The 72,089-nt window shown below is 33.9% G+C and overlaps 2 protein-coding genes and 1 long non-coding RNA gene across 3 annotated transcripts; 1 reads left to right on the top strand and 2 right to left on the bottom strand.

Moving 5' to 3' along the window:
- Positions 1-28,407: 28,407 nt before the first annotated feature.
- LOC146916672 (uncharacterized) lies at positions 28,408-28,839 on the bottom strand. Its single transcript, XM_085721694.1, has one exon. It carries the CDS (start codon positions 28,837-28,839, stop codon positions 28,408-28,410), a length of 432 nt encoding a protein of 143 aa, XP_085577820.1.
- A 1,150-nt stretch (positions 28,840-29,989) lies between these two features.
- LOC146916673 (uncharacterized) lies at positions 29,990-31,038 on the top strand. Its single transcript, XR_015014000.1, has 2 exons — positions 29,990-30,277; positions 30,366-31,038. It is a non-coding gene; the product is annotated as an uncharacterized LOC146916673 (long non-coding RNA).
- A 714-nt stretch (positions 31,039-31,752) lies between these two features.
- On the bottom strand, positions 31,753-53,308 carry CPSF160 (cleavage and polyadenylation specificity factor 160). The gene is made up of 26 exons (XM_085718659.1): positions 52,858-53,308; positions 49,312-49,458; positions 48,832-48,985; positions 47,568-47,703; positions 46,444-46,589; positions 45,893-45,988; positions 45,681-45,733; positions 45,228-45,359; positions 44,583-44,634; positions 44,352-44,471; positions 44,049-44,183; positions 43,784-43,912; positions 42,983-43,060; positions 42,562-42,696; positions 40,420-40,514; positions 39,512-39,708; positions 38,471-39,252; positions 35,666-35,746; positions 35,509-35,574; positions 35,301-35,378; positions 34,447-34,674; positions 34,184-34,324; positions 33,915-34,091; positions 33,447-33,632; positions 32,951-33,333; positions 31,753-32,428 (listed from the first exon to the last, which is right to left on the bottom strand). Exons 1-26 carry the CDS (start codon positions 53,169-53,171, stop codon positions 32,314-32,316), a joined length of 4,356 nt encoding a protein of 1,451 aa, XP_085574785.1. The 5' UTR covers positions 53,172-53,308; the 3' UTR covers positions 31,753-32,313.
- Between the last annotated feature and the right edge of the window lie 18,781 nt (positions 53,309-72,089).

A 72,089-nucleotide genomic window follows, 5' to 3' on the forward strand; every position in this document is an offset into this window, starting at 1 on the left:
CTTGGTTAGACTATTCTTTCATGGATTACCATGGGCCCTAATTCCTCTTGGAACTGGACACACTAAATAATCAGGGAGAGATACACGGAATGGCTAAACCGCTAGCCTACTGAGTTCGATTCTTAGATGGAACAATTCTTGGTTAGACTATTCTTTCATGGATTACCATGGGCCCTAATTCCTCTTGGAACTGGACACACTAAATAATCAGGGAGAGATACACGGAATGGCTAAACCGCTAGCCTACATATACATGGGTACGATTGTATAGCTTATAAGTCCACCTATAAACAAAAATAAGAAGAAAAAAAATTCCCACTCTCCATGCTTCTTGCACGCCCTTTGAATTCAAAAAATGCCCTCATATTTTTGGAATATAAAATTTGAAATGAGTTTATTTTTTGGTCCACTTTCAAAGTGTAAGAAATTATCCACGGTCGTTTTAACAATAGTTCAACAGTGGGTAACTTCTTTTTTCCTAAATTTATATCATAAAATAAAAATAAAAATTAAGTACTTCTTTTGAAATAAACTAGCCCACTTCGGATTTTAAATTCAAAACCCATATATATCTTTCAAATCCCTCTTGTGTCAAAATGAAATTTAACATTTACTCTCGTGCTTTTTTTGCACAAGAAGGGTTCAAGTGCTTTTTTTGCACAAGAAGGGTTCAAAGGATGTATAGGGCAGGGTTCGGATTCTCAAATCCGAAGTACCTTTTTTGGATTTTATTTTTTGAATTGTTGCGAACACTTAGTCACGGTTGAATTCTGGCTAAAACGACCATGAGAAGCATGAAAGTAGAGAAAAACCTCATTTCGAATTATAGATTTCAAAAATTAATATTATTTTTGAATTTTTAGAGGAAGCATGGGAAGCATGAAGGGAGGGAAAAGAAATTTCCAAAAAAGATATACAGCTTAATAAGCCCAACTACCTTGCTTCTAGTCACTAGTATATATATTATTATTATTATCCAATTAATTTCAAACACAATCCATCTCTGATCAAATGAAAAGAAAGTATTGGTTGACAAAAATGAAAAGAAGGTAGCCACAAACCGCGGTATGAAAAATAAATTCCAACGTTGTCTCGATCGTGATTTTATATCGAGATGTTGATATTATATATTTCATTTCTTCCATGAAAAATAAATTGCAACGTTGTCTTAATTTGTTCTCAAAAGTCTATCATCTTTTCACTATTTTGGTTAGATTTTGTCAAAGTCATGGTTAAAAATACAGTATTTTCTAAAAAAAATAAAAACAAATTCCATTAACAATGATAAATTGTGTTTATTAGGGAAATATATATGATTTATATGTAAACCTACAATCCATAGAGAGTCATTTTTCATACCTACATAGTATAGTTTTAATATTTTTTTCCTTCTATTTTTTCTATAACACCCCAAACTACTTATAGTTTTGTCGACTGACCTCACAAACCAACATAAATCTTTTTATTGTGAAATGTCCTAACAAGTACACTTATTTCTAGAAAACTTATATGAAGGTCACTCATATACTACTTCTATTCAAGCGTGATTAACTATGTGGTTCTTATTTGTTGGGCTACCAAAAAGAAGAGATATTTTGTTAGTATAGGTAGTAACAATTAATCCTTATAAGTCTTCCTTAACCTGTATAGTCCCATACCTACATGGACTTATGATCCCTTTCATTTTGATGTGATTTGGTTCATTCATGTATTCCTAGCCTAGAAGCATGCTAGGAGTACTCATTGCATGTGTCATTCATTGGCGATCACTCCCCTCCCTCGTTAGCCTTAGACGTCACAAACCCACCAACTTCAATTAGGCTCGTCTCCAAACCACATTACATTAAGAAAAGTCTGCTCTAAAACCATTTGTAACGTCCTACTGCTTTTTGGATTATCAACCGACCATAGAAACCAACACGAGTCTTTTCAGTGTGCTTTGTCCTCACCTGCATGCCTTTTACCATATTTCCTATGAAGTCGTGACAGGGGAAAAACACATTGGAAAGACTCATGTTGGTTTTCGGTGTAAGTCGCAATCCTAAAAGTAGTTTAGGCTGCTATAAATGGTATTAGAGCATACCTTTCTTAGTACCATGTGCTTTGAGGATGAACCAAACATAATTTGATGGGCATGTGAACTCTAAGGCTAACGAAGGAGGGGAGAGGTTGTCAATGAATACTTAATTTGCTTTGTGTTTGCTTTCTCCATCTCTGTCCCTTTATCTTTGTGTTTTATACTTAATCCGCTACATTCAGACTCTGTATCAGATTCTGCATACCTCAGATTCTGACCAGGTTTTAACACTTAGAAAGAGAAACCGAAAAAAATCCAACACAATTCAACCCCGCCCTCTTGTATTTTTCTCACCTTCAGTTCGTTGACAATATCAGCAAGCTCTTCATGAATCAATTAAGGGAATACCTCATCATCAGAATCTGCTTCAGATTCTGCATCAAAAGTTGTTGCGGCCATCAGAGACGGATTAAATTCTTATTTATCTTTGTCAGTTTCTGAATATTCATCAAGCTTGTCCCATGATTCCATAAGACTTTTCTTGAACTAGCTCCTAAAGCTTTCCTTCTTAGAGCCTTCTTTCTTTGACTTGTCTTTCTACAACTACGGACAGACAGCTATAAAGTGACCAAGTTTCTTGCAGTTGAAGCATCCCTTATGATCACCTTTCTTGTTCTTCGAACCTGATCCTTTTGATCCATTGCTTCTACTTGGAAAAAATTTCTTCTTAATCATCTAATGAAATATTTTGGTCAAATATGTCATCTCTTCAACATCTGAATCATTATCAGATCCTCCATCAGGAGTCTCTTCTTCTTATTCAGTAGCTTGAAGAGCTTTAGACTCCCTTAGATTTCAAAGCAATATATTTGAACTTCTTAGCTGGTTCATCTCCAATAAGCTCAATCTCATGAATTTTGAGAGAACTTATCATATTCTCTATGTTCAGCTTGTTCAAATCCCTTGCTTCCTCGATGGCACTAACCTTAGACCTGAACCTGGCAAGAAGACTTCTGATAATCTTCTTGACATGGTCAGGAATAGTATAGCTTCTATTCAGAACATGAAGGCCTTATAAAAAAGTTTGAAACCATGAATACACGGTTTCAATATCTTCATTTTCCTTCATTCTAAAAATCTCATACTGATGCACCAATTGGTTAGCCTTATCTTCCTTTACTTAATGGTTTCCTTCATAGGTAGAGTGTAACGCCCCATTTCTATTAAAGCGCGTGAATAAAGCATTTATTCAAGAAATAGACGTCACGTCTCCAAAAGTTCACCAGAATATAACATGCATAAAAATTCAAACAACTACGCAGCGGATATATATCATACATCTCCAAGTATACATTTTATAACTCCAAATATGGCAATACATAAAAATCTCCAAATCCCGACATATGGGTCAAATCTTAACAACATAAACCAACGTCAAAATAAAAGATAAGACGACATCCTCATCAGAGCCCTAAGCTAAGACTCCAAAAACAGATAGACGAGGTAGCTCCGCTATCCTCAAGCACTCACCAAGCAAGCAACAAAATTAATCCTACACGCCGTCTACCCATTCATACAAATAGGTAGGCGGTCCACCACAAACCACTAGGGGTTAGCTTCACATCAATCATAATCAACATAAACAACATAAGCATTCAAGGATTCCATGCACGACACATACACATATCCATCCCTCCTAGAATACTAACATCACATGAATATTGTCCTCCATTCCATATACATCATGCTATCACAATTCTCACATAGCATAGCAAACATATTCAATCTCTAATCAAGTCATCGACATAAGCTCAACATTTCTCAATATCAATCAATGAAAGGATTACTCACCTTATTCTTCATTTAGCCTAATCAACTCAAAATATACAATTCATCATTTCAAAGCATAAGCAAGAAAGTCATCATCACCAAAAGATCATAAAATCACATTCATATCAATTACACTTCATTATTTTCACCGAAACAAACATCATCAATTCAAATAATCAAATGTACAAGTATCACTATTAACAACAAACATCAACAAGTACACGTCTTCACATATTCACCAAATATCACCAAGTGTACAATTCACCAAACTCACCAATGCACACAAATCACCAAAATTCATCAAACACATAATCAAATATGACGCATTTAACAAACTCATCACATGTATGTAATTTTCCTAGACACGACTCCTACATGGACACGGTACCATCAACTACGACAAAGCCGTCAACTCATGATGCAACAAAATCATCATCAACACGGATATAAAATCCATCAACTACGACAATGTCGTCAACTCATGATGCAACAAAAACATCATCAACCATGTATGCATGAATATATGACTCAACACCAATACATATATTCAACAGCACACTCACCAACATTGGATATAATATCCTATATCACCTTCATTTTGCATACATGCATTCACCAATAATATCACCATAAAAATTAGCATGTACGAATTCACCACCAACAATCAACATTTAACATGTTCAACAAACAACATAACATAAACATGTTTATCGCCAATCATTCATCAAATGATCATCACCAAAAACAAACACCTTTCATATATGCAAGCACCACAATTATCATCATCAAATTGCATATAAGAATTCAACAACATAATTCAATACATGCAATCACCAATCCAATATATCAACACTAAGCATGCATATATTCATACTAACAATCAACAACATGATTATTACAACTCAACAATTCCACATAATTTCTCACAATCTAAGTAAAGGAGAAAATACAACACATTATGATAATAATCATATTCAACACCTAGCAATCATTCACAACAGATTTGCTAAGTATTTGTTCTTAAAGATTATTTTCGACAAGGATCGTCTCTCATTTTACAACTTTAAAACAATTGAGAAAATTGAGTCAAAACCAAGCAAACAAGTTCTAGTGCCTAAACTATGTATACACTTAGATCATATATGAGTGCAGTTGCATATACATGTGTGTTTCACCGGCCAATTGCAATTAAAACGCTAATCCGACAATTTTTGGCCCAAAGACAAAGTTAACCAAGCATAAATGAAAACCAATTGTAAGCCAAGGTAGAATCAAGCAATGCTACTCTTAGAAGCCTAATTATACATTGATTGAATAAGGTTAGGTGTTTGGAATCCATTGGCACACTTAAAAGTACACAAAAACACGAAGAAAAAAACGAGGTTTCGGGGTTCTGCAGAACTGACACGGTCGCATCCTTAGGACACGCGGTCGTGTCATCCCTTACAGGAGACTCTGACACGGTCGTGTCACCTAGACACAAGGTCGTGTCACCTCACCAGTATAGCAAAATGCATTTTCACGTTTTCACTCATAAAATATTGTTTTCAAATCCGTTTTCGATTCCGTTTTCGCCAATGCATCCCCTAACACTTAGACCATACAAATTACACTTGAAAACTTAGAATTTCAACTCAAAACAACTTAATCAAACTCATCCCGAAATTACTTGTTTTGCAAAAGCGCTTAAAAACGACTTTTACTCAAAAACCCGATTTCTTCCCAAAATGATCTCTCTCCAAAACCAAGTGATTAAAACAGAAAATCATATCATTCTAATTCATTCTAACAACTTCCTTAACTCATTCGACATCATCAAAATCAAACTTCTTCATTATCAACCCATTTTCACAAAAACCCTCAACAACAATTTAAATCACATCACAAATCCATGATTAAGAACACCCAAGTTATGAATCATCAACAACATCAATTAACATGAATTCCACCATAAATCAACAACAACATAGTACAATTCAACAATTAGAGCACAAATCACAATATACCCATATATACATTCATGAACATGCAATTTCATCATCAACAATTCAAGTATGAACAATTTCATATCTTCAAACATATCACTAAAACTAGAGCACGAATTTCAACAAATAAGCTCACAATAATCACTTATCCAAAATAAGTACTTATGCAAATAATTAGAGAATAAGCTACAACTAAGAGATTATGATTGAAATCTAACCCACTTACCTTAATTCTTCCCAAATCAAAGCTAGTGCTTCACTTTAGCTCCAAACCCTTGAGATTCTACTCTCCTCTTGCTTCCCAAAGTCTTCTCTCTTCAAAACCCTCTCTCAAGCTCCTTCTCTCTCTACCTCTCACAATGTTTTTATGAAATGAACAAAATGACACTATGTGACCTAATTTCCTCAAAGACTAAGGTTTAAATAGTTTCACTACTAATTGGGCTTAACACATGATGCCTTAATGGGCTTAACCCATTTACTAAACCATTCGCAAAATGTTTCTACTCACTTCACGGTAAAATAATAATAACGGTCACTTACCGGCTCACAACTGATTACCACACTAGTAACTTAGTAAAATAATGGTTCTCACTTGAAACACTAAAAATAATCCTCATCATGAAATTACTAAATTACCCTTATTTGCAAAATGACTAAAATATCCTTCTCACACTAAACCCGTCAAAATACACACAAAGGCAATTAATCACATACGAGCACATAAAAATACATATTAAAACAATTAAATAAATCTAGCGAAAATCGGGCTGTTACATAGAGCACGGTTATTCAAATATGGTCCTAGTAGTGGACTTGTCAACATTCTTGGTGTGCTCTGAGTAAGGCAAAGCTTCCACTAGAATACCATGTACTATGTGATGCTTTCTGTAAATCTTTCTTTGGTCCTCAGTCAGACTCTTCCTATCCACCACCATACCTTCTACATCAACAATAATTCCGACACCATCTTCAATAATGTACCACAACTCACTATCAATATATATATGACGTGACTCTACATTTTTCTCTTCCATCATGAGAACTAAGTAGCATCTCCATTGAAAGATGGAGGTCTTACAAAATAGTTGTTCTTCTTAGAAGTATAAGGTTTGTTGTAATCATACTAAACTTGAGAGTTATCTGAACCACCACGTCCATTATTGACACTAGGCTGCGATCTTGTTCAAAAGTAGGCATGGTTTTTCTCTTAGGATCCTTTTTGTGACAGGGTTAAGCGATTGAGTATAGACCGTGCTCCAATACCAAGTGAAGATGAGAAAAATATACGAAGGGGGTTGAATTGTGTTAACTTTTTTAAAACTTTTTCTTAGTGTTCAACCTTATCAAAGTTTGAATGAGTCAAAGTTTAATTGCAGGTTTTAAGTGCAGCGGATAAATCAAACACAAAAGGAGAGAGAAAAAGAGAAACAAAGTAATTATACTGGTTCAGCCCACAAACCATGAGTAGTTTAGTCCCCTTTTGCACTTCCAAGGGATTTTAACTATAATCACTAAATATTATTAATGCTCAAGCACACAAGCAAGAGAATTTAAAATGCCCAAGCATACAAGAAGAGAATTTTAATTCTCAATATAATCTAACTTAATCAAATAAAAGATTGTTTGGTTTTACACTTGATATACAATCAGAGGTGCAAACAAATACAAAACTGGGTAAGACTTTTAAGACTTAGAATTTCTAAGATATGAACTTAGTAAGAAATTCTTAAGAGTTTATGCACTATGAATTTTGACATAGTAAATGAATTAGTTAAAATAGTAGAGTCTTATTATGTTCTTCAAGTCTTCACCTCCTTATATAGGCAAGAATTTGAGAGACGTTGGAGAAGTGTCAACACATTAAGAGTCTTTGAGAAGCTTTCAAATCAAGACGTTGGAATGTTTCCTGATATGAATAATGTCATTTGAAAAGACATTTCAAATCCATTAGTGCAAATAGAATTATTTGTTTCATTCCTTTTGTCCTTGAGTTTTGACTTAGCACATGATTCAGATGAAGACAAATTGTACTTGGTCAGAGTTTAAAAATGACCTTTTTAGAAGAAGACAAAGTTGACATGACTTCTGGGTCCCTCAGGGTCTAGGTGACTCAGAGTCTGATGATCCAGAGTCTGGTCTTCAGTAGCTTTTGTGTGACTTTTTCACTTTTGATCACTTGTTGACTTCTGATTGACCTTTCTTTGGATCTTGTATAAATTATTTAGCTTCTCTTGTACTTTTGATGCTCTTATATATGTTCAGACCTTGATAAATTTTAATATATGGTCCTGCACACGTAAATATATATTAGTATATCAAAATGTTCTTCATTACTTTGTTATCATCAAAACTTTAGAGGCATTATACAAAACCAATTTTGTTCCAACACCGAATTTGTCAAGTTCATTGGCCCGTCTATTGGATTTTTTTCTCTATACCCTTATCTTTTGACGGCCTTCCATAAGGTCTTTTTATGATGCTAGGAAGCAGGCATGGCCTTCATGAAGACTTCTTCGAATCTTTAGTACCCGTCGGTGATTGAATGGGAATCTAGAGTTTCTTTTTGTCTGAAAATGTTTTTCGCTAGAAAGTTTGACGCTCCTCAGAGGCTGGAGTTCCATCCTTCCTTCTAGAGAGAATAAACGATTGGTGGTCCTTCTATCAAAGGGGTGGGTTATGACCGAATGAGAAACAAGGTTCTCTTACGAGGGAAAGGGAATCGGTGTACGACTGTTAAACGGAGGTGTGTGCTAACCATTAGAGTATTTATATTTGTATACCGTTAATTTTTCTACACCCATTCAACATCATATTTTCTCCTTAACTCTTTCTTTCTATAGATCATAAACTTATCAATCTATCACTTCACTCTCTTCATTTCGTTTTCTCTTCCTTTAGTGGTTGATTGAGGTTTGCATGTCCAACAATCATTTTTAGTTTAATATAATGTGTACGTTTAAATCAAAAAGGAAAAATAATCAAGAGATAAAGAAGCTAAAAAAATAAAGAAAATTTTACCTTTTAATCCATAAATTCCACTTCGATTGAAAATTGAACCCTCGAACTTAGTCAAATTTACAACACATATTTATGTAAGAAATAAAAAAATAGTGGCTCGTCAATAGGGTGCTCGTTGTGTGTGTTGTATCAAGTTTTCAGGCAACAATCAACCGATTTTAAATTAAAATTACACGTATTGGATGATTGATAAAATACGACCTAATCCAATTTAATGCGGTGTAATTTGGATCGCTTTTTAGATTTTGTGTGTCTGGATTTTGTATGGATCAAAAAAAATCTTTGCAGTATCCAACTTCAATTATTGTAGTCGCGTGCTTCTATCTTTATTAATATATATATATATAATGAGTTTATTTTATATTTGATTAGCTTTTTTTTTCATAACATTAAGATTTTTTTTTACATAACATTAAACCAATTTTCTATATCATATCATTTTTTAAAGTGAAACTTGAATTTATTTTTTTGGCTTAATAGTAGTTTTGGCCCCCTATGTTTCAAGAAGTTGCGATTTTGGCCCCCTAACAAAATAAAATACAAAACCGCCCCTTAAGTATTGCCCCTTTTGCAATTTTGGCCCCCCAGACCAATTTTGACCAAGTCAAAACTGACGTGGACGACACGTGTGAAATTTTTATTTTTTATTTTATTTTTAAATAAAAAAAATTAATTAAAAAAATTTACACACGTGGCGTCTTTCACACGTGCCGTCCACGTGTGCATTGACTTGGTAAAATTGGTCTGGGGTCAAAACTGCAAAAGGGGCAATACTTAAGGGGTGACTTTATATTTTATTTTGTTAGGGGGCTAAAATCGGAACTTCTTGAAACATAGGGTGACACCCACTAGTTTTTATGTGGGAGTGTTTTAGCAAGTTATAACTAAAAAGTTAATAAATACACCTTAAGGTGTATGTTGCTATAACACACCTTCTAACAAAAACAAGTGAGTGTGTTCTAGCAAATGCTATAGGGGTTTGCTAGGATACACCCACTTACTTTTTAGAAGGAGTATTTTAGCAAGTGAATAACTAAAAAGTGGTTAAATACACCCTAAGGTGTAACTTTGCTAAAACACTCCCACATAAAAACTAGTGGGTGTGTTCTAGCAAATCCCTATAAATATTATTTCAATTCAAAATAAAAATTTGTGCATGCTTAATATTAGATTACATGGGCATTGCCTTGCCAAATAGATTATACTTGTAAACATTTTTATGAGGTGGAATAGACTTTAATCTATTATTATTATTTTTATTATTATCATCATCATCATCATCATCATCATCGAATTTTAAAATTGACTCATTCCTTCCAAAAAAAAATATTTGACTTATTCTAATGCTAAGATTGTGCTGATGTGTAGCACCTCTAACAATGCTTCAATATTGTAAACTAAACATAAATCATATTATGAACTTTGTTTTTCACATTATTTTATAATAACTTCTCACATTTTCTTATTCAATCTTAAATAAAACGATAAACATATGAATTCAAAGCATTTCGGTTTAAAAAAACTGATATCAATATATAAAAAAGATAACATGTTCTAAGCTAACGGATGACATATATCATACATAAATGCCTCTCAATCCACATACTAATATGTTCTAATATAATTACTCAAAAGAAAATATATGTTCTAATATAAATTTAACTCCCAAATGACTTTCTAATTTTTTGCAACTCCACTCTCAATAAAAACTATTTTTGTAACTCTTTTGACCATTCACATTTTAAACCATCTTAATTGAATTTATCCGTTTAACATTCCTCCAAAGTAACCTACAAAATGAAAAAGTTTAGTGCATAATTTTTTATATTCACTCTCACTTTTATAACTATCACTTATCCCAAATTCATTTTCTACTCATTCTACACATTTGATAGTTCTACTTAATCTTTGAAACTTTTATAACTATCATATTCATTTGTGCTAAAGTTTTTTTATTCTTCATTTCTACGAAAGTTATATATAGTATATTTCTTTTTTTTTTTTTTCAGGTTGAAAGTAATAATTTTTCACCACATATATGGTGCTAATATATAAAAAGGTATTCCTAATTCTTCTTATCATACCATTATTCATTCAAAACTAATCTTTAACTTAGATTTACAAAAATTTCTCGCAATACAAATTCTTCATTTTTTTTTAAACATTAGAACATCAACAAAATATTAAAACACACTCCTACCAACATTTTTGTAATATCCCGCTAAATTCAAAATAGACTGATACATCAGAATGTTTTTATGAACTTTGGTGCACATGGAAGCTTATGGAGAACTTGGATTGTCTACCATTTCCCTCTCTTGAGAAGGATAGATGTTAAGGCTTGGATATGAAGTGAACTTAGAGATTGGGGTAACAATTGAAGGTGAGCTTTCTAATAAGCTTGATTATTATAAGCTGTGTCGTTGGAAATGGATTGAATTAGGATTTGAACTTAAAGAAATTGTTAGGGTTTCAAATGAGATGGCAGAAGTGATGTTGTTGATGTTGGGACATCAAGCTGAATCATAAGTGCTTAATTTGAGGTATAAGCTATTTTAAAGAAAGCTATCAAAAGTGATTATTGAGTATAACATGTTATAATTTTTATATAATTGGCTTAGGATATGTGTATACATGTTTGGTTTGATTCTTAAAAATTTGAATTGAAATTGAATTGTCTAAAGGTCATAAGCTGTCGGTTAAGCAATTTTATGGACTTTGCCTTAAATGATTAAGTTTTGGTACAAGTTGTTGTATAAGTTCTTCTTGCGGCTGATTATCAATTTTGAAACTGTTGTGTGAAATTTTAGATTGAAATTAATATGATAGAAGTCATAAGTTGCTAGTTAAACCATTTGTATAAAAGCTTAAGTTGGAATTTGAGTTGTTTCAGGTACATTTATGTGATGAACAACTTAGGAAAGATATATTACATTGATATATGAGTAAGAATGAAATGTTAAGCTGTTTTATTAATGGAAAAAGTGCTTAAATGGTAATTAAAATGTTTAGAAAGTGCTTAAACCGCCAAACAGTGAACTTCTGGTGCAGAGACAGAAATGAGAATTTTTGTACATGTTGGTTGATGATGTAAGAGTAGAATACAAGTGAGTTGAGATGTTTCAAAAAGGGTAAAGCTATAATCTAGGGTATAAGCTGTTTTGGAAAAGTGATTATGGAGTTTTGGAGATAGCAGATGTAATATCCCGCCTGTCAGTACCGAAATTTTACCAGCTTGACGTATCAGACGTCAGATATTTAATGGAAAATATTTATTAAGTTATGTCAGCTTAAAACAAGATAAGTATCAGTGTCGGAATTAACACGTTAGAGGCAAGGGTAATTTGGTAATTGCACAGGAAGGGATATTTATTTGGTAAAGACACCAAAATATCCCATTACCAATCTTCTTTCTCTCTCTAGGTTTTGGGCAAGAGCTTTCTCTTCCTTCTCTCTTCTCTTGCGCCACCCTCTCTCCTTCTTTCTTCCACAAATTCTTCCTAAGTCTTCCTCTACTCATGGCAAGTTTGTGGGTTATGTTTCTCTATGATCTTCCAAGTTGTGGGAGTTTGGGTTGGGTTGTTTCCACTCTTTCTCCTCAAAATAAGTTTATAAAGGAATTAGAGTTTGTTGATGACAAGAGAAGATGGTGCAAACTATGGTTTATTCATGGTAAAGAATCAAAGGAAAGATGATTTGAGGTTGAATTGAAGAATGGGTTGTTGAACCAAAAGCTAGGGTTTTCATTGTTTGAGCTTGGGACTTGATGATGCTACAAGAAACTTGCTAGGTGAGTTCCATAGATAGTTTTTCCCACCCTTTGGGATCATGATTATGTCCTTATTAGAAAGTATGAAACTAGGAAGATTCTAGGGTTTATGAATGAATTGATTACCCCTTTTTATGCCATGCATGCTATACATGTTAATACTTGCCATAAGAATGTTTTTACATGTTTTCTATGACCTCTAGAGTCATAATATGCATATGGATGATTGGTTTGAGGTTTTTGGGTCAAAAACACCCATTATGCAGGTGCTGGACTGTCACAACTCGCCTCGCGAGCTAGTGAGCTCGCCATGGTGAGCAAGACAGCCGAACATGGGGTGCTGCTCGCCCCAAGCTCGCCTCGCGAGCAAAACAACTCGCCACGGTGAGCAATGCCACTCGCCTCGCGAGCACGCCTGAGCAAGAGCACAGTTTGTTTGCCTTAGGCTCTGTTGTCATCTTTCGAGCTGGTGTTTCCTGTGCAATATTTTTATGAAAATAAACCCCTCAAACCAAGGTCCTATATGATGGTCTTTTAAAGAGTTCTCTCATGAATGAAGCAAGTATTTAATATGTTTGGTAATGCATGGTACATGATAAGAATGATATGACGAGATACAATATAAGTTGGGGTAGCAAGATAATCAATAAGCAAGGGTGGAAATTAGAGCCTCGACATAGTGTCGAGAAATAGCATGTTAGTAAGAATCCCTAGAATGTTAAGACGTGAAGTGTAATCTCTTCGCATATGATTAAGTATGATAAGTTAGCATGTTCAGCCATGGATTGATTAGTTAATCTCTCCACTAAGAGTAAGTATGTATAAGCATGAACAAGTATAAGTATACCGCTAATCGGATCGACTCAAGGGTCCGAGGTAATAAGCAAGCAAGTATGAATATGTTTAAGTATACGTACGACAAGACTATGATTATCATAAGTAGGTGACATGTCTCTTGCTATCCACATCAGGGGGATACAAGAGGTTCTCGATCTAAGGGGAACGATTCAAGCCGTAAGGGACCCGCATGTCACTGAAATCAACAAGACGTAGGTGCTCGTGTCTCTTGATATCCACGCCAGGGGGATACGGGAGGTTCTCGACCTAAAGGGAACGGTTTAAGCCGCAAGGGACCCGCACGACACCGAGGGAGTCCGATGTACGTACATCGGTCATGTATGGGATTGATCTCGGGGTTACTCCACCCGGGACTATCCGTAAAATGAATCCAGATAATAATTGTTTGTTCAACGCTAACATAATTGAATGAACTTAGATACGTTTATGTATGATTATGATTATGATTATGATTATGATATGTTCACGATCAAGCAAGAACGAATCCATGCATGTTTATGTTTAAGAACAAGAGCATGAGATGCTATATGACAAGTATAAGGCATGGAATAGAGCAAGTAAAGAACATGATACCGATGACGATCTTAGGTTTCCCCTAAACGTCCGGTTTAGAATCGTGCCATGATTATGATATGTTTAGGCCTTGATACGTAGATCGTATTCTTGGCAATGTGGTTCTAGGTTCCCTTTCGACCGCCATGACACGTATAGGATGAGAAGCCTATAACAAGTGAGATATGATTATGACGGCTTTAGTATGCACCACCGTCTAGATATGCAAATCCCCACACACGTATAATCAACCGTCAAGTTGTAATGTAGACACGTGGTGACCGTAGGTTTCCCCTTGAGGTTGCCTATAGCCTAGGATTTAGGGGAACTCACTGAGACATTATGTCTCATCCCAATCCTTATTTGTTTCAGATAAGCAAGATGTTTATGCATGTTCGGAGCCGGATGGATATTACTTCAAGGGTTCGTTCGTAAAGCTGCAGGACGTTATGGACATCAAGGATATATTTTTATGTATGGATGAGTTGTATTGTATTATGGTTTATACGAACGTGACTTGATGTAAATATTATTCATTCGTAGAAATTTTATGTTGTATATTTTAATGTATCCAGTACTAATATTAACGCACGTGCCAGACTTTCTAGATACGTCTGGTATGGGGTGTTACAATTGGTATCAGAGCAGGTCGATCCAGACCGTGCCTTGGGTCATTAAATTACAACTAAGGAAGTGGGACCATTGGGTTCCAGGTAAATGTTCTAGTTGTTGTTGTTAGTTGAGCCTGATCAACTCAAATTAGCATTCAACGATTAGAATAGATGCCTGAGAGCGGAATAGGACCCAGGAGGAACGAAGTATGTGATGAAGTAGTTTGATCGTGCCAAAAGGTGGCCGGTGAACTAATCAAGTAGAAGTGTGAATCCTCCGGGAATGTAAGACATGTTAAGATGGAACGTTCCAACAATATTGGGTAAGATGTTATTGATACTTCGTGTACCCATAAGTGAAGAAGTTGGATATATATCTAAGCATGACCGAAGATTTCGGTAAGAGTGGTTGTTGGAACGGGTTTATGATAGTTTGGAATGTCAGTATAAGGTTACAAGATAGTTGGAAGTCGACATATGTTGACGTAGTCATCAGGCTCTCAGGAAGGGAATTATATGGATGAAGTTAAGGACATGTATGTTTGGAAAGTGGCGTAAGTGGCAGCGCAATGAGGTAAGCTATTTGTAGTGGAGAAAGATTTATGTTGTTAGAAGTAAGGCATTGATTTCCGACGTGCCAAGAATTGTATCAGAAAAAGGTTGATGTTGCCATGCAAACGTTATAGAATATTTCACGGTGATAGGAATGAATGATGTACATTGTATGCTTGAGAAAAAAGAATTTCATGTAAAGAATGTTTTCTGAAAAATAGAGTTGGAGAAGCTCACCAATAGCAAGCCTGGGACGAAATTTTCTGTTTTCTATCAATACGTTCCAATGGTTTGCAATGATTATTGGGGAGATGTCTTCACAAAAACCTTTTATATGACGAAAATAATTTATGACATCAAGTAACGAATGCATATCATATCCTAAGTTTTTCAAGGAAAAGACATGGGCAACCATCAACGAAATCGATACGGTTTAAGGTAGCTTTGGAGGTTAATGTGTCAAGAGTCAAGAACAAGCCAAGACCAAGAGTATAGATGTTCCGGCATTTAGAAGGAAAGTCACAAATGTATATGCATGAGGTATGAAGTAAGAAGTTAAAGCAGTACAAAGTTATGAGAAATCACAAGGTTCTCGGATTTTGAGGAATTGTGACGTATTTTTTCGAATCTATGTTTTGCTTAATAGACTTGCTAAGGCTCGATATGATGTCGAATCATAAAGTTTAAATAAATTTTAGAAAGATTTACGCGTATGGGTGATGGAAGTTGACATTTTGAAAATTCATGAGATTTTCTAGGAACCGGTTTGCTACGAAACTCGTAGAGCGAGCTAGACTCATTCAAAATCTAGATTTGATGACGCGTATGTGTTATCAACTCGATCTATGATTTTAGAGTAACAACCGGGGCCTAAACTCAATATTTATGTATAAAGTAGAAAATTATCAACGTCAATGACATGTGCGCTAGTTTACGAAGTTTTCTTTAAATGAAAAATCAACGAGCAAGCAATGGTATTATTAAGCAAAAGGTAGTATGAGAGAATGCGAAGGTACAAGGTTAGAAGTTTAGGAAAGGTGTGTTCAATTGATGGATGAGATTGGCATGAGAATTTGAGTTACTCGGAAATCAAGTTTAATGTATGTTATGTGTACCACAACAGGTAAATCCAACCAGCAAAGATGTAAGTTTTACCCCCAAGTCAAGCATTATGAGTATAAGATAAGTTATCACGAGTTTCGAATTTACAAGACAAGTGTAAGGTTGTGATGTCGGTTGCAACACGGAAGATCTCAAGAAGTAAGGATTCAAGTGATAAGCGTGAATTGAAGTCTCAATTGCTCTAACGGATTAGAGTAATGGTTTAATTCAACCGGTAGGAATCAGAGTGGCGCCATGGGAGCTAATTGTTAAGCATGAAATATGAAAATGCTAATATGTATGAATGTTTATATAGTCCGGATACATGAAAGAGGATTATTTGAAGATTTAAGCTTAGTGTTCCGAAGAAGATGAACAAGTTAATATATCAAGAAGTCTAAGGATTTCCTACAGATATGTGAACGGAAATGTGAGCATGCATATCGGTTAAAGGGAAGGAATCCTCTTCGAAGTTAAGCATGCTATCATGAGAGAGAAGCAACTTTTGAGTGATGTGTAAGGAGCTTCATACTCTTGTATGCAATACTTGTTGAGTGAAAACGATACTCGTAAAGATATGCCAAAACATGATTTTATATAAATTTTAAAGCTAAGATTGGTATATGGAACTTGGAACCGATGTTTATTTTAAACATGAAACCTTTCATTGGCAAAACTGAGGAAGTACGTTCAGAGTAAGTAAGTACACATAAGACGAGCTGTGAAACCTTTTTCAAAATATAAAGACTCATCTTGTGATTATGTAGTACCATTACTGACTCAGTCTTGAAATGATAACTCTTTTTAGCTGAGTATCTATTCGTTCCAAGAACCCGTATACTAATATTTAAGAAATTTCATTAAGAAAGATGCTAGAACACGTATCGTTATCATTTAACAAGAAGTGGCACTCGAGAATATGTACGTGTGGTAAAAATAACAATGTTCGTATGAAGTCAATACCCTATTGGATACACGGAAATATGTTAAGAATGTATGATGTATGTGCAAGTAAAATTGCTAGAAAGTTTCAAGAACACGTTAACCACACGTTAGTTATTAGATTGTCATATGAAGTAGCAAATTTGATTTCACTCCTCTATGTAAAGCTATATAAGTTACCCATTAGTTCGGGTGCAATAAGATGCAATAAGATCTCAGTGAGATCGGAAGATTTCTTAAGGCTCTGAAAAGGGATAAGAGATTCATGAAATCGTTTATGTGAGTAATGCAAGTAAGAAGCATATGTCTCAAGGTACAGTAAGTAAATCATGTATGGATTATATGTTTACCCTATAAGATTATGTATGCATGAAAAGATGTTTTATGTTGCAAGTAAGCACTGCAGGGCAAACCTGGTTTCCGGTAGGATTCTAGTTAAAAGGCAAATCCTGAGTGTTCAAGTTAATGATAAGCTATTTATATGAATGTTTTATGTTAAGCGGGTAAGATACGAGTCCAAGACAATAATTCTATGTGTAGCAAGGAAAGTTCCAAATCATGAAGTACTAAGATAACTTCAAAGTTTAAGTGATATTAAGACCAAGAAAGCTATGTGCTTATGTGTGTGAATCAAGAAACAAGACGAAACACAAGCAATGACGAACTTCTCAAGAGTCTGTGTTTCGAATATGTGTGGCCTAGACCGGAGATGCTAAGATTTTGTCATGATGAATGTTAGACGATCTCTAAATTTCGAGGACGAAATTTTTTTAAGGGGAGTAGAATGTAATATCCCGCCTGTCAGTACCGGAATTTTACCAGCTTAACGTATCAGACGTCAGATATTTAATGGAAAATATTTATTAAGTTATGTCAGCTTAAAACAAGATAAGTATCAGTGTCGGAATTAACACGTTAGAGGCAAGGGTAATTTGGTAATTGCACGGGAAGGGATATATATTTGGTAAAGACACCAAAATATCCCATTACCAATCTTCTTTCTCTCTCTAGGTTTTGGGCAAGAGCTTTCTCTTCCTTCTCTCTTCTCTTGCGCCACCCTCTCTCCTTCTTTCTTCCACAAATTCTTCCTAAGTCTTCCTCTACTCATGGCAAGTTTGTGGGTTATGTTTCTCTATGATCATCCAAGTTATGGGAGTTTTGGTTGGGTTGTTTCCACTCTTTCTCCTCAAAATAAGTTTATGAAGGAATTAGAGTTTGTTGATGACAAGAGAAGATGGTGCAAGCTATGGTTTATTCATGGTAAAAAATCAAAGGAAAGATGATTTGAGGTTGAATTGAAGAATGGATTGTTGAACCAAAAGCTAGGGTTTTCATTGTTTGAGCTTGGGACTTGATGATGCTACAAGAAACTTGCTAGGTGAGTTCCATAGATAGTTTTTCCCACCCTTTGGGATCATGATTATGTCCTTATTAGAAAGTATGAAACTAGGAAGATTCTAGGGTTTATGAATGAATTGATTACCCCTTTTTATGCCATGCATGCTATACATGTTAATACTTGCCATAAGAATGTTTTTACATGTTTTCTATGACCTCTAGAGTCGTAATATGCATATGGATGATTGGTTTGAGGTTTTTGGGTCAAAAACACCCATTATGCAGGTGCTGGACTGTCACAACTCGCCTCGCGAGCTAGTGAGCTCGCCATGGCGAGCAAGACAGCCGAACATGGGGTGCTGCTCGCCTCGCGAGCAAAACAACTCGCCACGGCGAGCAATGCCACTCGCCTCGCGAGCACGCCTGAGCAAGAGCACAGTTTGTTTGCCTCAGGCCCTGTTGTCATCTTTCGAGCTGGTGTTTCCTGTGCAATCTTTTTATGAAAATAAACCCCTCAAACCAAGGTCCTATATGATGGTCTTTTAAAGAGTTCTCTCATGAATGAAGCAAGTATTTAATATGTTTGGTAATGCATGGTACATGATAAGAATGATATGACGAGATACGATATAAGTTGGGGTAGCAAGATAATCAATAAGCAAGGGTGGAAATTAGAGCCTCGACATAGTGTCGAGAAATAGCATGTTAGTAAGAATCCCTAGAATGTTAAGACGTGAAGTGTAATCTCTTCGCATATGATTAAGTATGATAAGTTAGCATGTTAACCCATGGATTGATTAGTTAATCTCTCCACTAAGAGTAAGTATGTATAAGCATGAACAAGTATAAGTTTACCGCTAATCGGATCGACTCAAGGGTCCGAGGTAATAAGCAAGCAAGTATGAATATGTTTAAGTATACGTACGACAAGACTATGATTATCATAAGTAGGTGACATGTCTCTTGCTATCCACATCAGGGGGATACAAGAGGTTCTCGATCTAAGGGGAACGATTCAAGCCGTAAGGGACCCGCATGTCACTGAAATTAACAAGACGTAGGTGCTCGTGTCTCTTGATATCCACGCCAGGGGGATACGGGAGGTTCTCGACCTAAGGGGAACGGTTTAAGCCGCAAGGGACCCGCACGACACCGAGGGAGTCCGATGTACGTACATCGGTCATGTATGGGATTGATCTCGGGGTTACTCCACCCGGGACTATCCGTAAAATGAATCCAGATAATAATTATTTGTTCAACGCTAACATAATTGAATGAACTTAGATACGTTTATGTATGATTATGATTATGATTATGATATGTTCACGATCAAGCAAGAACGAATCCATGCACGTTTATGTTTAAGAACAAGAGCATTAGATGCTATATGACAAGTATAAGGCATGGAATAGAGCAAGTAAAGAACATGATACCGATGACGATCTTAGGTTTCCCCTAAACGTCCGGTTTAGAATCGTGCCATGATTATGATATGTTTAGGCCTTGATACGTAGATCGTATTCTTGGCAATGTGGTTCTAGGTTCCCTTTCGACCCCCATGACATGTATAGGATGAGAAGCCTATAACAAGTGAGATATGATTATGACGGCTTTAGTATGCACCACCGTCTAGATATGCAAATCCCCACACACGTATAATCAACCGTCAGGTTGTAATGTAGACACGTGGTGACCGTAGGTTTCCCCTTGAGGTTGCCTATAGCCTAGGATTTAGGGGGACTCACTGAGACATTATGTCTCATCCCAATCCTTATTTGTTTCAGATAAGCAAGATGTTTATGCATGTTCGGAGCCGGATGGATATTACTTCAAGGGTTCGTTCGTAAAGCTGCAGGACGTTATGGACATCAAGGATGTATTTTTATGTATGGATGAGTTGTATTGTATTATGTTTTATACGAACGTGACTTGATGTAAATATTATTCATTCGTAGAAATTTTATGTTGTATATTTTAATGTATCCAGTACTAATATTAACGCACGTGCCAGACTTTCTAGATACGTCTGGTATGGGGTGTTACAGCAGAAGCTGCATGTTATTGATAAGCTGCTTTGCATTTTCCAGAAGTGATTCAAAGCGAGTTCCTTTAGATAGAAAACCCACCTTGGGTAGTTTAATTTCCATGAAATTATATTAATTCACTTATTTTAACTTATAAATTTATTTGTTAGTTTTCTCATTACAATATATGTTTATCTGGGATGAGAATTAATTTAAAACCCTTTTAGGAATGGCATATGACAACAATATGCTTATAACCTGAATACGACATCATGAGTAAGTTAATTATAAGTTAAAGACGGGATCACTACGTCTTTATTGTCAGATTCAGAATATTATAATTATAAGAAAATCAATTAAGTTAAGCCATGCCTCTCTAACTCCCCGTCAGTAGTGGAGTTGAGGATATTTCATGTTTATAAGAAATCAGTTCAGATTATTTTAAAACATGTTTAAGTCGTGGCTTTTGCTATACACGCCATTTTGGATACGAAAGGTTACCGCCAGTTGGAACAGGGCACTATCCGTAAGTATGACCCACATGACGACAAGAGGAATCTGGTGTTCCCCCCAGTTGGAATTTTCACCGTTTATGTCATGGGAATAAATTTCGGGGTTACTCTACTCGGGTTTATTTTGAAAAATCAATCCAGATAATAATTGTTTGTTCAATGCTAACTTCTAACATAAATATTAAAGATGATGACTATGATTATGATTATAATTACGAATCAGAATATGATATGATTATAGAGACCATGATAGTATTCAGACAATGATCCTAGTTATCACCCGACCTCTCAAACATGCATAGTATAAACCCAAATTGGTTGAGTTTAGAAACCGATGGCGATCATAGGTTCCCTAAGATTGCCTACAACCTAGGATAGGTGGAACTCACTGAGACATCTTGTCTCACCCAAATCCTTTTATTTTATTTCATATACACGGGTTGCCAGATGGCAGGATGGTTCGTGCTAAAGCAAGTAAAAGAATCTAGACAATTATTTTACTTGTCCTATGTAGGTGGGACTTCGTCGAATGCTTGAAACAAGTAATTTTATAAATTGTTCAAAAGGAAAAATTTTATTATTGTAATTTTAATGTATCCAGTACTAAGTTTAACGTACATGCTAAATATTCTAGATAAATTTAATATGGGACACCCATATTAAATTTATCCAGAATATTTAGCATGCGCGTTAAATTGGTACTGAATACACTAAAATTACTATAATAAAAATTTCATCTAAACAAATTATAAAATTACTTGTCTATACAATTGAAATAGTACTACTGGCGTGTACAAAATACATGCAAGTGACAAGTAACATAATTGTCCAGCTTCTTCCGCTATTTCATCACGAACCATCCTGCTTGCAAACCACCTGTTCATCTGAAATAAAATAAAAGGGATTGGGGTGATACAAAATGTCTCAGTGAGTTCCACCTATCCTAGGTTGTAAGCAATCTCAGGGAACCTATGATCGCATCTGTTTTTAAACTCAACCCATTTTGGGTTTATACTGTTCTAATCTGTATAACTGAGCGATCGGGGGATAACTAGGATCTCTATCTGTATACTATCATGATTCTTCTCATACTGTCATAATCATAATCATATTATCTTTCATATTTATGTTAGAAAGTTAGCGTTGAACAAACATTATTATATGAGTTCATTTTACAGAATAAACCAGAGTGGATTAACCCCGAAATTTATTCCCATGACATATCCTGTGAAAATTCCTACTAGCAGGAACACCATACTCCTCTTGTCGTCGTGTGGGTCATCCTTACGGATAGTACCCCGTTCCAACTGGCGGGAACATTTCTTCCTATCTGGCGAGGATAACAATAGCCACGACTTAAGCATGTTTTAAAATAATAGGCTTAATTGCATGTTTGGTCCCTTATGTTTATTTTAGTTTTCAAGTTGGTCCCTTATGTTTTGAAAGTTTCAAGTTGGTCCCATACGTTTATTTTAGTTTTCAAGTTGGTCCCTTACGTTTTGAAAGTTTCAAGTTAGTCCCTTATGTTTATTTTAGTTTTCAAGTTGGTCCCTTATGTTTATTTTAGTTTTCAAGTTGGTCCCTTATGTTTATTTTAGTTTTCAAGTTGGTCCCTTATGTTTTGGACCGACTTGAAAACTAAAATAAACATAAGGGACCAACTTGAAAACTAAAATAAACATAAGGGACCAACTTGAAACTTTCAAAACGTAAAGGACCAACTTGAAAACTTTTAAAACGTAAGGGACCAACTTGAAACTTTCAAAACGTAAGGGACTAACTTGAAAACTAAAATAAACATAAGGGACCAAACATGCAATTAAGCCAAAATAATATGAACTAATTTCTTATAAACATGAAATAACCTCAACTCCACTACTGACGGGGAGTTAGAGAATCATAACTTAACTTAATTGATTTTCTTATAATTATAATATAATAAAGACGTAGTGATCTCGTCTTTAACTTATAATTAACTTACTCATGCTAGTCTATTCATGTTCTAGGCATATCGTTGTCATATGTCATACCTAAAAGGGTTATAAAAAAACTCGCATACCCTGATAATTATATATTATCATAAGAAAACTAACAAATAAATTAATAAGCTAAAATAAGTGAAATAATATAATTTCATGGAAATTAAACTACCCAAGGTAGGGTTTCTATCTAAAGGAACTCATCTTTAATCACACCTGGAAAATTGTAAACCAGCTTATCAACAACCTGTAGCTTCTGCTATCTCCAAAACTCCATAATCACTTTTCCAAAACAACTTACGTCCCAGCTTATAGCTTTGCCCTTTTTTAAAACAACTCAACTCACTTGTGTTATACTCTTACTTCATCAACCAACATATACAAAAATTCTCATTTCAGTCCTTGCACCAGAAGTTCACTTTTTACCCATTTAAGCACTTCCAAAAGAGCTTAATTATCATTTAAGCACCTTTTCCATTAATATAACATCTTATCATTTCACTATAACTCATGTACCAATGTAATATATCTCTTCTAAGTTGGTTATCACAAAATTATACCTGAAACAGCTCAAATTCCAACTTAAGCTTTTATCCAAACAACTTAACTAGCAATTTATGGTTTCTATCATATTAATTTCAATCCAAAATTTCACACAACAGTTACAACATGTATAATCAGCCGTATGAGTCACTTATACAGCAGCTTAATCCACAACTTAGTCATTTGAGGCGAAATTCCTAAAATAGCTTAACCGACAGCTTATGACCTCTAGACAATTCAATTTTAATTCAAATTTTCAGAAGCAAATCAAACATGTGTACACATCTCCTAAGCCAGTTATACAAAAATTCTAACATGTTACACTCAATAATCACTTATCATAGCTTATGGGAACAACTTACACACTTTAGGTTCCAAATTCTCACACCAATGCTCCTAGCTCTTGATCATTCTTCATACCATGCTTCTAAATACCATTACCACACATAATCATCTTCAAATTACACATACAACGTATACGAAAGCTTAAATTAATTAATTCCAACAAAAGGTGATGATAGTGATAATGTGGTGGTAGAGCGGTTCATAAGGGAAAGAGAGAGGGGGGAATGGATTTTGTCACTTACATTGTGATTATTCCATCATGGGTGTTGTAAAAACAAGCTCACATGATGATTTTCATAAGATTGGAGGGAAATGAAGATTATAGAAAAATGGATGGAGAGGTGAGTTTTGAAACTTGGCTCTTGCTTAAATCCTCACAAAGAACTCTCTTAAAGCCTTAATATGATGAATCCATGATGAATTGTTGAAGTTTGAGGTGGTTATGGTGGTGGATGGAGAGGACCGAATTTTTGAGGGAGAAGGGAGGAGAAATATTGCTTCTAGTGAGAAGAAGAAGTTGGAAGAATGATCTAGAAAATGGTTCCAACTTCTTTAGTGTTTGGCGTAGAAGAGAAATTGTGAAGAGAGAAATAGGTAAGAGAGAGTTTGAAAAGAGAGAAATAAGTGAGAAATAGAGTTGATTTGATAGGTTGTTTGTTATAAGAGATAGATAGAAGAGATAGAGAAGAAAGAAGTGTTGATTATTTTGAAATGTACCAAAATACCCTTAGTTGAAAAACCTAATATAAAAATTAATTTAATGTTTTTAGAGCTATTTATTTAATTTTTTAAATAACTTAAAATCAATTTTCTAGTAATTTAACCTATTAGATTTTTTTTAATTGAAAGTAACATATTAGATTATTTTTGTAATTTTAGAAATTATAAATTTGAATTGATAAATATTTTTATTATAACTTTTAGTTTTAAATTTAATTGACTAAATCAACTTATAAATATCCATCCATAGTTAACCCAAAGATCATGATGGTATACAGACACGTTATTTCCTTTCGTCTCAGCCATAATCATTTTTTTGTTAGTATTAACTTCTCCTTCTCTAAACACAAATTTTCAGTTTTAAATTAATATTGTTTTTTGATAATTGATCAAAGATTGTTATTATTAAATCCAATTTGTTTTTAACCTATGTCTTCTATTTCCTCAAAAACCTGTCTTCTATGGACTTCTTTCACAGATACAAGGCAGGATGATTTATTATTCCTGTTATGCAGCTGTAGTTTTCTTTTTGGTGCTGATCTTGCCTTGTATGTACGGTATAGGGAGTTCCTTTTCCTTGTATTTGTGCTGCTCCCTGTATTACTTCACGCTGGGGTTGTTTTTCTTGTTTGTTTTCTTTCGCCTCTTCCTCTGTCTTATGAGGTTGGGTGATTAATAAAGTTGGCTGTTCAAAAAAAAAAGGCAGGATGATTTATTGATTCAAAAAAAAAAGGCAGGATGATTTATTCTGTAATTTTTTTTTGCCACTAAAAAGGAAAATTCCAAGGCAGGATGATACATGGGCATTAATGGAAAAATGAATTAAGGAAGCTTTCTCTCTGTTTTCTTCGCAGGTTAGAGAAGAAGAAAAAAGGTATGGGACCCACGCTGGTTTAGTCTGTCGCACCTGTTTCTCTCGTGTTCCAAACGAAAGAAATTGACACTTTCTTACCTATTTCTCTCCTCCCCCTTCTCTGTCTCTCAAACCAAACAGACCGTAAAAGAAATCTCAAGTTCCAAGTTGCCAAGGTGCCCTTCAAGAAAAAAGACACAATTACACGTAACCATATAATTTCTCAAGTCCGTTGAAATATTTACCGAATATCTTTGCATTTCTAAATAAATAATTAACCCTTCAGAATTTATTTATGTTCTGACATATTCAACTGATACATCAGTCTATTCAGAATTTAGCGAGATATTACAATTTTTTTTCATAGGTGGAAGGAAAAAAAGAGAAAATGTTGTATATAATTTTCTAAGGAAAAGTGGGTAGTACATGGATTTTGTAGGGACTAAAATTATATTTAAAACAAAATTTATTTAATATTTAATGTACATAAAAATAAGTAATTTAGGAAAAAATAGCAAAAAAAAAAAAAGGAAGAGATGACTTTAGAGTGGAAATAAGGAAGAAGAATTTGAATTCCAAAAACACACAATGGTTCATAATTCAGCGAATTGCATAAATGATAGCTGAAGGAGGAGGAGGAGCAGAGACCTATTAACTACCAAAATATTCAAATATGAAGAAAAATTGCAAACTAACGTGTTCTCTCTCTCTATCTATCTCTCTCACTCTCTCTCCTTATTGCAGTTATTGGATCCAAAGTGAGTGTTAAACAATAATCTACCGTGCTCAACGCCTCGTTTGATGCAGAGATTTTGACCAAAATGAGCAATGTCTTCCTTATTCGGTGAATGTGACCCCATGATTTGAAGCATCAACACGAGTCCCTCAAACTTTGTGTTATAAATGGGATTTTGATACTTCATTGGTTGTTCGCCATGTGTGAATTTTAAGAATATAGCCATGAAATGAGAAATGTAAGTGATAGCCCTTGACCTCAATTTCTATATCAAAATAGGCTTACATTCTGCTGCTACTAAGTAGAATGATGAAAGTATTGCTCGTTTTTAATACTAGGGCAAGACATACTACTAAAAATTGAAGTAAAACTAATAATATTTTGTGTTAAATAACTTACAATAGCAAAAATAAATCTTGAAACTCAAAAGCTAATATTTCAGATTCAGCTAGGTAAGAAACTACAAAACAATGAAACTTAGGTTGATGCTTAGGAAGAATCTTGTGAACATTTATTGTTTGATTGAAAGATATATAAATGTTCGCTAATCTAACAGTTCACAAGATTTGAATTGTGGATTTATATATCTTTGAATCAAACAATAAAGTCTTCATTCGTGTATTGGATTACAAATTGAGAGGGGTCGTAGATATCGTATAAACACACTAAATAAATTCAAGATGGTTCTTAAGGTTGTTGATTAAAAAAAACTACAAAGCAGTTTCCTTGGGTTTTTTAGAATTTCCTAGTTTAAATCATGTAATATTTTTTTAGAGTATTATTTTTCCACCCTGCTGTCTTCTCACGCACCCTGTAAAAATTTCAAAAATACCCTAGTCCTGATTTTATTTTTCGAATTAAATTGTTAGTGCTTTCCGAAAACTAAAATCCGGAAAAATACGATATAAAATTTTTGTGTTTTTTTTTTTTATGTCAAGGGTCTCTGTTGACTGTTATATAACCCCACATAAGCTGCAATGCAATTGCAGGGGTCGTATGAACGGTCAACAATGACCATGACACCACAGACACACCTAGAAACTACCTAAAAAATTAAAAAAAATTGAAGAAAATGTAAGAAAGGAGGTGAAGTGAAGTATGAAGGAAATTGTTGAAGATCCAAGCCTTTTTATAACCTTAAATCAGTCATAGGTCATAAGTAGAGTGAAATAAAAAGTGTTCCACATTCAAAACCGTCAAAAAATGCATTCAAACTCCACTAATCGGCCAAACCTTTGGTGAAACGCCACCGTTCAAAATAAACTGAGGGGTTACGGATTTTATATCCCGAAATGCATGAAGTTTGTCCGGATTAAAAAATCCGAACTGCATCAGACCCTATATTTGGAGCGTTTTCATGGCGAATGATTTGGAAAAAAAAATAAAACAAAGGTACATAACATAAATAAAAACAACATAAGACAAATAAATAGTTCAAAAAAACCATAATAACAAAAATGATGAATTTGCAACATAATGAAGAAAGGCAAGGTGTTTCAAGAGGATTTCTTGAGTTAGATCCTACTGCCTTGACAAATGACTTATTCATCAGGCAGGCAGCAAGATCTAACTCATAGAAACCTCTTGATGTTCATATCTATATATCAAGTTCAGAAGCTTTGTATCTATCTATCTATCTATATATTTTTGGCAGCAACATGGTGAAGATCTTCATAATTCTGTCAAATAGAGAGCAATTTATTTGCGACAACATTAGAAAGATCTTCAGTACAATGACAAATTTTTTCATGGTTTCTTTGGTGTGTTTGTGTGTTTTTGATGGAAATGAAGATGAAAACCAGAAACACTTATTTATAGAGGTTTATGGATGTTGTGGACCTCAAAAATTGTCGGTGCAATGTGGTCCTCACAAAAGAATTCTATGCTGAGGCAGTCCGAATTTTGTAATCCGGATTGTACTTATACCCTAAAAAACGTGAGTTGAATTCGGACTATTTTAGCGTTTAAATGAACATCTTTGACGTAAATTAAAACATAATGAAAGTTTAAATAATATATATTATTCAAAACATAATGCAACAACTTAATTCAACAACATACAACTAACACGTAATTAAAACAACATAAAATACGCGATTAGTTAAAACATAGCACATTATCACGGATCATCTAAACTAACTTCTTCCTCTGATCCCTCCAGCAGAGCCCTGATCTCTTCGTAGTTCCTGGACCGGATCAAACTTTTTTTAATTTGTTCAGCAGATCTAACCAACGAAGCATCCAACTCGATCGGTCCTCTAGTACTGTGCTGACCAAAGATAGAGAACATGGTTCTCACGTCGTCGTCGTTCGTGAGTTTCATCCGGCTGAACCGAAGAGATCTGGCTGAGTCGGACAATGGACATCGATATTCAACACCGATCACCCTCCTCTTGTCTCTGTGGTTGAGTTGACGGTTGACTTGATCCAGTTGATCCTTCAGCTCAGAGATGGTTACTTCTTTGCGAATCCTAAACAGATGGGGTGGTTTTCCCCCGTTGTAGTAGACTGCTGCCAACTTGGTGTTCGGATCAAAGCCAGGGAATTTCATGATTTTTTTTTGTGTAATTTACTTGTAATGAGAACAGGGACCCCTATTTATAGAGGTATCTGGGCGTTGTGGACCACATAAACTATCGTTGCATTGTGGATCACACAAAAGAATCTTATGCTGAAGCAATCTGCATTATATAATCCGAACCACTATTCATCCTACAGAAAGAGCCAAAGTTTCCCATTGTTTCACCAGGATCGTATTAATTCGGATTACAAAATCCGAAAAGTAATGGTTCCTTCCGGATTATATAATCTGAACTGCATCAAACACCTTTGGCAGCTGGTCTGCACCACAAAGAAAACGTTTTTGGGCGGTGGTCAGGTCAAAAAAACACTTTTTTGTCCCCTATTAATGGTTTTTTGACCCAAGTTTCCTACAAATACCATCCATCTCCCCCACCATTTCTCACACAAACCTCTCCCACACTCTACTCCTTTTCCTTCTACAACCATGTGTTTCCATCGTTGGCCTTTCATAGAAAGAGGCCTCTTTGGAAATTTTCAGGGATTGTATGAACGGTCAATGGGGATGGAACCGCGCTGCTAAGAAGTGCGGTTCATCTGGGGGTCATGTTGGTCAGTCTAGGTCTGAGGTTGGTCTGTTTGGTGTCATATTGACCATCATGGTCTCTTGTTCCCTAGAGGCCCATGTGCCCTCGCCAGCATTGTTTTCTTCTTCCCCTCCATCCTCTTTCCTCCCCCCTCTTTCCTCTCCACCAGTGGTTGGAGCCACTGGTATAGCTTACCCCATTCCCCTTAGAAATAGTTTTAGGTTCTTATGTAATAAGCTTAAAAAGCTTCAACATTATTGTAATTATTATTCATATATTAATAAAATGAGTTCTTTTTATCTTTATGTTTTCTTAATTCTGTTTTTTTTTTTTTATGTTTATTTGCATTTTATTACATGAATTTGAAAAGGCTAAAATAAATAAATTCTGGAAAAAGAACATTCCGGATTTTAAAGTCTGGAAAATACTAACAATCTGATTCGAAAAACTTAATCCGGACAGGGGCATTTTTGAAGAAAAATAGGACGCGCGAGAATTACACAGGGTGGGAAAAGTAATTCTCATTTTTCTATCATCTATATTTATTCACATTTTTTTTTTATTCACAATTTGGTGGTTATTCACATGTTGGTTGGTATTTTATTCTATATAGCTTGAACAAAACATGTCTTGGATTCTAGATAATCAAATCGCAAGTATAATTGAAGGAACTTGTTTTGGATTCTTGCTCGATGTCCAAGAGATGTTGCGGAAAGGGAAGAGAGTTTACACATACCCCTGAATTTTGTGGATGCTCTCTCAAGATTTTATCAACCACAAGATGACTGTTTTCGATTTGGAAATTATGAGAATCAGTTTCATTTAGATTTCAGGCTAGAGGACATCTTCTACATCACATGACTTCCCATTGATGGGATGCCGGTGACTATCTCGATATTTGTTTTGAATATTTTTTATAATAGGAATATGCAATATGACATTAACAAAAATCTTGATATGATTGTGGCAGGTGAAGGGTGCTACCTAAATACTCGTAGACCATTTAGCTTGGAAAGGCCTGATGCAGAGAATATACTCAAAGTTAGTTCAAAACCACACTTGAAAGGTGGGGTTGATCTAGAAAAACTACGAGCTCACTTTCAACGTGTCGGGGTTTCTAGAGTGGGTGTGGAGGTCTATGCAAATTCCTACATATTACACCTCCTAGGAGCTGCTTTGCTTCCTACCTGAACAAGGACCAACCTACCAGATTATTTGCTGCTTTTGGATTTTAAGAAGATCAATGACTATGCATGGGGAGTAGTGGTGTTAGCTAATATCAAGACATCTATGATTGAAAAATCAAAATCAATAAGTCTTTGTTGTTTTAGTTTGGCTTTAACTGTTAGTTTTAAGATCTTTACATTGTCATTTAATTTCTTATGTTTCAAAATTTTCATGGCCTTCAATCTCTCCCCAAGGAATTTGGGGAGGCCATGTTTTATCTGTCATGGGTAGTGGTGCTGTGAAGAGGGGGAGTGTTGAATGGCAGAGTTTGGAAGCAATTCGGCTAGACGTTCATGGGGGGCGGGTTTATCATCGTAGGCGTGTTAGGGCTACCCGATAGTTTTATGTTGTTATCGTTGTAACATTTAAACAAATGATGGTTTTAATCTTGTGTTTGAATATTTTGATGTAACCTATGGATAATTTGTGTTATTTCATACTATTTTCGTTAAAGTATTTTCTTATAATTTGATTGAATGTGTGTTTAAATCAATCTGATTTGCCATTTTATGAAAACATTATGTATCAGTCAAAAAACATTGTTTTTGTCTATATGCTGACAAATCTGAACTGTTTATTAAATGATCAAATTAGTTAATTTGAAATGTGTGTATTTGTACACTACAATTTGCCTATGCATAGTCTTCTGGGGTGTTTGATACAACATTGTTTTTGTCTATATGCTGACAAATCTGAACTGTTTATTAAATGATCAAATTAGTTAATTTGAAATGTGTGTATTTGTACACTACAATTTGCCTATGCATAGTCTTCTGGGGTGTTTGATACATTTCAAATTACATAATCTAAAGTATCATGAAAGGTTTCGAGTTCTTTTTACCGAACCGTATGTTAGCACACTCTTTACAAACATTTGCATGATTCCTTGTCTTCCTTCGGTTTTTATCCTAACAAATGGTATTTTCAAAGGAAAAAACTAAGGTGCGTATGAAAGTCATAGGATGGAAAAAGTAATAGTCAAAATAAAATTCCCCTCCCACCGTAAACACCACCGTGTTCTTTATTCCTTTCAAACGTTTGAGCTTGTTTAAAGAATCAGATGGCCCAGTTTCAGACAGTTTTATTCTACAAGGACAAACATAATATATGGAAATTAAATTACAATGTGATTCAATTGTAACTAAACCTTCATATTATTTCATCTGCTCTAATCTAAACCTTCATATTTTGATGCGGAGAGAAAAGAATAATTACATAATGTTACAACAAAGAATTCTAAATGCTGACATTACAGAAAAGAACCTACATTCTAATGGTTCAGTTTTCTAACTTGCTTCTCTAGGTGAACAAATTAACAAAATTCATGTTACATTACATCCCACTTGGGAATTTGGCACACTAGTCCTAGTCCTTCTGACCCAAGCCTAGAAAATATTCATGTTACATTACATTACATCCCACTTTGGCCTTTCCACTAATTGCTCCACGATGGAGGATAATACAATTTAATCTTTGATATACAGAATATGAAACCTATCATCGGAATCAATTTTAGACATCACTGTCCAAATGCTGCCTGTATCCACTGCTAGCAACGATGACTTGCCCAAGCTTTTGACCATGTTGAAGCAATTAAAGATAAATGCAACTTTATTAAAGAGAATAACTCCACCAAGAACTTGGCAAGACATGAGCAGCCTTGTTTCTTGATTAACAAACGATGACCGTTCTTACAAGAAGCTTGTTCCAAGAGACAGATCATTTAGATTTGAGAGAATTTGTGATCGAGTTGTTCCAACCTGGTGAGCAATTTCAAGCTGTTCCTCCAATGGAAGCATTTCATAACTGTAATAAAGTAGATCAAGACAGATTTTACAATTCAAAATAAGGAACCAAAAGTATTAAGAATTACATAAATTGTAGATGTCTAACATAGGTAAGGTCAGTAACTGCATCGGCATCGTAAAGCTTTCCCAACATGGCTATCATAGATTGATTATGCAAATGAAGAAAAATTAACTGGATTGTTTTAACTTTTAACTTCTTATGACTCAACTTCTGTTTGGTAGTGTGCAGGTTTCATACATATTGTGAATATGTAATTATTAGGGTTTTCATATTAGGTCCATTAGTTCGTACTTGTCTATATGTTCAGACTACTGCTTGTTTGTTCTCTTCACATAATCGGAATAATATTCAAAAACAAAAAACAATCTATAATGTGTTTTATATGGCTATTAATTTCTTGTTGCAAAACACAGTTCTTAAACATATAATGAATAAACTACTTTGCTTATCGTTTTTATTAAGACTGAAATCCGTTTGACAATTGTTCAGATAATGTTTGGATGAGAAAATAAAACATACTGGCATAGCAGCTCGCAGTCAACTATACTGTCAGGGCCTGGACGATGGGCCTTTCCATTAGAATGGAATAGTCTGAAAGCTCTTGGATTTAGACCAGCAACGTGGGATACAGCATCAATGAGCTTTTTCTGCAAAGACTGCAGTCTACGGAATGTGATCTCATCAAGAGGAGCAATGCAACCAATACTACCATCCAATGTACTAAATAACAAGGCAAAACGATTGGTTTTATCTGAGCCTGGAGCTGAACCAGTTCGATCAGAAGTGGATAACATCTGCAGCCTTAAGAATTTAGTCACGTGTGCCCCAACATGAAATTCAGCTCTTGAAAGAAGCTTCTGTCCTTTCCAACTCTCTAACATCTTTGGTGCATAGTAAAAAATCTGCTTCCATACATTACAAAGGTTGTATGCCTTAAGCAAAGGACAAAAATATACAAATATAAACACAACAAATAAACTGAAACAATATATTACCAAGCAACCTTGAGACAAACCTGGATATTTTTTTGATCATCTGAAACCATGAGACTCAGAGTACTTCCATCAATCAAAAATTCTGTTGCAAAACAATCAAGAGAACCAAAATCCTTAGCTAATAAGCTAAGCTGAGAGCCCTGCTCTTTCCAACTAAGAAAATATATGCTTTTATGGATGTCGCCAATTAGGATGAAGTTTTTTACCTGCAAAATTGATAATAGTTATAAACTAAAACATGAAAGAAAAAAAAAAATCCCTCTGATAACATCCAGTTACCATAGTTCCCCATCCATGTTATTTTTTACTCTGCTATCTATATATATTAAGCATCTGAAGATTGATCCTCATGAAAACGTTTCAAAATATTAGTAAGATTATTAGGAAAATTAAAGATCAATGAAAATAATTAAGCATTGCTTGCATCGTTCCGTTGTCGATTTTATTTTACATTCATAATGATAAATACTTGAGGAAATATCACTTACAATATTTAAGCTCACAACATGCAATGGTGGCACATCAAAAAATGCAACACCATTCAACTCAGTGCCAGTCCACTTATGCAGGATAATTTTTGGACCAGATGCTACTAATAGATGACCCTGAAGTGCGGCCATGGCAGATATAGCACCTTTTAATTCCTTCGAGTACACCTCTGAAGCCTGTATAGTATATTAATATTTTTAGATATCCAAATAAGGATAATATACAAATTGAGAGTAAAGGGACAACATTTTTCCATTAAGAAATATACCAGAGTTTGTGGAGTTTGTGGATTATCAGTATTTTTCCCCAAAGTGAACAAGAGTATACGCCCTCTTGCAGCGACATCCTCTCCTTGCACGTAAGCAGTACCAATGGCTAAAAGTGTTTCATTTTCTTTTGACGATGTATTCTACAATTAAGATATATTTCACAAATAGAAATCAATAATTGCAAGCAGTATTCCACAGCATAATTTGCATTACCATATTTAGTATTCAGCTTGCTTTGAAAAACCAAAGGATGAAAATTTACCATCAGTGTAACCATCCTGACAGTGAGAGCATTTTCTGAACTTTGCATGGGTATTGTTGCCTTCGTTTGCCAAGGGCCACCAGATTTTTCTGGCTCCATAATACGAACCTCAAATTCTTCAATGGTATAAAAATGGTTTTGCTCATCAGAATTCAAATTCTGATTCTCAACCAGATTGTTGGCATCTGGGTCAACTAAAGCAATGACTTGATTTAGTGGCTTAAGAACCTGATGAGAATGATTAAAAAGTTGCATTACTTCATGAATCTAGAATCTTGATGCATAAAGCAATAAAAAGACAAGGATAAAGAAACGTTCCAATTCTATATGAATTATAAAAACAAAAACGGAAGTCATCCAGTTGATTAGGAATAAATCATTTAAACCACACCAACAAAAATAATAGAAATAACCAGCAATTCTTAATCACATAATATTGAAATGAACAGCTGATGGAGTAAAACTGCACTAGAAAATAAACACAAATAAGTGGTATTTCTGTAAATATTTGAACATTTGTAATATATATATATATATAGAGAGAGAGAGAGACAGTTTACTTATCAAGATACGTGCAAGTGGGAAAAAAAAAGTGCATGATTAGTTTTGTAGTCTAATTCTTAGCATAATGTTGTAAATATGCTACATGTAATTGTTTACATATCCTTGAACCATGAAGCATTTTGTGTACAGGATTTCCATCCACGGGAAAAACTTGTAATTATAATTAAATGTGTAATAGATATAACCTTGTATTCTATCAATTATGCTCTTGAATACTATCAATTATGCTCTTGAATGCTATAGGAAAATTCAAATAAAATAAAAAACTAAAAGAGAAGACATATACTCACAGGAAATGAAACAATAATCGGATACAAATTCTTCTCTGCAAAGTAAGTTACTTGATGTGGAGTAGCTTTTAGAGGAACCTGAGGATGATCTCAAAAATTAGAAAACATTAAATAACCCTCTTCAAAAAATAAAACATTACATAACATTGCAGAAAATTAAGATAGTAATATGAAGAGGAGAGACACTATGAAAAGAAAGAAAACCCACTTTCTGTACAGGCCAGTAGCAATCATAGTTTGAGCCAGAAGGCAATTGGCATATCTTCAAAACACCCTATATAGAAGATACACAAAATAAAAGTCAGCCACAATTACAGATTTAGTTGATGATAAATTATCAATAAAAGGAAGGTATTATCCTGTACCTGTGACGTAACATATATGAGACCATGATTGCAGTTTACATTGTGAAGGACAGTAAAAGCAACAATAGACCCATCACATAACTGTCACGGAAGAAAGCAGTAAGATGACTGTTAATTTTTTTCTACAATCATATTAACAAAATGAATATACTTTATTCCACGTATAATAACTAATCTAGAACAGTGCAGCCACACATCGTGATGCTCAAACATGATATGCCTTCCAATCAATAACATATTACAACGTGTACAAAAATAGCATCAACAATTGGCGGAGGTGCCTATTACAGAGCCTACTAAACACCAATAGCCAGCCAAGGTCTAAGGAGGAATACCAGAAAACATGAAGCACGGTCAACAGTAAAGGTGATATAATATAATAAAATTATATCATGCACTTCAACCATTATGCATCATAGCTTTAAAAGTTATATAAATAAACAAAAATAAAAAATAAAAAATTTGTTGAATTAAGATTAAGATGATTTTCCATGAAATTATTAATCTAATTGATTTTTTAGCAGTGTTTTTTAAAATAACTGTATACCGTTCTCCTTTCTTTTTGTTACAGCCCAGTAGTGCTAAGAGGTGGGAAGAATAAACAGAAATATAGCAATGAGAAATAAGAGACCATTGTAGGTGCCATTTTTAGAAAAGAGGGGGAAGGATGTATTCAAATAGAATAAGAGACAGGAGAGGAGAAAGATACAAACTCATAAATATCCACTTGCATGAAACAAATTGACTGCAAGGCACCCCTGTTCAATGTCGTTTAGACTTCAAGAAAAGTTGTAAGTATATTATTGGCTTGGGATGCTAACTTTCGAAAGCTACTAAAATCAAAAAAAGGAGTCTCAGAAGCCATTTTTTACTGATGACTCCAGAATCCTCATAGAGAATAAAAGGTTGCTTCATATCAGTTATTATTTTTCTGCTCTTGCAGTAGCGAACCAGAAGTTTAAGGAGACTTTTCAAAAGAACTTTCATAATACAAGCAACATCTAAATTCTAAATGAAATTTAAGAGTCAAGTAGAGTTATGCTCAAATGAGAAATTTTGAAACCTAGCGACTAATAGTACTGAAGAATCAAGAAGCCTGGATCATAATATGATACAGATACAAAACTAACCATTCAGCCCAGATCAAATGACACCAGGTGTGAAGTTCAGAGACTTATGCCAATTAATAACTTCATGTAGAATACAAAACTAACCATACCAACCTTTGAATTCAGAATTATCATACAGTAGATCATGCTTATAAAATTTCATGCAAATGAAAAATTAATTGATACTCTATTGCACTACTTTATTTTAAATCTCTCTCATCCCAGTAAGAAAAATATTGAGCAATTAATACTTCTTATCTTGTGCAATGTTCCACAAGTTAGCTAGACTCTGATCTTTAAAATATAAATAAATGTTCCTTAGTAGCTAATAACTCATGGTTGAATTTAAAAACTTCATTTCTTACAAGAAGTTACAATTGGCGTCATTTTCTAAGTTTGACATTTTATGTCATTGAATCGTGTCAACACACACACGTGCGTGCGCAAGAACAACATATATATGCAATGTGTGAAGAGACAATGACATTACTTGTGATGGTTTCTATCAAGGTAATCAGAACCGGACCGGACATTGAACTGGATTAGACATGGGTTCAAGGTTTAAGGGTTTGACCGGGGGTCAGACCGGGTTCAACCGGTATTGATTAAATATAACTTTTTAAACTATATAATTATATAATATGGTATATAAGATTAAAATAAATAAAAATAACATAGTTTGCATAAATTTTTAACTAAAAATATTAAGTTTCATTTAAAAAGTATTAAACAATAACATAATCATATAATAATATATTTAAAGTTGCTTTGTACTAGTATCTTTTGAAAAACATTCAATAGTTTAATATGATACTGGTAGATGTAGTCCAGTACCGCTCATAGCATAAATTTAAGTAACTTTTTCTATAAAAAAATAAATAGATGTAATAGTAATTTGAAACCACTCCATAGTCTATCGTGTAACTTCACTAACTTGTCCATTTGGTTTTTTCTTTCTCGGGACTCACAGTCCCATACAGTCATACCAATTATCAATTCCAACACAAATTTGTGTTTTCATTTACAGCCAAACCTTTCAGATTTTCAGATCTGCTCTTAAGAGCATCTTCATCGACCTTCAAGATCCTTACTGTAATATAAATATATGTTTGAAGATAGACCTTCTTCTTCCTTCTATCAATCTTCCTCTTCTCTATTTCTTCTGTCATAGAAAATGTTGATACGCAAGACCTCCAAATCTGTGTCGTTTTAGTAAATTTTTTAGAGAAACAAGTGAAGCGGTCCAACCGGTGGAATCCCCTCAACCGCCGGTTTTTCCCGGTTTCGTCGGTTTTTTTACCGGTTTTCCGGTTTAGTCTCCGGTTTTTAAACTGACCGGTATTCATGGTCATCCGGACCGGATATTGGTCCGGTTCCCGGTCCAACCGGTTGAACCGGCCGGTCCGGTCCGGTTTTTATAACCTTGGTTTCTATAACTAACATTTTAGCAACAACCATTACGGAAAATATGGCCTTGGTATGAAGCATCGAATTAATTCCAATTGGCTTGTGCAAGTTTATTCAACACACAAATAATAGTTACGAAAGGTGATAACATTTGAAAAGTCACATTCCAAACCACCCAACAATATCGGTAAAACAAAGGGCGTAGCATTATATCACAAAAAAAATTGAATAACTTGAAGATATAGCTGAAAACATGGATATATTTATGTAGAGAAGGATTGGTTCTGACCTGCGGATGAACACGAAGCCGTTCTCTCAAAACCATAACCCAAGCCGGTCTTGACCCCAATAGGAAGAATCCTTCATGATTACCAAGGTTCTTGAAAATATTTATTTGTTGACAAGGTGATCCATTTGATGTCTCCTCCCTGGCATGTACATCTAAGGGCACACGAACAAATCTCAAATTTCTAAGCCGAGAAACACTAGTATTGCTAAGGCCAACAGGCCCGCCAGCTGATACAGAATCCTCAACCTTAGAAGTACCGTCTGGACTTTCATAAAGGTATGCATGATAACAAAGAGTTGTTCCATCACTCAAAATCCCAAAAAGAAATGGACGGCTATGCTTCCCTGACCATCTCTGCATGGCCAACTCCACAACCTTCATATTCAGGGCATCCTTCCTGTCTTGGCTGCCCACTCCGTCAGAAACTTTATCCCCCTTTTGGGAATCCTTTGGCACCTCTTTTGTGAGAACATCAACAAGATGGCTCTTTCCAGACAGAAAATTTTCCACAGAAAAAACACAACTGAAATTGGGCACATCAAATATTTCAAGGTTGCCATTTTCGTAACATACAACACAATAAACATCCCCGTGGTCCTGAACTGCACCATCAGTACCATCAATGGCCTCGCCGACACCAGTAGAAAGCCATGCATCAGTACTTGTTTTCCTTAGCCATGGCTCGGGTCCTTTATCATGGTAGAGTGTACATGATGAAACTGGTCCCTTTGAACTCTCAAATGAAGTTGGAGAAGTGACAGAAATGTTGCAGGTGCTAGGATCTGTAAATTGAGATGAGCAAGGAAATTGCAAGGGAAAAAATAATTAGATACTAGACGGTTTCTCAGAAACATTTAAAGAAGCTTGCACTATGTTCTCAGTCCACTAGGAATCAACATAAGGAATAGAAATAATAGAAGTATTATCATCAGCAAAAATAAATGAATAAGGATAAACTGATCGTGCGAAAAATTAGGAAAAGAAACTAATAAAATTGATAGCTTTAATCTTTTTGGACAAAAGTAACTAACAAAAATTTACCTCCAACCAAAAGTCGAACACTTCCATCACTCATTCTGAGCAAGATGTATGGATCAGCTATAGAAACGGATAATGCCAAAGCACTCTCAGATCCATAATTAGATTCAGAGTTAGAAGCTCCAAAGCTTACATCTTGGGTCATAAAAGAACCGTCCAGAATTCGAGCACCACGTTCATAGACTTGAATAACACGACGTCTATCAACAAAACCACAATTCTATTAGGTATACATTATAGTATTAATTTGAAATCAGCAAAATGAGAAACTGTCAAAAGAAAACATTGGCTACAATAAGACATAGGAAACATGACAATCAACGAGGTAAATTTGGATAATTAGAGGATGGCAGGAATACATTTTCATAATATATACCTAAACACATCCTCTTATACAAGAAACATTTGAGCTTGAAGCTTTGATAATACACAAGCATACCACCTACCTTGTGCTGAAATTCAACTTTTATTACAAGAATCAGGGTGGCAAGAATTGAACTCTAGGAAGTGAAGTCCTGCAAAGAAGGAAAGGGTGACAACTAAAGGAACTAAGATGACTCAAGAGACTCAGATGACAACAACTCAAGGGACTCAGCTTCTGGTCTTCTTTCCCTATGAAGCTGAGGAATCGGTTTCATGAAGTGTGACATCCACGAAACATAAACTCACAACTTTCAGGATGATAATATTTGTACCCCTTTTTATCTGAGACATACCCTATGAAGAAACATTTGAGAGCCTGTGAATCTAACTCCTTGATGAGGACTATGAACATGGACAAAGGCTGACCACCCAAAGACAACACTCTGAAGGGTGAAGACTAGTCATAATGGGAATAGAAGCACAAAAGAAAACAATAAAGCACAAAAGAAATTCATAAAAACAAGAACCAAAATCTGATAAAGACTGACCTCCCAAATAAGTTCCCGGCAGCAAGCGTTTTCCCTTGAACATAGTAGTCAACACTTTCAGTAACCTCACTCAGAACATCAGCTGTTTCTAGTACCTAACCATTAGAAGCAAAAAATATAGACATTGTAACTTTGTAAGTAAATTAAAAAAAATATTGAAATTACCACCATTTACATTCCAAAATTTGCGAGGGAAATTCCATTGAAATGATGGAACAAAAGAAATTTAGCAAACAAAATACTTAAAAATGCACACTATTGGAAAATGGGGAAAGAAAAGAACAAAAGAACCGCGAGAGATCTTAAAAGTGGAGGGAGAGAACATATAAAGAAAATTAAAAAAAAAAAAGAGAGCAATCTAGCCAACTTTACGAAAACACTACTTCTATCCATGGATGATGGATCCTTCCCCAACATGCCTCTCTGACCAAACTCAATAAAGCAATTTCAAAAAGTCTTGCAGCAAAATATTTTTATGCTTTCTAGTTCTACACCTCAAAGGCTATGTTTGGTAAAGACAATAAGCTAGCTTATAGCTTATTAGACTAGCTTATAAGCTTGTTTTAAAAAATAAAATGTGTTTAGTAACAAGCTTCTCTCACTAACTTATAGCTTTTTCTAAGATGCTATTTTAACTAGCTTTTGAGCTTATAGCTTATAGCTTTTACCCTTTTATTCCATTTTTTACCTTTAATAACATTTAAAAAAAAAAAAACTCCACTCCAAAGAAAAATAACCACCCAAGTTTTTTTGAGTTTGATGATGCACATCCTATGTTGCTCTTATATTTTACATTTTTATCGTTCCAATTTGTTGAAAATTTGTTCCCAGATTTAAATTTTTTTTAAAACGGATTCTTTCTATTGAATTCATATGTTACTTATCATTTTTTTCTTTTACCAATTTAAATAAAAAGAAATAACATTAACAAAATAAAAAATATTCTTTAAAAAATACCAAGATAAAAAGATATGATAATAAAGTGAAATGTTAAAAAAAATATCAATTAAATTAATATATCACATTTATCATTTTAAAGATGAAACATACTTTGAAATAAATTAAAATATTTAAAATAAATATTTTAGTTTTTTTTATTGTTAGATAGATATATTCGTTAAAAAGGCTTACAAATATAATTTATAAAAAATTAAACATACATGTCCTTTTATGTCATTTTATATTTATGAGTCACTTCAATAGTTAATTTTACCAAACACTTTAATTTTAATAAACTAGTTTTTCAGCTATCAGCTAGCTTATCAACTGTAAGCTAGCTTATAGCTTAATTTTATCAAACAGACCCAAAATCCAACAAGACTAAAAGACAAGTAGTTTGAACGGCAGTCCATCCTTCTCACCCTTAGAGAACCAACCTAAATGCTTGCTTAAAATCTTCAGTCAAAGATTAAATTAAGGCAACCATTAAATATTTTTTCTAAAATAAATTTACAAAATACTATTTAATCCAGAGGCAGAAATTTTGTATGCCCACAATCTTCAACGTTTAATAGGCAAAGCAAAACAACCCCAATGCCATATAATTTATGTCATTCTCCAAAATTACCATTCAACTCCTCCACTTTTATGCCTTCAAAAAAAAAAAAAAACTCCACTTTTATGGCTGAATATAAATGTATTTTTCAAGAGGATATTGTGTCCGTTTCTCTCTTGCATTTAAATTTGAAATCAAACCAAAAGTAATAGGTGTTTACCAAAGAGTAAATGCAGGTATACATATTAGTGAGTTCGGAAAAAAATAGCATAACAGCCTAACAGGCAAATGATCTATCTGGTTAGGTTCGGAAGTGAGAGTTCATTGTTCTAATGTTGTCAGTCTTAGGGCTATCTTATGGATTTCCTTCGAGTGTCCAAAAATGCTGTATTTGGCTGTGCCTATAATCGAGTTGTCCCCAGAATCCATCGTCAGAAGGACAGTCCAAATCCGAATTTAAGAAACATTTGTCCAAAAGCCACCAAGTGAATTTATCTCCTAAGATGTAATATAATACTTGAACTTCTCACCCTCAACTGATTTGATTAAAACTCTATTCATGAATTGCATTAAAATAAAAGCTTTAAAACAATTTTATGAATTATAATCTTATCCTTCCACAATTGAATGAAAAGAAAAGAAATTACCATAGTACGAGACTCCAAACTTATAATAAGGTATGCATGATATTCATCTTCATCCAGCTTAGAAGAGTCAGCATTAAGTGAACGTGTGCTCTTATGATAAACAGTCCATATTCCTTTGCAACCAGGAAGCTCAACCTGAAATTATGCATTGTAAAAATATAGTGAATGATCCATACAGTTTTTGGAATTAAGGTCAATTGGTTCATAAAAGATCATATATGCCACTCTGTAAACTGCACGAAAATTACTGAAAAATGAAAACAGTACATTCAAATCAAATATTGTGTATTATAATAGCATCAAAAACAAAAGTATTAATAGCTTTTTTATATGAAATTGAAGAGAAACATTAAAAATCTTAAACATAAGCATCAAGATATGTGAGACAAAAATGGCTCAAGATAATGAACCATGGACAAACCTCAGTAATCACTTCTGGGCAAATTGATTGTCGAAGAACACAAAGAGAACCGTTTTTCCCATGACCAGAACAACACACCTGCATAGTGGCACAAGATATGTTAAACAAAAAATATTGGAACAGTAAAACCGAACTATCACAAACACATTGGGCTTGAAGTTCTGTTCAATGGAAAACTAAAAATCTACAATCAGATTCATAGGCACTTTCAATCTCCTAACCCTTTCTTCCTCTGTCAATAGCAGTGTTGCATATATAGCAGCCCCTACGCACTACACGGAACTCAGTTGTGTTGTGTTTTTAAGTGACAACAAAATAGGACAAATAGCGGCTCTAGCATCCGCTGCAGTGAACCCCCTATCAAAATCCGAATAAGCCATCAACGTATAGCCGTTTCCTATGGTTTGTATTGGATTTTCTAGTCATTCCACCGAAAAACTCATTTGCTTTATAATATGTTTGAATATCAGTAACATTGAACTTCGATTATTAGTCATATATCGGTAACAGTGAACATCGATTATTAGTCATATGCATATGTCTTCAATTTTGTGTATTCTTTGAAGAAGAAAAAAACTGTTTTATGCATATGGTACTATGGTACAAATTTCTTGTATTGTTTGCTAAAACTTCAAGGTGGCAACCATAGGGTTACTCTTTATACCACTACAGCATTTATGGGGTACACTGCTACACTTCACTATCCACTATTGACTGCATAGCTTTCTTCTCAGACCACAATCTAACCAAGATAATAGTAGTTTTTTAAAGTACTCATAGTACCAAATAAAAAATACTGACCAATTCATAGTTACTCTGTTTGGCTATCCCCGTAGCATTTGCATCAGCATTTATTCTTAAACCGTACGAGAAATCTTTCAAAGGACCAACATTAATCAATGAATCCCTCACTGCAAACGAGAAGGATTTCTGCAGCCAATATATAACTAGTTCAGAAAGTTTAATACACCCAAACATTATAGAAAATACCACAATAAAATTGGAGAAGAAAGTAAAGAAGAATACATGAAAGATGTTACTTCTCCTGTGCATAACAAAACACTACCTGTGCTGATTCTGTTCTATTTGGAGCAGACCCATACAAGGAGAGCTCCTCACCACTGACCATATCTTGTAAAGTATCGGAAGGTGACCTCCGCAATCTCTTTGCTGAAGAAGCATCTACGTCATAATCACCAACCTATAAATTTGCAGGAGAATGTGTTAAAAATGACTAAACATGTTGACCATGGAAGTAAGAAATAAAGATAGCAGCGTCAATGTAACACATTTATATACTGAAAGAAATATCATTAAAAGAATCTATGAAAAGTAGGCAGCAGAAACATTCAAGGAATCTAATATGCACCTCTTCTTTTAGATTGGACGATAACATTGAAACACCCGATCCACAAGAAAATTGCACCAGCATACTGTCTCCTAATCGACTGGCGAGAAAAAACATAGAATTTCCGATTGTAGTGACACCCTAAAAAAATTGCAGATTTTACAGAAGCAAAATTCAATCTCAAAACTGATTTGTAAAGGGTAAAGTTAAACCTATAACATTAGCATAATATGTAAGACCTATAAAACTTACAGATGATAGAACTGAAGCTTTTGACTTGGAAAGATCAAGTCTCTGTACAACCCTGAAAATTTAAAAACATTGATAGGTTTATGCTTCCAAGAGGTTCAATCATAATTCTACTTTGTATTGTTTTGAGCACACTGGTACAAACAACAACACCTGCAATAGGGAGAAAGAAAAACTATCTTGTTCTCTTCTTCAGTCATGCAGTATACTCTACAACTCCTAAAATTAATTTCCTTCTACCTTTAAGAGAACAGTCTATAGATCAAATTATCAAGAGTTAAAAACGCCCAAAATTGATTCCTTCAATGCAAAAGAAAATTATAAAAAAAAGTTGAGCGTAGAAAACAGACACAGCCTTGGGTTGCAATCAATTGCACTTTCATATAAGAAGTAAAACATTATATAATTACAAAGCAGAAGCCACTTAGTGGGATAAGGCTTGGTTGTTGTTGTTGTTGTTGTTGTTGTTGTGAGTATAGAATACCATCATTTTCTCAATCCCAAATTAGAAGCCATAGCTATCCAATGTCAATTGGAGTGTAATCTTAATATAAATAGTTTACCAGTCAATCAGGTAAGTAATATTGCCATAAGATCCACAACATAATGAACAAGAACAACGAAGAAGAAAAAGGAGGAACAACACACCTTCCATCGTAAATAAGAGTAAGCAATAGCAGTTCACCAGTTTTTGTTGACAGCAAGGCTACATCATTCAATAACCAAGTTGCATTGGCAGCATCAAGTTCCACACTGAAACTCGATCTTGGCATCTCCTGACTGAAATGAAATTGACAATCAATAGAACTTAAATAGAAAATCACAGATCACAAAATCATTGCACGCCAGCAATATCCTTACAATTTTCACACAAAGCCATGACATGTGAATCAAATAGAAATAGGCAATTGAAAAGGAATGTCCTTGGATTAAAAATGTCTAAACAAAATATAATAGGAATTATGTCGATCAGTTTTGAATTCAAAGCCCATAATCAAATTTTTCTTTTTCAATAATGTGTGTGTGTGTGTGTGTGTGAGGAAGGGAGGGAGGGAGGGAGGGAGGGAGAGAGAGAGAGAGAGAGAGAGAGGGAATCACTACCTATTATCAAGGGGAACAGCGTAGCTATTCAAGGACAATGCACATGAAGCAGACTGCAAAAAGAACCTTTTTAATTAGATTATTGCCCATCTCCTTTGTGAACCGTAAACTAAAGAATGACCGAATCCACACACACAAAATCTATACAAATATCTGTCCAAAATATAGAAATCAAGCAGTATTGCATAATTATGCCTGAGCAACACATGTACCTGACTGTGATAATGAATAGTGTTCGCACCAATGACAAGAACACCACCAATTGGCGAGGGCACTGCAAGAAGCTTGTAGGCATCGTGGGGGAGATTCTAAAAATGACAAACACAAAGTTAAATCTTCAAAAAGAGCATAGTGAGCAGAAGTAAAATTATGCCAAACTTCGGAGATATGTATGACATTCGTGAGGAAATAACATTCAAAGATTATAATTTATTTACGTGCTTTTTAAATGATAATCATTTTATGTGCTTATTAATTTTCGGTTTACAAGAGAGACCTTGAGTGCAAGAAGTAACTTGTGAAAAATAAGAAAGATAACAGAACATGATAGACATTATTCACAGGCCCTTGTGTATATAAAAGTTATTAAAAGAAGAGAGAAAAACTAAATACAAAACATATGGATAGCATTAAAAAATGGACAGAGGGAAAAAGGAAAGGAAAATAAACCCATTAAAACATTCCATTTTGACAGAGTCACATTTAACAAAATGGTCAATACTCAATGGTTAAAGAGACATCTAGGCATCTACGTTAAACTTACAACAGCTGACCAAATAAGTGGATGCTGCTTCAACGTTGTGCTGATGCTAAGTGCTGATATCGTGCAAGTATGATGTTTCCATGAAACACGCCCAGCCCAAGTCAGCTCATGTTCATGCAAGATCACCATCACAGGTTCAATATAGCCTGTACAATCAGTTAAACCGATTTACAAAAGACTCCTTAAATCAAAAATGGCACAAACTAATGTACAAAATACTTCTTCAGGTAAATAAGAATAGATAAACAAAGCATGAAACAAAAGAACCATAATTTGTAATATTTTGACTTCTAATGACTAATTTAATTCACGAAGGAGACCATAGAAGGAAGAAGGAAATGAATTTAAGAAACATATCATTTTCACTGAATCAAAGAGTCTATTTTAATTGTAATCAAAGAGTACAGTTGGTATCTTTCTTTAATTTGTGAGTGGATTGGAATGCATGCAGGTAGGTTACATGTCAATTGTTATCGTTTATCATTTCTCTTCAAAAAGAACACAGCAAAAGAATTGCCTCTAGAAATGAAATCCTGAGCTTCCATTTCAATTGTTATCATTTATTACTTCTCTCCAAAACAAAACAGCAAAGAAATACATATAATTAGCTTCTTTGTTAAAAAAAATAAAAATAAAAAATTAATGTCAAATGTGGCCTGTCTATCTTAGGAATAAAACTATTGTGTTGTAAGACCATCTTTTTTTGCCACATTCATAGGTCTGGAATGAAGTTAAGGCCTCAATAATCAGTCGTCCTTGCTGAGTGTGAAGAAAATTAAATCATACCAATTGGAGCACACAACTTTCTCCTGAATCTCACGTGATTTCTGTCACTTCTAGTGACCTCTCCATGCTTATAACTGATGCTATGGTAGAGATATATTTGCCAAAGATAGTTCTTTTTTGCTTTCATTTCCCTTGGGCTAAGGCCACTTTTTCTCCCCCCAAACCCCACAAAAAGTTTCCCTCATCTTTATTGAAACTTATACATAAAGAATTAATTAACATCGATGTTATTTGTAACAAACATGATTCCATTTCATCATAAATTTAACCTGAACTCAATATCTTAAAAAAAAAAGTATAAGTGGCAAGATGGTAATAAATAAAACTGTGATGCTCACCATGAAGAAATGTAAAATCTTTGACATGCCTCATATCCAAGTCACGCAGATTTATCATATAAGATGAGTCAACACGAGCAGCAACTGCACCTCCAGAACCCGACACATCATCCTCCCCAACTAAACCAGAACCAGCCTGACAACAATAATACATAAATAGAAGAGATTAAAAGACAACAAAGATTAATTGACAGAAATTTTCCATGAGATAATAAAATAAATCATAGCTAATGTTTCATTTAATCAGATTCTTGAAGTCAGGTGGATTAAAGAATGCAACGGAGTACGTTATAACACTTGCAGTAAAGTGCCTTCTAGCAATGGTGTTGTATTAGCAACAGAAATACATGCAGCATATCCTTCAACAGCTGACCATGCAAAGAAAGACAAGTGACAGACCAGTACATTCAAGCATTTATAGTTTAATGCAGAAAAATAAATGTTTTAAAAATAAAACGAGAAAGTTTTTATTGCTGATTATTCGCTTTGTGGTCATTGGAATATAGAACAACTCCATGAGAATACGCAGTATCTTTTAAGTATTTATGATTACTACTGTGTTAATATATGATGTGATTAAGCTTTGACAATTCACCGTATAGTTGCTAAATCTTGAAAATTCTTACAAATAGAGGGATTGATGCACTGTTTTCTATTTAATATTAAGATTCAAGATTTTTGAGCTAGTACTAGTAGAACTATGGTTGTTTGTAAGAAATTATTATCACACAAGAATTTTGGAGACTTGATGATCTTCCCCAGATCCCATTTTTGTTCTACATTAATATGCCTAAACAAAACCACTAGACAAGCAAAAGAAAGAAGCTAATGAAACCACTTTATCTTAAAGCAGAACGAAAAGAAACTGCAAAAAGTTCTGAAATTTCTCTCCATACAAGTGCAACAAACCAATGTATGCATAGCGCACAGAAAAGGTACCTTTCCATCCTTACTACTACCAAAACCTCTCCAAGAAAGATCCAGTTTTCTATAATTACACAAACTACAAAGTCTATACCATAGATGAGTCACTACTTAATTGACCAAAAAGGCACAAAACGTGATCATTAGGAGAGAAATCTTTTTATGGTTTATAAATCATCAATGAATCATTTGAAGTAATCATTTATATGCTAATGATCATTTGAAGAAATCTTTTTGTCCCTATTACCTTTCTAGTAATTTCTTATTTTTACAGAAAAAAGGTAAAAGAGAAATAAGATGCTACAAAAATATTTGAGTCGATGAAGTATAGATAATAAACCTGAGAAGTCTTTAGTATTATCATTTGCAAATCATAGACAAGAACTCCACCACACCTGCCTTGAGGATCAACCTTCGCCACCGGACCTCTTGCAAATTGTTCTCTGCCTCTTTTCAAATGAAGCCATTCTGGACCCTCAAAACAATGCAAAGAACTGGAAAATAGAAATCAGGTTATAAGCTAACAGATAAACCTCCTACTTTAGATGGTACAAGGTAACCTCTATCCACGATACATGCATAATCTAGCAAAGAATGTTCACAGATTAAATAGATAAAATATTGATAAGAAAAGTTGGACATGGAATAACTGTCAAAATATGTAACATGAAAAACATTAGGAAAATTTCAATGTCATCCAAAAAAATCCTTATAATTTTCAGTTCATGAAAGTGAAAAGCCAAATACGACACCATTAAGAACATGATTTACTAAACAAAATCACATTCATTTAAATGCTGATTTAAAACCTCTTACTGACCTGGTACGAAGTCCGTGGATAGAATCATCATACTCTAGAACTGAAATCTTTGCGTCTTTAAAAGTTAAGATGATAGAATCTCGCCTCCTAGAAGCATCACCACCACCAACACTTAACACAGCCACGCTTTCAACATTGCCATGCAACCTGAATCGCAAGCATAAAACCAGATAGATGCCCAAATCAACCACTCAATCCACCAGAGAAACCCACAAAACCATACCAAAGCTCAATTTTCAAAGTCCAAACAACAATTTACACTTATGAAATTATTCAATTGCATAAATAATCAATTTGGATAGAAGTGCTCTTTATCAAATCTTACTTTTTGAGATAAAAGTTTTCACACGTAAATCACTTAATATCAAACTAAAATTTTAACCAAAACAAATTTTGCAAAATCAAGTTGACGAACAACAACAATAATAATAATAAGGGGGGTGGGTGGGGGGGTAGCTCAACTAGTTTGAGCTAAGGGTTAAGGAGTTGGAGGTCTAAGGTTCAAACCAGGAAGAAGGAGAAAAAACTAATTACTAACATTTGCCATTCAAAATAATAATAATAATAAGAAGAAGAAGAAGAACAACAACAACAACAACAATTAACATGCCAAAAGTTTAAATTGTGAATTAAGATTAATACGTTCACCTTCTAAAAACAAAGTTATGATAATGACCCTCACAAAAAGAATACAAGACTAGGAGCAACCATCACACTGTAATCTTTATCCTTAAGTTTCCCGAGAGTAGTAATATAAGCTGAAGCAGGAACACTTCAACTCGTCACTTTTTTTGAAGTATGAAGATGAAGAGTTATTTTTATATACCATTTGCCATCACTTTTTAATTTCGGAACAGTATCCACCGAAAATTAAGGCAAGGGTAACTCTGGAACTACTCTTAATTCTTTCTATCATTCCAATAAAATAAATAAAATGACAATAACATGTTTCTTAATCTGTGTAACAAGTTTTTTTTTGTGAATATTCAGAACCAGAGAAAGTAGCAAATAACCATGACTAACTAAATTCCGCAATGTATACCATCAAATCATTCAATTGAATAGAACATAAGTTTTAAGATAAAAAAAGTTGATACAAGCTTACTTTTAAAACAAAAATTTTAAACTCACTTTGAACCAAAATGAATTTCACTATGTGTGTTGCTCTATAACTGATTTCAGCTCAAGTAAAACGTGATTTTCCAAATACCCATCCTAACACATAACAAATCCACAATATGCTCCATCATTTCAACCAATCACGTACAGAAAATCAAAACTACTACTAAATTTCAGATCCCAAATCAGTGCAAAGCTATATAATCACCACTAATTGCTAAACTTCCACGCATTTCAACAGCAGGATGTCCAATGTACCCTCTTAACCAACCATTCTCTCTCATTCAAATATTCTATTGAATCACCCATTTCTCCCCTAATTACACTAAAGTTGCCAAATTTGAAAGGTATACAATCCATTTCCCGAAACAACCAATTACAAGAAACACCAAAACAATTTCTCGTTCAGAAATTCAGATTTGAAAAATCGAAGCAAAGCAACAGAGAAGCAAAGCCGTATAAAGCCGGTTTGATACAAAAAAATTTGTTGTGAAAAAATCACTTTTTTAAAACAAAATAATTGTAAACCGAAGCAGAGAAAGAGCAAAGCGAAAGCTCCTCATTTACTAAAAAATCAATAAAAATTAATCTCTAAATTATTAAAAAATATAATCCGTAACAAACGGCCCTAGAATTATGCATATTTCTACAACATAATGGCTGATATACCCTACCAAATCAAAACACAAAACACCAAAACAATTGCACATTCTCAATTACAGATTCAAAAAATCAAAACAGAGCAAGAGCGAGGTGAAACCAGTAATGATAAAAGAGCTCAAGTAAGCCAACTTATAAGTTATCCCCTACTTTTTTACCAAATATAGCCAAAACAGGGCTTATACTTCGGACAGAGGAAGTACTCACGGGGTTTATACTTCGGACAGAGGAAGTACTCAATTTTAAGATGCCTAATCAATACAAGCTATATAATCACCACTAACTACTGAAATTCCACATATTTCTACAACATGATGGCCAATGTACCCTACCAAAACAACCAATAGCACGGAACAAGAACACCAAATGAGAAGCTATTTTCCGTAGCTCCTCCATAAAATCATTTTTTATAATTGATTTTTATAATTGTATATCAAAATCACTTATTTTATAATCTGTAACAAACTTCCCTAAAATTCCACATACACGTATTTCTTCTACAACATGATAACCAACATACCCTACCAAAATAAACCATTTGCACAAAACACCAAAACAATTTCTCATTCTCGTTTTCAGATTTAAATTATTGAAGCAAAAAAGCTGAAATAAAGTTCAATTGTTTTCGTATAAGCTCCTTTCATAAGCTAAACTAAAGTTCAACTGTTTTAGTAGTTTTTCAGAAAAATCATTTTCTGATCACTGATTTTTATTTTATAATAATTCTCATTCTGTTAAACAAACACAATGCTTTTTCTAAAAAATACCTCAAAACATTAATCTCTAAATTATATAAACCTCAAACTTCCAACATAAAAATCACTTTTTTCTAAAAATCGCTTTTTTCAATAATCCACAAGCTACTAAACTTCCACATGTACCCTAAAACCAATTGTACAAAACAGCAAAACAATGTATCATTCCCAATTCCAAATTTCTACAAACTAACTCTTAACTATTCAAAATACTAACAAATTCTCAAATTCAGATTAAAAAAATCCAAATTTCTACTAACTAACTCTTAACTATTCTAACTATATTCTATATCCCAACAAATTCTCAGTTTCAGATTCAAAAAATTGAAGCAGAAAATTTAGTAGTAAAATCCCTTTTTTTACTAATCTCTAAATTATTCAGTATCAAAATCACTTTTTTTCCCAATCCGTAACAAACTAACATTCAAAAAATAAAAACAGAATATCGAATCACAACAGCAACAAATTCACATTCAAAATCACTTATTTTTCCACAACACTATGCCCAATGTACCCTACCAAAACAAGCAATTACACAAAACACCTAACCATTTCCTCATCCTCAAATCCAAATTTCTACTAACTGCTCTAACTATATTTTATATCCTAAAGAATTCTCATTTTCAGGTTCAAAAAATTGAAGCAGAAAATTGAGTAGTAAAATCACTTTTTTTACTAATCTCTAAATTATCAAGAATCAAAATCACTTTTTTCCAATCCGTAACAAATTCACATTCAAGAAATCAAAACAGAATATTGAAACACAGCAACAAATTCACATTCAAAATCACTTTTTTTTTCCAATCCGTAACAAATTCACATTCGAGAAATCGAATCAGAGCAACATTAAAAAAATCAAAACAGACAATAATAGCAGAGCAATTGCACAAAACAACAGAACAATTTTTCATTCTCAAATCCAAATTTCTTCGAACTAACTTATAACAATTCAAACTACTAACAAATTCACAAATCAGAATCAAAAATTCGAAACAGAAAATCGAATCAAAACCTGTAATGACAAACGAGTTCAAGCTTGGCATCATTCACCCCATCAAGAACCCTAGAGTCCGCATTCAACTTCCCCTTCGCCACATCATGTTGAATTCTCACAACATAAACCTCAAGCACATTCGCGGCAGTAACAACAAGATTCGGAAGCGTCGCGGCATCGCGTTGCGGGGCCCAATCGGAGGCGTCGAGGTCATCGGAATCAGGAGGAGGGATACGAGGGATGAAATCGGAGCGGGAGTGAGTTAGGTAACCGGAAGCGCAGTTGTCGATTCCGGTAGGGTGTTGCATCATTTTGTATGCGGCGAAACTCATGGTGGGGGTGTGGATTGGAAAAGTGGGGGTTTGATTTGTGGTTGAATGTGAAGAGTGTGAGGGTGAAGAGTGGATTAGGGTTTTGGGTTTTGAGTTTGGCGGGAGGGGTGGTGTTTGTTGAGTGTGTGAGTTACTGTGCTATTCTTGAGTGTAGTAGTTGTAATTATCTACTCTGCTGTACTTTTATTTTTTTTGTAACTAAATCTATCTAACCATTGTACTTGGAGATGATAGTAGTACATTCTTAGTTAAAAAAAGGAATTGAGAAATTAAGTGGACATCTTGACCATTAAAGAAATAATTAGATCTTGATCGTTAATTTTAATCGTTGATAATATGAAGAGTACGAATATTATTTTCTCTATTGAGACAAACCATTTCACATGTACTTAGCAAAGTAATATTTAGGCAAAATTACTTATGTCGTCTCTTAACATAATTTCAAGAAAGATTGTGTTGTTTATCTTTTTGTTACGTTATTTTTCGTCTTTTAGATCAATTTGCATGTGGATTTTTAATGATAGAGAAATTGCGTAGGGTTTAGTCATCTTTTAGAGCTAATTTAGGATTAAAGTGGTTAGTTTTATTGTACTTATGGGTCATAAATGTTTTTTGAATAATGATTTTCATGAATTTTGATGTTGATTTTCGTGCTCCTAATTAATGTGTAGTTATGGGTATGTTGAATTTTATGGAATTGATGTGTTTATGTGTTCAAGTTCATAGTTGATGTTTGAGATAAGTTGTTTTGGTGATTTTTGCTCAATTATGAGTAAACCATGAATTTGCGGGTAATTATTGTTTAAACGTGTTACTAATCACTTGATATATAATTGTTTATGCTTGTATGTTGATGGGGTTTGAACTATTGTTGTTGTTTGAGAAGTTTGGATGAAATTGTGAAAATATGAGTTTTTGGTGAAAAATGAGTTTGATGTTGATTTTGTGATGAAATGATGTTATGAATTCATGTTTGTAAGCGTTTTGATTGTCTTTTGATGTATGTTACCTAATAACAAAGTTTGGGAAATGATTTTGGGTCAAAGGGGATCAAAATCGGGGTTTTTCGTGAAATGACATCCTTCAAGATGAAGCCCAAAAATATTTCAAAAATTTCTTTACCAGCAACCAACCTCACCATAGCCATAATTTCAACCTTGGTAACCACCCTCTCATTGATGTTATAGGCGCCACTACCCTAACTAAACCGGTAACCGAAAATGAAGTCCTAGCCGCCCTTAACTCTATGAAACCTTACAAAGCACCTGGACCAGATGGCTTCCATTGCATTTTTTTCAAGCAATATTGGCACATTATTGGTGATGAGTTCCCAAGAGGAACCCAAAAATTTGGGTTCCCCTGTCTGGTGTAACTCGCCTGGCGAGTTGTAGCTTGCCATGGCGAGTTGCGTAGGACATAACCCATGATTTTGGGCGTCCCGAGAACTGGGGGTCGTTCCGGACACCCCTAAAAGCTTCTTTTGATGTGTTTGATTGATGTTTAAGCCTACTGGAACATCAATTGGATTGAATTAACATGGCTTTGATGAATTGAATTGAAACTTAGTTTAAAAATGTCAAGAACGAAGAATTTTCCGAAACTTGTTTTTCTCAAATAAAATGATGGAGATATGATTTGATTTCTGTAACTATGAGTGTAGAATCATTATGTAATGTATATATGAGTTTTAAACTTAGCCTTACTTTGAAAATGAATTCCTTTTGAAACATGAGAAAAGGAGACGAGCTTGGTGATTTTTTTTGGAAATAACCGGAATTGGATTATGATGTGGATATGTATGCACTATTGTGGTGTTGTGTGATATATGCAAATGATTTGTTGATGGATTTCGAGCATGAATACTTTATTTTGGTGAATTACTTGAGAAATGGTTGATTTTTCAAAATGAGATGAACTTTGGTAAAGCAATAGGATAGGTTGTGATAACTTGCAAATGGTTTTGTATTCATGATAATATGGTTATATAAGAATGAATCAATGATGATTGGGTGTTTAATATGATGAATGTAATGATGTGATTAGTTGTCAGTCTTTTATGCAAAATGTGATTGTGAAACGTTATTGTTTCTTTGAAGTGATAATTGTTGACGATGATTATGATGATGATTCCTTTGGTGATTTTAACTTGATGATTTGATGATGACTCTTGTTGAATTATGACTTGTTGAGTGTGTGGATGTAAAAAGTTGATAATGCAAATGGTGTTGAATTCATGAAGAATGTAATTGGAGGTGTACTTTTAGATTGCTTTGGTGAATGTATAGTTGGTGTTAAGTGCATTGTCGAGTATTTACTTGAAGTTCATGCATTCATAGTCATGTTGAGTCTTACGAAGAATGTAAATGGAGGTGTACTTTTACATTGTTTTGGTGAAATACGTAAGTGGATGTGTACTCTTACGTGGGTGTGGATTTAATACAGTAAAATCATCTCCGAAATCCAATTGGTACCACATGCATCTAGAAGAGTCTAGAAGAGTCTAGAACATAGCATGCATTTGATAATGAAGGTGAGAAAAACACAAAAAGGGAGGGGTTGAATTATGTTTTGAAAAATTCTTCGTTTCTCCTAAACTGAACACACTGATCAGAAGCTAAGTGAGACAGCTTCTGAAGTGATAATCAGAATCTGAACGCAGCGGATAAAAACAGAGAGAGAAGAAGAAAGACACAAAGCAATTATACTGGTTCCTTCCACAATCCGGAAGTAGTCCAGTCCCCCTTGCATTTCCAAGGAGATTTCACTAGAATGTAATATCTGATTACAATTGCTCAAGCCACAACAAGAGACTTCCTTTGCTCAAGCACACTTTGCAAGAGTCTTCCTATGCTCAAGAACACAATCAAGAGACTTCTATGCTCAAGCACAACTGCAAGAGACTTCTAAACAAACAAGATTACAAAGAAAAATGTTTGAGGTTGAACACTTGATATACAATCAGAGGTGCTCACAATACAAATCAGATACAGACTCTAAGACTTAAGAATTTCTAAGATGAAACTTGAGAAACAGAAATTCTAAGTGAATGCAAAACAATTTCAGCAGAGGTTTGGCACTTGTAAAAATGTTGAGAGTCTTTCGTTCAGCATTACCAAATCTCTAAGTCTTCACTCCTTTATATAGAGGTGTGAAAGAGACGTTGTGAAATTGCCAGCACATCAAAAGAGTCGTTGTTGAAGCTTGATCTTACACCAATGATCTTTTGCCTGATTTGGTTGTTGTCCTATGAAGAACCAATTTGAAATCCATTCCCATTGTGAAGGAACATCTTTGCAGGCGTAGCCGTATTCTGGAGCTGTTTTCTTGTCTTGTAGCGTGGACAACTGCAGAGTAGTGGAGAAGGTGGTTGTACAGTTCGTACAAAGTACAATGTCAACGCACTTTGAAGATAAGCTTCCAATACCTTCAAATTTTTACAAAAATGACCGTTGCAAAGTTCCACTAGTCTTCTGTAGTGATTTCGAATCCAATAGACAGCTTTTGGAGTGTTGATCCTTGAATCTTCAGCTTGTGGTGATGATCAACTTCTGATGAGCTTCAGCTTCTGATGAACTTCAGGTTCTGATGAAGTTGCTTCTGAACTTCCTGCTTCTGATGACGTCATCATTCTTCATGTGCACTTTGTCTTCAGGAGCACTTTTCTTCAGACGCTTTAAAACTTCCTTTTCTTGATTCCTTAGCTCTCTTTTTGTTCTTCAGAACCTTTATATGTTGTAAATTTTTAACTATGGTCCTGTACACTTGAACAAATATTAGCTAGTCCAATTTACAATTTTTAATAGCTTGTTATCATCAAAACTCTTCAAGGTTCATTGTTAAACACATTTTGTTCCAATAGATAATTGGTGAAACGTGTCATACTTGATTATGTTATTTGGTGATTATGTATATTGGTGAAATTTGGGGAATGTGTGTGTAACATCCCGATATTTTGTGCATGTTCTTTTGAATAGTTTTCTCAATTTGTCATTTAGTTGTTTGACAAATTATTTTATGTTTGAAAAAATTAAGAAAAACCTTGACATTTTCTACTTTGGGTAATTATTTATAATTGGCTTCCATCTATTATATATTCAAATCATTTCATTTTTATAAATCAATTTCGTGAGGAAAAAAAATAAGATAATTATTTCTTAAATGTTTTTTTATTCTAATCCTTTATTGCTGCATTTATATTTGTGATTTATTTTAAAGTTAATTTGTATTATATTAATTATTAAAGGTTTAATTGCACTTTTGCCCCCTATATTTTGCCAATTGTGCAATTTTGCACCCCATTGTTTTAAACGAGCGATTTTGCACCCTATATTTTGCCAATTGTGCGATTTTAAACCCCATTGTTTCAAACGAGCGATTTTGCACCCCATAGTTTTCCCCCTTTCTGATTTTGCACCCCAAAAAATCAAAAAAATATTCAGTTTTTTTCCAAAAAATTTAAAAAATCGAAAAAAATTTAAAAAATTAGAAAAAAATCAGAAAATATAATCAGTTTTTTTTTAAATTCTGGAATTTAATTTTCAAAATACAAAAAAAAGTAAATTTTCATAATTTTAAAAAAAGGTCAGATTTTTTTTGAAAAAATTCTGGAAAAAAATTTAATTTTTAAAAATCTGGATACCAATTTAAAAAAAGGTCAGATTTTTTTAAAAAATTATGGAAAAAAATTTAATTTTTAAAAATCTGGATACCAATTTAAAAAAAGGTCAGATTTTTTTAAGAAATTCTGAAAAAAAATTTAATTTTTAAAAATCTGGATACCAATTTAAAAAAAGGTCAGATTTTTTTAAAATTTTGAAAATTTACTTTTTTTGTATTTTGAAAATTAAATTCCAGAATGACAAGAAGGACATGTCAGTTATTTCCACCCCTAACTCCATGTTCTCCCATACTACCTAACAAGAAGGACATGTCAGTTATTTCCATCAGACTATAGTATCCGATCAAACCAAGTTGACACCATATGTTGCACACTTCCCTCTATCTCTCTATGCATGATTCAGATTCCTCTCCCTCTTTCTACATAAATTCAGCAATCACACCCTCATCGTGGAGCCACTTAATGACATTTCAGTGCAGGAGAAAATCGTTCTCATCCAATAACATACCCATGCTCCATTTCTCTATCTCTCTCCTTTTCCACACGTGAAACTTACTTCCTATGCTTCATATCCTCCGAATTATGCTTCTATTTTAATTTCCTTTAAGTTGGTTAATCACAAAAGCATTCAAACATCATTATGCCACATACTTCAGTCAAATACAATACTACACCTATTGTTTTTCTTCTCCACTGTGTGCATTAACCAAGAATAAAGAGGAATCCATCCCCTTTTGTTCTTATATGTTACTAATCCCCCACTTATTGGTCTCTTGATGATTCCATTTGAGCACAATAAAACCCTTGTTACTGCTCAAACCATGTCCACGTAAGATCAAGGAACATCAATTTTCTAGCCTTCACAAAAGAAACTGTCACGCCTTTAATCCCATCATTCATCTCTTGTTCATCCAAATTACTTTTTGGGTCCTTGAAGTATTCATCTAGCAACCATTTTTCTTAAAGTTCATGGAAGTCTAAGGTACTCTATGTCCTATTTATCTTGTTTGCTTTCATACTCCAATCTCTAATCCTAGAGTTATTGTTTAATTGAAGTTATTTTCGTTTTTCTCAAACCTGTCATCGTAGAATTGCGACTGTGTCCGATTGGGATAATTTTTGGACAGCATGTTCACAACATGTGGTTTTTCGTTTTCAATTGTCCGATCGTCAAAATAATTTCTTGAATGTGATAAAATGCGTCTGCACCATAGCTGTGAGTTTGGGGGGGGGGGGGGGGGGGGGGGGGGGGGTGGCTTAAAGTCGCGGCTTAGAACGGAAAACACATGAGGTTAAGGCTTTTTCCCCATACGTCCATACTAAGTACTAGGACAATGTTATGAATTAGAGGTAGAGATTCTTGTCTGTTGAAAAGTAAAACAATTAAAATATGAATTTATATGGTAAAATTTAATCTTTTATAAAAGTTATTAGTTTAATTATATTTTATAGTATAGTTGTGTATGATGTGATGTGGAATGATATTTGTATTTTATTTTATTATGTTTATATGTTTTTTTGTGATGCTGAGAAAGACATGTTAAATTTTGATTAATTAAGGAAAATGAAAAGATATGACAATGTGAGTTTTATTGAAAAGATCATTTTTGATCATGTTCATGGTGATGTGAGATATATAATTATTTCTTTGTGGTGCATTCGTGGCGGGTAAATATCATATTGCATTGTTGTGCCTAAGTGGCGGAATTTAGTTTGCATTTTCATGATCATGCATGGCTTATGCATCTGTGTGGTGCCTTAGTGGCGGGATTACAATTATATTCTGTGTGGATGTCTTAGTGGTGGGAATAATATCCGGATCATGTAGTATGTAAGAGCATGCATTTTACACATCATTGCATTGCATTGGGTCTGTTATACATATGTGTGTTGATAAGTGATTAAACTATTATAATGCAAAAGAAATGTGTATGAACTTTACTTAAAAGCATATGATTTGAATGTATTTTTCTTATTTCTTTTTGATTGAGAAGTTTTGATACTATCTATTTTATGACATTGTTCTTGTGCTTTTAGTATGAACCAATTTGGATAAGAAAATTGACCCTTACATTAATATAATGTTGTAGGTACCAAAGATGATATATGAAGTTTGATGTGTGATGAAAGCGTACGGGGACAAATTGGGGTTTTGATCAAATTGTAATTTTAAAAGTAATTTGAAGGATATTTATGTTAAGAATTTTTGTATAGGTTTTTCTTAAGAATTTATTATTGATGAAATAAATAAATAGTAGTGTTTTTCGGAAAAAGAAAATGTAGGCGTAATGTCTTGGACCAAAATCCGGGGCGTTACAGTGTGAACATGTGAAAGGGTGAATTTGTACATGTTGTTAGTTGTGCTTATATGCCTGATGTTTAATGTTGATGTGGAATTCATTGGGAATGCTTTAATTATTTGTTTCTTAATCATTTGAAAATGAATATGACGTTTTACTTTCATTTGATTATATATTATTTGTGGAATATTATCTAACTCGACACTTAAACATTGATGTCATAACCACTCCAAAAGAAAAGTAAGAAAGGATAGGAAAGAATGTGGGAAATTAAAAAAAAAAAGTGAGTATTTATAGGCAAAAAGGACAACCATAAATTATAACGATAGTCGAAGTTGGAAAAAAATGCATGAAATCGCTCAACCTTGTTGATAAAGTCACCGTCCATATTCTAAATTGATTTAAATTATATAATCCAAACATATGCCCATAATTGTTCGACGTATCTATATTGTGTTAAAACTTACGTCTGTGGAGGGTTTGACACGTTTTGGATTATACAATCCAAGTAAATCAAGTACAAGATTTTTTGTGGTTGCAGTGACAGTTTTATTGGTCCACGATGCACATGACTTTCTATAAATTGATGATTGTTGGTTCATTCGCAAACTCCATCACAAAACCATGAACACTTATCCAATAAAATATGTACACTAAGCTAGTTGTAGTTTACTACAATGGTAGGAAACCTAATATGTTTAGGGTCTGTGTTGATATCACACTCTCTGCCTTGAAGGATCAATCAGAACAAATTGATTAGCGTCTCAACCATAGAGATAAAAGAAGTGTGGATGGTGTTGAGTATCGTCGTCCATCCATCAACTAAGATGGAGTCTAGTTCACCCATATTAAGCTCTGAAACTAATACGGCTTGGGAACCATGTTCTCTATATTTTGTCAGTACAATTTAAATGGACTGATCAAGCTAGACGGTTCCTTTGTCAAATCTTTTAATGATATCTGAGAAAGTTTGATCCAGCTTAAGACTTACGAAAAAATTAAGGTTTGCATGAAGGAACCCAACAAACATATTTGTTTGTGAATTATGTTGTTGTGTTTTGTTATTTAATTAACTTGTTGGAATTATGTTGATGAAATTATTATGTTTATTTTATGTTATTGATGTGGTTTTTGTTGAATATTTTTTTTTGTGGTGTCCGGGGTTCGAACCCTAGACCTTGCATATATTATGCGTTGTCCTTACCAATTGAGCTAAACTCACGGGGACTGTTGTTGAATAATTTGATTTAATGATTGTTTTTTTTTTGTTTGTATTTTTTGTTTATTTTACACGATTCTAATTATATAATTTGAAACATGTCCAACTCTTCAAAACTTTAGTTTTAACACATTCTAATAAATTTTTTGATTATATAATCTAAAACAATATGGACTCCTTACCAATTGAGCTAAACTCACGGGGACTGTTGTTGAATAATTTGATTTAATGATTGTTTTTTTTTGTTTGTATTTTTTGTTTATTTTACACGATTCTAATTATATAATTTGAAACATGTCCAACTCTTCAAAACTTTAGTTTTAACACATTCTAATAAATTTTTTGATTATATAATCTAAAACAATATGGACAAGTGTTTAGATTATATCGTCCGAAACAATACAAAACATTGATAGTGGCGTTACAAACAATGTTTGAACGATTTGTGATGTGTTGTTTAATTCATTTTTAGTCCGTTGGATCATTTTAAAAATTTCCGTTGCCTATAGTTACAATCTAGTACGGTGTTGTGGATATAAATAGTCTCGCATTGTTCTTCATTTCCGTTGTAATTTTCCTCGTCTTCCCTTCTTCTCTTTTCTTTCTTACTTACTTATCCTTTGGGAGTGGGTTATGATGTCATGGTCACCGTTGGTCATTCATACTCTCTCCAAAATTGTTGTGCCGTTTTAATGGGGATGGTATTAACATAATTGGCTAATCACAATTGAAGGGAAAGATGACAAAAAAATATGCCAAACGTTGTAATTATGTTAATTTGTGGTTGTTTTTATTGAATATTTAACTATGATTTACTTCATTCAAGTCAATGACATGATTTATTTTTAGTCAAATAGTCTAATTGCTATAATTCATTTTTTAAGGTGAATAAGTAGGGTTCTTTCAAATAAAAAGGTGAATAAGTAGGGTGTCGGAGTTCGAATCCCGACCCCTCTATATAATAGTGCATTGTCTTTGTCAACTAAGTTATACTCATGGGGATAGTTAACGCCATAATTACTTGTTTTGCATTTGAGTATTTTAACCCATTATTTTTGAAGTAAAGAAAAAAATTATATATATTCGAAGTCCTCAATACACTTTTGATAGGAAAATCATAGGTAAACCTACCTGTGTTGTGTGGGTGCCCTCTGTCTTAAATTATAAAAAAAAAAAAAAAATCATTCCACGTTTATTAAGAAAACTAAAACATAACACTATTAATTTGGAGTATAGTTTCTTGTGTTTTCCATAGGATAAGTTTACTGTGAATATGTAGATACAATTTTCATGGGTCATTGGTTAGGGAGACAATGAGAGAGTTAATTGAATGCAATTTACACTTAATTTCATTTTGAAAAACATATTTTTTTAAACAAGATAATTAACTAGGAAAAACGTTTGTCTTTTTTGCTTATAATTTGAGACAAAAAAATGAGTTGTTTTTCTTATAATTTAGGACGTATGAATAAATATAAGGTTAATTGTTAAAATTGACCCTGTAATATATGTAATGTTTAAAATTTCATAACAGGTTGTTATGATGTTTTAACCATATCTACAAATTTTGACCAGTGAGTATATGCTTACTCGGAACAAAATTGCAATTTTGCAAGTTTTAGTTAAAAAATCAAATAAATTGAGGCTTATTCCAAATGCTATAAAATTTTGACGATCCTTTGTAAGTATTTTTATAGATGTTTCTACAAATAGTCAGCTCAAAATTCATTATTAGTCGAGATTTCCGTTGTTTTCATTTTAAATTTTTTGCGCTTTAAAAATTTATAATTAACCGGTCTCTTGTTTGAAAGTTATAATTTTTTTTTGTGGAACGTCATGTTTTAACATCGTAAACATGCCTGCAAAAAATTATGAAAAAGGTCAACTTTGAAGTAACTTTTTTGGATTACGTGTATATTTGTTGTGAATTCGATGAAAAAATCACACTAATAAAATACTTGATGTGTGGAGCAAGTAATAATCAAGCAACCAAACAAAGTGCATGGAAGTTATAAACACAAGCAAAAGTAGAAAACAACGAGAGAAAAGAAAGAGAGAACACACAAAACTTGTTTATCCAGTTCGGTCCAATACTAACCTAGTATGGGGGAGAGAGCAGCTCTCCGTTCCATTATAATGACGAGTAACTTTACAAAAGAGATATCAATGAGTTACAAGAATAAGTCTTTCGCTTAATTCTACCCAAAGTCCCAATCTCTTTCCGTGACCAAGAGACTTAATACTAATAGTGTTTCCCAAGGTGAATCAACCCCATCCCTAGTGTTTGTTGCCAACAACAAACTCTATACAAACTCTAGTTTTCTTGTTGACTTCTAAACCCTTGTTTCGGCCTCCTCTATCTCAAGGTTTACTCAGATACAAGGTCTATATTTATAGTTAAAGTATCCCTCATAAAATTGGAACAAATCTCAGCCCAAAAATATGTTTTTGTTATATTTTCTGCTGGCAAATTCGGGCCCCGATTTTGCTCTTCGGCCACCGATTTTTCACGTACCAACATACTGAAAAACCACAGCCAAATTCGGGCCCCGGACAGCAACATTCGGGACCCGATTTTGACAGATTCAAAACTCCAATTTTGAGTCACTTTCACAACAATATTAAAGGGTCAACAATAAGAAGAATCCCAATTACAAGGTTATAATCAGCGGCAAAGCTAGCAATATTTTTTTGAGGTAGACACATATAAAAAAAAATCTGAAACTAATAGTTAATTTAACCAATAAGCAAAAAAAAAAAATCCACAATGACTATTACGTACATAAAATATACTTTATAAAATGCACTTAAAACAACAAGAGTGTGTTATAAAGGGGGTATAATTTACAAATAACTTTTTTTAGCTATAAAGAAAAAAAAAATTCAAAGTGTTAATAATGAGTTTGTTATAATAAAGGGTTAATCAACTGCTGTTGATTATGTTTGGATCAATAGTGATGGTTTTTTTTTTTTTTTTGAGAAAGTTATAGATTGTTGTTGTCGTCGTCATATTTTCATTCTCAATCAAAGAATATGTATATTTTTTTATGTTCATCCTTCGGTTCTTAGAAGACCGGATCAAGTAATCCTGAGTTCGATTGAAAAGTAAGTAAAGTCAGAAAAAAAATTATTCCATCTAAAATCAAACTTGGGGTAGCCAAATATATATCATCAGGGGTAGCTTAATATAAAAATATACTTACTCAAGAAGTAGCAATAAATGTCACAAGAAAAGGGGGTTTGAATTGTAACCCTTCTAAAATTATTCCTAGAACTTAAATTAAGTTTTATATACTCAAGAAAATTCTTAGTTAAAATTAGTCCAGCAAATAAATAACAGTTAATGTATATAGGATCAGAATGAGAAAAATGATATTAAGTTGAATTATAAAGTTATTTTAGCAAGGACAAGAATGTTCTGGAGAAATATAAAGGCAGAATGATAAAACAATATTATAGACTGAATTTAAACTTTAGTTAAATATTATGCAGTTATTTTATCTTGGACCAAAATGTCCTGGAGGCAGTTTGTATAATTAATAAAGTTAAAATTAAATTAGGACCAGAGCACTCTGGATTAACTTAGTTGAGATTAATTAGGACCAGAATATTCTGGAGATGTGTAAATATAAATGTGTGTGATAGTGTGTGTATTTAGTGTAGCTTAAATAGAGAGATAGAGAGAGAGAGAGAGAGAAGAATAACACATGAGAGTTATCCTAGTTCAGCAAACCCGGCTACGTCTAGTCCCTACACTTCGTGTGAGATTATCCACTATAGTATTCAGCTAGTAGAAACTTCTAACTAGCACTATAAGGTCTTGATCACACCAGATCAGTCCGGAACACCTGTATTATCAACTTCGGCAGGCTTCTACAATTCTTTGCTTTCGCCCAAGAAAAGTTGGAACTTTCCTATCTCAAACTATTAAGCCCAATAGACTTGAGACCTAGAGTACACTTTGTATGATGATTGGTTTTTGTTGAACCGTGATGTCTCAAACAAAAGAGACTTTTACAAACACAACCTCAAGAGATAAAGAGAATAAATATAGTGAAAAGATTATCGAGTTTGCTTCGTGTTTGTTGAAGAGATTGATAGAGAGAATGATAGCTTTTTGCTTTGAGAGAGATAAATGCTTTGTATTTCAAACTCTTGTTTTTCTCCTTCAAAGATCTCTTCTATTTATAGAGCAGAAAACCCTTGGAGAGCAAGCCAATAAAGAGTTGTTGTGCTTCCAATTCAAATTTGAATTTGCACTCTAAAGAGGCTTGGATATAAAGCATGCAGAGAATGTTTCTTAGTTATGCATCTTGGACCAAAATGTTCTGGAGGCAGTTTGTATATTAATAAAGTTAAAATTAAATTAGGACCAGAGCACTCTGGATTAACTTAGTTGAGATTAATTAGGACCAGAATATTTTGGAGATGTGTAAATATAAATGTGTGTGATAGTGTGTGTATTTAGTGTAGCTTAAATAGAGATATATATATATATATATATATATATATAGAGAGAGAGAGAGAGAGAGAGAGAGAGAGAGAGAGAGAGAAGAATAACGCATGAGAGTTATCCTAGTTCAGAAAACCCGGCTACTTCTAGTCCCTACACTTCGTGTGAGATTATCCACTATACTATTCAGCTAGTAGAAACTTCTAACTAGCACTATAAGGTCTTGATCACACCAGATCAGTCCGGAATACCTGTATTATCAACTTCAGCAGGCTTCTACAATTCTTTGCTTTCGCCCAAGAAAAGCTGGAACTTTCCTATCTCAAACTATTATGCCCAATAGACTTGAGACCTAGAGTACACTTTGTATGATGATTGGTTTTTGTTGAACCATGATGTCTCAAACAAAAGAGACTTTTACAAACACAAACTCAAGAGATAAAGAGAATAAATATAGTGAAAAGATTATCGAGTTTGCTTCGTGTTTGTTGAAGAGATTGATAGAGAGAATGATAGCTTTTTGCTTTGAGAGAGATAAATGCTTTGTATTTCAAACTCTTGTTTTTCTCCTTCAAAGATCTCTTCTATTTATAGAGCAGAAAACCCTTGGAGAGCAAGCCAATAAAGAGTTGTTGTGCTTCCAATTCAAATTTGAATTTGCGCTCTAAAGAGGCTTGGATATAAAGCATGCAGAGAATGTTTCTTAGTTATGCATCTTGGACCAAAATGTTCTGGAGGCAGTTTGTATATTAATAAAGTTAAAATTAAATTAGGACCAGAGCACTCTGGATTAACTTAGTTGAGATTAATTAGGACCAGAATATTTTGGAGATGTGTAAATATAAATGTGTGTGATAGTGTGTGTATTTAGTGTAGCTTAAATAGAGATATATATATATATATATATATATATATATATATATATATATATATATAGAGAGAGAGAGAGAGAGAGAGAGAGAGAAGAATAACGCATGAGAGTTATCCTAGTTCAGAAAACCCGGCTACTTCTAGTCCCTACACTTCGTGTGAGATTATCCACTATAGTATTCAGCTAGTAGAAACTTCTAACTAGCACTATAAGGTCTTGATCACACCAGATCAGTCCGGAATACCTGTATTATCAACTTCAGCAGGCTTCTACAATTCTTTGCTTTCGCCCAAGAAAAGCTGGAACTTTCCTATCTCAAACTATTATGCCCAATAGACTTGAGACCTAGAGTACACTTTGTATGATGATTGGTTTTTGTTGAACCATGATGTCTCAAACAAAAGAGACTTTTACAAACACAAACTCAAGAGATAAAGAGAATAAATATAGTGAAAAGATTATCGAGTTTGCTTCGTGTTTGTTGAAGAGATTGATAGAGAGAATGATAGCTTTTTGCTTTGAGAGAGATAAATGCTTTGTATTTCAAACTCTTGTTTTTCTCCTTCAAAGATCTCTTATATTTATAGAGCAGAAAACCCTTGGAGAGCAAGCCAATAAAGAGTTGCTGTGCTTCCAATTCAAATTTGAATTTGCGCTCTAAAGAGGCTTGGATATAAAGCATGCAGAGAATGATTCTTAGTTCTGCCCAGAACGTTCTCTCAGTTCCAGCCAATCTTGAAAGAAATTGTAGAGCACGTGATTGCCTTGTGTTGATGAGCTGTGATCAAGCCTTGAGATAACTTGTTGCCCACTTGATGACTCTTGTTGATGTCACCTTGATGATGTCATGTAACTTGATGATAAAGATTTATCCTTTAGATATTTCTTTTCCTTTTTATTTCTTAATGGATCGAAAAAGTCACATGAGGGCCCAATGCTGATTTTATTCTTTTGTTTATTTTCAGCACATGTCCAAGAGAGAATATATTTAATTTCCTTCGTTTCTTTGCCTTTTAATGCCTTATCAAGAACCTTGATTTCTTCCCTCTTTAAGTGAGACAAAAAGAATATTGCTTTGGTCTTGATCTTAATTATGCATATCTTGACATTAACCCAAAAAGTTCATATTTGTTCATTGCTTTTATTGAGAAAGATTTTGTTATTCTCTTGCTTATCCCGAACATTATCATGAAACATTTCTCACAAAATTTATTAGTAGATAACAATATAAATAAAAGTAAATATGTTTGTTATCTTTAAAACATCAATAAAGGATTTTGCTTTCAACAACTCATTCAATAATTTTTTTTTCCTTTGGGGTAGCCATAAGACCCATAACTACCCTTCTAACATGAAAGCAATCGCCCCTGGTTATAATTTGTGTTTTTATTTTTACAGAGTCATTTTTTCAACTTCGTGTATATTACAGCGTCAATTTAAACAATTAACTCATAAATATACAACAAGAGGTTTTTTTTTTGAGGGAGTACAACAAGAGGTTATAATTTATGTTTTTACTAGACTTTTGACCCGCGCGTCGCGCGGGTCTATTTAAAAATCACAAACAAACTTGATAAGTATACAATTTCTTTTCTTGTTTTCTAATACATGATTAACATTTCTAAAGACAATTTTAAATTAAAATAATATCGGATAAGTTCAATCAATCAAATTTATATCAAAGTAATATAGAATTTATTAGTTCACAAATTAGAATTTATTAATAACTTCCAAACGCAACATCGCATTAAGAAAATTCTACCTAGTTTCTAGAAAGAGTTGTAGAGATTTCACACTATCATTTGCTCTAAGATCACATACAATAAAGTATTCAGTTTAGTACATAGGAACAACTCCAAGGGAGCTACATTGTCACATACTTAACACTCCGTAGTACATAACACATACAACTCAAGAAAGCCTCAATACACCAATCCCCTTAGGCTATCAAGCATCCAAACAATGATGAAAGAAATAGTAGCATTCCAGAAAAGCATCAAATTAATAAATCCTAAGAAACAAAAAAAAAATTGATAGATCACAAAATCAGAACACAAAAATAAGACATTTTTGTCATTAAACTATTAAATTATAAGAAAGTAGACAAAATAGTCAAAATTTTAACTGGTTAGTAAGAAAACAAATATGGAAGCAAACTAACAGAGGTATTGCATACCAAAGAAAAGAGTGGAAAATAAAACTGATATAACGCAGCTGGAACACACGGAGACGTATCAGAACCCAAGTGCGGAAGAAATACCACTACGTACCAGCTGCAACATCGAAACAGCTCGGCTGCATGATGATGAAAGTCGTTTTTAGCATCAAACAAGATAAGTATTTGTGTATCGTCTCCACAGGGCGTTTTTAGCATCAAACAAGATAAGTATTTGTGTATCGTCTCCACAGAGAATAGTGCGTTATCAAGGACAGTTTAACATCAATTATCATTCCAAATATTAAGAGTACTTGTTTGTTTGAATTGAAATGTAACTAGCTAAACTAATTGCAAAAAGTAAAAATGAGATTAATAAGGATTGAAACTTGTTAGGAGTAGCGTTCCTTAACCAAGCGTCACACGTAACCTAATGATCCATACGAATTCTAGCTTTATAAACAACATTATCACAATCAATTCTAAACTATCCTTCGTGTCCAAAGTGATATAATTAACTCTAAGGTATCGTTTAAACATTCGTGTCCAAATCCCTTAAACGATAACAAAGTCGATCAAATAACCTAATCGACCGTGTCCAGCCTGATTAAGTATCCGAAAGCATTTAACTCTTGATTATGGTGATTATCACAAGATTAACAAAGATGTCAAGTAAGTTAACCTAAGATATATTGCTACTCTAGCTCTAGATTCAAGAGTTTGTGTCCAAAGCATCTTGAATCTCATTGAAAGCATTAACACAAGAATAACAACAATATTGAATATAAATTGCTAGAACCATATATTGCAAGATCAAAAGATTACATGTTTAGCAAGGATCAAGTACCTCTCATCCCAACAAAGGGTATTTAGCTACACATCATCATGGAAGCCTTGCAAGGATGAATTGAAAAGGAAAGATTCATTACCCTTGTGATGTCTCAACAAAGGAATAAGAATCCAACTTCCAAAATCACTCTCACTCTATATGATCTACCCTATTTCTCTCTATAAAATTACAAGCTAAAAGCTATGAAAAACTAAGAGAAAAGGATCCTAAAAATATCTAAGAAAATCCCAACATAATAATATCTTCAAGGAATAGCAAGTGGGTGTTTTATAGCCTCTGCCCTGCCTGAACTCGCAGATGCGAGCTACATCACTCGCAGATGCGAGTTGCTTCTCTGGACCAATGCAAAGCTGCCACGTCATAAATGAGGAGGTCAAACCGCCCTAACTCGCAGTTGCGAGTTTGAGTGCGAGCTGCTTCTCTCCTGGATCAGCTTCTGCCCAAATAGTGTTTTTCCATGGTTTTGGTCTTTAATCAGTGTCTTGAGGCTAATTTCTGCACAAAAGGATAGAGTAAGATATATAAAGCGTAATAAGGCATTTAACACTTATTTCTCGGCTTTTCCTTCGATAACTTGTAAAACAAGTAACAAAAAGTGTATGAAATAGAACATGAAAATAACACTTCTTGGCACTTATCAAACTCTCCCCAACTTAACTCTTTGTTTGTCCTCAAACAAAAGATTGAAAATCAAACAAGTAAATTACAAGACACAAGTACACAAGGCTTTGAAAACATCTTCAGATGAATGATTTAAAAGTGAATGTGCGGGCAAGTTTAAATTTCCAACTAATCTAAAATTCTACTACTAACATGAGATGAGTCCTAAGTACAAAGTTCATGTCAAACATTTCAAAACAATAATATATTTATTTACGAACCACACCTAACACACTTCTATGAAAGTAGATAAACAATTGAAATCAAATGAATGAGGGTTATGAACACACATCCGGCAATCAAGTTAACATTCCAATCAAGTTATGTGTCCATCCAAATATCGTTTCAAAAGGCATAAAAACATGGATCAAAAGGTCTTTGAGGGTTATAACTTGGCTTGGCTACAAAAGAAATGTCATATGTGGGCAATTGAAATCAAAAAGCCTATCAAAGAGGAACATTTCTTGTATCAACCATTAAAATCCACAATCTTTCCTACCAATCATTACAAACCCTTGGTGCATAAACATGACAAACTTTGATCTTGACAACTTATTTTCTTTTTGGATTTTTCTTTCTTTTTCTCTTTTTCTTTTTCTTTTCATGTACACATTGTTTTTCTTTTCTTTTTGTATTTACAACAACATGTTGTCTTGATCAAAGATAAAATTACACCATTATACTTGACAAAAGATTTACATCTACCTTCTCTCCCCAACTTGAATCAAAATACACCCTATTTGAATGTTCCCTTACTCTGAGGCAAAAGAGACAAATAAACATTGAAGGTTTAGGGTTCAACAATTAAAAACATATCAGAGTCTTAAAGTGTGTCAAAAATGAACTGGATATTGAAAAGTTTTAAAGGCAAATTCATCAAGCATTGTGCTTATGAATTGACAGTTCATAATTGAGGACTCCGATTCATTTAGCTCAAGTGGGTTAGCAAATACTCGCTCTTCTCACAAGGTAGGCTATTTGTGGTCAAGTATGTTTCACTCATTAACAAAAATGTGCCTTGATCACTTCCATGCCTTCACACAATTTAAAACAATTATTGGATTTAACATAAAACAACCGAGTTAAACAATGAATTCCGGTCTCCTTGCATATGTACAAACACTTGAGGTTTCCTCACTTTTAGGCTAGAACTACGTGGTTCACAAACAAACACATTATTGCGAAGAACTAAATGACATGAAATTTACACAAAGTACCCGTTCCATATTCGAGTAAAAACCTAGAAAAACTGGAAACTTGTACCTTGGCTTTGCGCTTTTGATCACAACTATGAATCATTATCAATCATCTGAGAATTGAACTTAAAGCAAGAGTGATACAAAAGAAACTTCCACAATAAAATGAAGTACTAATAAGAAATGCTAACACATAATTTTAACTAACAAAAGATAACTATATACATTACTAAAAATGAATACTAACATCACGATACTAATTAAAAACAATAGTCATCACACACTATTATCCAAAAAATGATTAAAACTGGCTAAACTGTAGCTACTCGCAGTTGCGAGCAGCTTTACTCGCAGTTGCGAGCTAAGAGGCAGTCAAAAATGGTCAATGACCAATTGCTCGCAATTGCGAGCTGTTTCACTCGCCATTGCGAGTTGAGACAGTTCAGAATTCTGCTCTCTGTTTGCTTTCTGTTTTGAATGTTTTGATGCATGCTCATGACTTCTAAACTTATTATGCATTAAAAACAGTAAATAAACTCACAAAATTGGGTTGCCTCCCAACAAGCGCTTGTTTAACGTCGTTAGCTCGACGCCTT

This window comes from Medicago sativa, chromosome 6, assembly GCF_051527215.1.
Source record: "Medicago sativa cultivar Bolivia chromosome 6, Bolivia_mono, whole genome shotgun sequence".
Lineage (NCBI taxonomy): Eukaryota > Viridiplantae > Streptophyta > Magnoliopsida > Fabales > Fabaceae > Medicago > Medicago sativa.

Coding starts and splice junctions, on each gene's coding strand:
- LOC146916672 (XM_085721694.1), bottom strand. CDS start 28,839: ATGAAATTCCCTGGCTTTGATCCGAACACCAAGTTGGCAGCAGTCTAC.
- CPSF160 (XM_085718659.1), bottom strand. CDS start 53,171: ATGAGTTTCGCCGCATACAAAATGATGCAACACCCTACCGGAATCGAC. Junction 46,590..47,567: donor AGATTTTACATTTCTTCATG/GTGAGCATCACA, acceptor CTGATTGTACAG/GCTATATTGAACCTGTGATG. Junction 43,061..43,783: donor AACAGAGTAACTATGAATTG/GTCAGTATTTTT, acceptor GCCACTATGCAG/GTGTGTTGTTCTGGTCATGG.